This window comes from Nanorana parkeri, unplaced genomic scaffold (assembly GCF_000935625.1).
Source record: "Nanorana parkeri isolate BGI_ZX_2015 unplaced genomic scaffold, ASM93562v1 scaffold14, whole genome shotgun sequence".
Classification (NCBI taxonomy): domain Eukaryota; kingdom Metazoa; phylum Chordata; class Amphibia; order Anura; family Dicroglossidae; genus Nanorana; species Nanorana parkeri.
The window spans coordinates 171,675-232,902 of record NW_017306282.1 but is presented as its reverse complement, the minus strand read 5'-3'; the positions used below and the strand labels follow the sequence as shown (position 1 = coordinate 232,902).

Sequence of the window (61,228 nt, the reverse complement as noted above, 5' to 3'; positions counted from 1 at the left end):
AGATGCAGATTTATTTTAAATCATACCACCAGCTTTGGAATTTGTTAACATCCTGCTGCCAATCTTCTATGTTTCCGTGTGTTGCACTACGTATAGATGTGAACGTGTCCTAAAAGTAAACTTACCCTTTAAAAAGTATCAATAAGGAATGGGCATTGATAAGAATCTGAATCTTGCTCTCAAACTAAAGCTGTACAATACTGAATGAAAATGCACATATAAGAGAAATTCCATTGTTTTCAGTAGATATTGATCAAACCAATACATTGAATAATGTACTGCTGGCTACATTTTCAGTCATAACATTGCCACTTATAGCACTTCCTCCCTAATAAGTTGCTGGATTGTTGGGTCCTCCTGCAGCTCCCAGTGGTCATGGAAGTTAATCAGGAAGGCTAAACTATTTCTGCCACAAGGGAGCAAATGAGGTGAAGACCTCACAGTCTCTCTGGTACAATGGAAAGGGGCTCAGTGTTGAGCAGCACAGCTGACTGTCCAAATTTACAGGCACAGGCATATATTTCTGTGCTCAATTCCAATTTTTTTAAGTCTACAGCTCTCTTCTGGCTTACCTCATGACTCTTCTCACTTGGTTACAGCATGCTCCTTGTGTTCCCTGTCAGGTCAAGTTCCTTTGCTGAGCTCCAGCTCTCTGCACTCCCTGCTACTCATATTCTTGCTCCCAGGCTGCCTGCACAATTCAGCCATACTGTACTCACTGCTCCCTGGTTCCCGGACAACTAAATGTCCCCCTTACACTTCCCCCCTTCTTCCTTAACCACGTGGCCTTGGCTAAAAGTCCAGCAGCTGGATGCGGCCAATCCAAGTCCCTCTACTTTTCCCCCCTCCTCTGCTGTCCAATGCAGCAGTGGGAGACAGAGGGTTAAGTTGCAGTGTGGCCACGATGCCATGCCCCTGCCATGCCATGGCTACAAACCAGTAAATTTAAGGGAAATATTTAAGAAATGCAACACAAATAATCTACAACATGTATAAACACTCTTTAAAGCAGAACTCCAGTGCTCCCCTTATTCACAATATTATTTAACAAATACCCCTATAACTTGTTCCAGCAGTCTTCTAGTCAGTCTGGTGATGTCAGAGGTACTTCCTCTTCTTTGTTGGTGACAGCGAGGCAGGCTTTCCTTCTTGGCTGAGCTTATGTAATGACATGTGCGCACCTCTCAGTCTCGAGTACTGTAGGCCCAGTTCTGGGCTCACAGGAATTAGCGGAATGATGCCTGGGGACACAATTGGAACATTGTGAAGAGAGAGTATGACAATCTTTTTTTTAACATGAGAGCCCAGATATAAAAAAAGTAAATGGGGTTCCATGTGATGGAGGTTCTAGAGACGATTAATGCAACTCACATGAATCCATGTGTTCTGGTGTGTATGAGCTCTTGAGATTAGAAAGACTCTCTTACTAGCCCACATCCCTGACCCACTTATATTCACCTTCCCCACTCTGTTCTGTTGCTCTATGCAATCTCTGACATGGAGTTTACAAAAGTGTTGACTCCTGAAGCAACAAATGGGGTTTGTCCCCCAACTCTCAAGTACTGCAGCATGCAAATCTGTAATCACGAATAATGAAAAAATCTACCTGTACAGTTTTGAAAGTTTTGCTCTAAGATCGAAGTTCAAGAACTTTGCGGAAGACCCCATTGAAGATTATGGACAGGGGGTTAAATCTTGCTATTCAATTCTGGCCATTTGTAGGGCTAATAATCAAGTTATTGTGAAACAAAAGGGTGGCTACTGCCATGGGGGGATATGCACCAATGGCAAAAGTAAAAACTAATAATGAAAAAAAAAAAAAGTATCTCTCCCTGCACAGAACTATCAGCTCTCCTTAACAGTTCCAACATACACTGACAATATGGCTGCTGTCAGCTCACCCTTTTATAGAAAGGGTCTGGGTTATCCATTCCTTCAAATAATTGGTTCCTATGACTCATCTGAGCAGGAAAAAGGCTATGCGCTTCATTACAGGTTTCCTTTTTTCTGGTGGTGAATCTTCAAACCTTTCTACCAAGAGTTTGCGTAATGAAAACTTTGGGAATCCCAGGGATTTGTTGTGAAGTCAAGGGAACCCAAACCTCCTCCATAATCAAGAATAGAGGACAGGAAGCATCTTAGTTACTTCAATATGTTTCTATGAAGTCTGTTAGTTTCTCTCTCATTGTCTCATCAGTAATAAAGTTTGCTGAAACCCCAGCTATGTACGTAGTCTATCAGGAGGTGTATAGTTCTCAGCAAAATTGGAGTTAAAATGTGATTCAAAAACATTTTTGCAATGCTAAGCTGGAATTTGCTACGTTTGAGAAATTTGCAACTCAGTTACCATGGTTTATGGTCAGTGAATGTTTACTAGATTTACACATGGCGCAGAAATTCTAAAGCTCAAAAGGCAGAAATGGATTAAGGCAAAATGGGACCATAGGCAGGATGCAGCTTTGCCCCCCACCAAAATAAGTCTCTCCATTTGTGTTTTCTGTACTGTATCAGGCAGTTTATCCCATGTGACCTATGAAACACCTTCCCCTATGTTTTTTAGATGATGAGAGAGGGGGTATTCTAAAGTTCTATAACACTTCCTGTCCTAGGGTGACAACACTGTTCCCCAATAGATACAGTACAGTGAGTAAGCATTGTCCACCTAGGACAGGAAGTGTGATAATGGCAGAATCACCAGGTGAATGTAAAGAAAAAGGCATGAAAAAATAAAACTAATGGGACCACATCTAGAGACTGGTAAGCTGCAATATATTAAATTTATGTCCTTGGATGCCTTCTTTTCCCCGCTGCTCTGTTATTCCCGGTTGTTCCAGGAATGGTGGAGCATGTGACACTCCCCTTCCCCCTGCATTGCACTATCAATTGTCGAAGCAACCATTACAAGGCTCAGGCTCTGTTATGTGGGGTGGATAATGAGTTTTTAGCCCTGTGTAAGCTCCACAATGAAAAGGTGAGCATAAGCAGCATCAGAGAGAGGGGTAAGGTCTTCAATTAGGTAAATATGCTGTTTATATGGACAACAATCTGTTGCCCTGCATGGAGAAAGTGCAAGTTCACTTCAAAGCCCTCACAACAATCTATATTCTTGAAAGAACAAAAAAACACCAAGCCAAGAATTTCCGCTGGACTGCTACCTCGAAAACTTTTATATCCAACTGTAAATATTTTCATAGTGGATCTTAAGATAATAACAATAAATCTAAATACTACTGCTCTCAAAATAGTAACCTGCAGTGAGTCTTGGCAGGTGGCACAAAGGAAAGAAAACAGACTCTTGGCATGTGTCTATATACTTTGATTGCTGGATTCATCACAGGTTTATGGAATATTTGACTGTTCCAGCAAAGAGGGCCAAAACAGGTTGGCACAGCCCTAGTACTAAAGATATACCTAACAAGGAGCATTCGTGGACACATACAGCAAGCCCATCTGTTACCAGTTAAATCAGCATCAAACATGTCACCCAGCAAGATTCAATAGAGAGCCCACTTTAAAGGTTGCATGGGTTTATGGGGCAAAAATCCCCATCCACAAGGATGCAAACGGCCTAATAGGCAAGTAGTATTTTTTTCTGTTTTGGTGTTGTATTATTAAGGAGGTGTATTACGTCCTACTGAACGTTTAACAAAGTCCCCTGCCTCTGTATTTGCATCCTTCCCACCCCTTCAATTACCTATACAATGTTACTGAAAGCTTTCATGATTGCCTCTGCTGTCCCAGAGTTTAGATCATTGGTCTTCTTACTGGAGGTATGAAGCAGCCACATCAATGGGGGAGTATTCACTAGACTTCTGAGCAGGTGAGATGATTAAAAAAGAGCCACCTATCACACACAGATGTAAGTTTGTGTGATGGAAAAAACATTTTGGGACCCCCTGTTTTTCTGATCTTCATCTGGAAGACAATTTCTCTAGTGATACAGAATAATAATTGTTTTCATAGCAATTGTATGGAGGTTCCTACAAGTTATATACATTCATTTACTGTATATATACATTATGTATCTTGCACATATACATTAATTTTAGTCAAATGCTAATTCTACCGGCTTAAACCCTCGGGTAGGCAAACAGCTCTGGAAACTTGTGCTTCTGGACCCCATGGTATGCATGGCCTATCATAGCTATAGTTATGCCCTTTCTACCAATATCAGAAGTAGCTATCAGCAGTGGTCGACTTTGAAAAACATCCAAGTCAGTGATAGGGAATTGGTGCATGGAGGCAGGGAAAAGCTTTTAAATGTTGCAAGATTTCAGTCAAGGGGGGGGGTTAAATATCCAGCAACGTCTTAAATAGAGGAAATCCCAGTATATATCCAACACTAATTGCTCTATTGCTGCCCCTGGATGTTGACATATCAAGCTCACAAGGAAAAAGGTCCCACCAATGATGATGATTCTGATATTTGACAAAGGGTTGTGTTGTCTGATCCATGCTTCTGGGGGCTAGTGAACTGCAGATATGATGTTGTCTAAAATATTAAACACTTAAGCCTGTCTATGGTACTGAAGCAGAAGAGATTGCATACAAAGAAGTTATACCTGGGACATTAAAGTCACTTACACAAATTTGAGCTAGTACCTGCAACTTACGTCTCACGCCTTTTTATCCCTGTATAATCCTGAATATCCACATGTTATGATTTGTGAATACTTTATGAAAATACCCTAAAATACAATTTTCTCTTATTAAGTAAAAGCTACTTCTTGCCATCACACTGCAGTACCCTGTGTTGACATAGCTATGTAGCAGCCATACCCCTCAACACAAGTGTCCTTACACACAGGAGTAGAGGGGGCTTGGCAGGCCACATCTGTTACATTGCAGAGTGCACTGGATCTAAGGTTTTGTTAACACTAGGTGCATTGAGTTGTGCTGATCAACTCAACACAGGGACACTGAGAGAACAATTGTTTTCTATGTGGCCTGTTCCCACCATACAAGGACATTGGTTGTATTGCATAAAAATGCAGCATGTCTGCATTTTCTATGCAACATAACACATGTCAACATGCCGCAAACACCCTGTTTTAGAGTTATATTAAGGGTTTAAAAAAAAAAAAGAACAGGTAAACATTAAAATATGTTTTTACAACACATTGCATATGCACAACACACACCAATGTGCAATACATGCACCAAAACAAGGGCCTGTTGGTGTTAATGGACCCTAACTGCATTTTGAACTGCACAATCATGTTGAGACACTTTGTACAACTCCCGTAACAGGACAACAGTACAAAGTCTATCTGACTTTTTTTCTGTGACCCCAATTGGGATTTAAATAGACCCTATTATCAAATTTAAAAAAAAATGCAGCTAAAGCACATTTTTTCTTTCCATAAATTATTTTTTATTTGCCTGCAATGTGCTTTTAAACTTACTAGCAAATTTGACTCCTTCAGCTAGAGACAGTTCAACAAGCACAGCCCCTTTCTCACTTGAGTGACAGCTCAGAATCTGCTGGGGCTCCTGACATCACATCCGGGATGGAACCACTCAGGAGTACTTTCAGGGCTTTTGGATGTCTACACGAGATAGGCTTGTACAGGTGAATAACATGCCCAAAATGTGTTAAATGCACAAAATATTTTAGAGGAAGATTGTTGTAAAAAAGAGTGGTTTGGTGACAGGGTCTCTTTAAGATGGCCCTTCCAAATGCTGCAGAAAGAGAAAAAAAAATAGTTATACATGGAGTTCTGCTGAACATATCTATTTTTTACTGGGTTTTTAGGGCAATAGAATTGTGTCCTTCTAGTGGCAGGAAGACCCCTGTAATAAATGTGTTAAATTATCTTCTTTAACCCCTTCGTGACTGACGACGTACAGTGTACGTCGCCAGCATCGGGGCTGTTTAAACAGACTCCCGGCGACTTTTGCCGCCGGGAGTCTGTTTAAACTTGTAGAGCCGACTGTCGGCTTTACAACAGAAGCGATCCTGGCGACTTACCTGTCGCCAGATCGCTTCTGCGTCCCGAAGAAGGGGCCGCCCCCCCCCGCCGGACACCCCCGCCGTGCTTCCCGGGCTCCGTTGCCCCTCCTACGGGCCCGGGACCGGCGATCTTTGTGTCCGCGGGGAGCTGGGGAGGAGGTCGACGAACTTCCGTTCATCGATCCCCTCCCCGTTCTATGGGACCGGGAGCGATGCAGATTGCATCACTTCCGGTCCCTGGGCTGTCAGTTCTGGGCTCCTGCAGCCCAGCTATAAGCTATTGAAGTGCGATCTGCACTTCAATAGCTTATTTCCAGTGTAAAGGTGACACTGAGGGTCTTTTGGACCCCCAGCATCACCTTAAAGAGGACCTGTCACCACCATCTGCTATTACATGGGGGGGCTTGCAAGCCCCCCCATGTGATAGCAGTCAAAGTAAAGTAAAAAAAAAAAAAAAAACAGTTTTTAAAATTAAAATGAAATAAAATAAATCTAATAATAATAAAAAAAAATTTTAAAAGTACCCCGCCCCCGCGAGCACGCGCGTCGCCACGTAAACACGCGTCGGGTGCGCCTACGCATGAAAACGACGAACGCGCTACACATGTTGGGTATCGCCACGCACGCCGGAGTGAGAGGAATAGTTCTAGGGCCAGTATTTTGGGGTATATCTAAATTGATGACCTGTGGGGGCTTTTAAAGCGTCTTTTATTGACTTTTTGGGGTACTGCAGTTTTTCACCGTTTCACGGTCGCACGCAATCTGTAAACTGGGCATGTTGGGTATCGTTTTACTCGTTGTAACCTCATCTTTTATATTTCATTTAAAAAATGGGTAATTTGTTGTGTTTTGGGGCATTTAATTAAATTTGTCACAAAATTTTGGGGTTTAATAAGGAGTTGCGCTAATATTGCGCAACATAAAAATGTTCAACTACCACCATTTTATTCTATAGGGTCTTGGCATTCAGAAAATATATAATGTTGGGGGGTTTTACATCATTTTCAGGCCTAAAATGTGGAATATAACATGGGTGCAAAAAATGAAAAAAGGGCCTCAGTCATGAAGGGGTTAAACTGACTTGAATCAGACTGACTTTTTCAGAGGAAGAAACTGTATACATGAAATGCCAGCACACAATTCCTACTAACTCGAAATCTCTGACTTGTGAACAGGGATTGGCATCACATTTCTGGTATTCATTAGAGGTGCTAATCTTTGTTTATCCCTTTCTTACTAAGATACGCCAAAAATGTGAATTCTGTGTGTTCCGAGGTGCATGGTTTTTTGTTTTGCTTTCTTTTTAATCTGAGCCAAAGAAAAGGCAGCTGGAAAGTACCTAATTGCTATTTTTAATTTTTTTTTTTTACTCTCCCGGTTCAATGTCTCATTTCAGCAATGACTCTACTGTGTTAAATGGTACAAAGAGGGACAGTTTGGAGGTGAGAATAAGACATATAATGACCATGTTGTTTTGCCCGGCATGGGCAAAGCAAAAATTTACTTTAAATCTTTAATCTGGTCTGTTTCTGTGGTTCAGGTGTAAAGGTTTAGTACATCAAACCTAAACATCTGCTGTTGTATTTTTTAATTGGACAGTAGTGGAACACCAAATCCCTACAGAACAGAACAGCCAGTCAATATGAATAAATCACAGCTCAATTAGTGGGGGTGCTGCTCTGTTTGGATAGTCCTGCACGTAAAAACCACATACACTGGCAAAATCACTCAACTGATAGTAACCCTAATCATGTGCTGACAATAAATCACTGTAAGTAATAGACTGTTCTAGAACAGGAATGAGTACAGAAATGCTCAGACCTCAATCATGTTTGTTTTTAAGTAAAGGTAATTGATTGAAATAATATCTCAGACATGCTGGATAGTTTGCACTTGGAGAGGGGGTCACTGTAGTTTAGGACTGAAAATCCTTTGTCTGTTTTAAAAGCTCTTGTCTAGCATGACTAATAGTGATGTTTTTTCCTGATAATTAAAAGATCTTTCCACTTTAAATGAAAAACTGGTGAGTTAAAGGAAGGGTGCCCCAAGTTCTTAGTCATAAGCATAAGACCTTGCCCATGGTGGCAATCTGGCCCTGGCACCCACTGGTGTAAAAAAGCCAGAGCTATTCAGAACTATTTGTAGGGACAACTGACACTGCCAAAGTGGCATTCATTCAAACTGAGCAGATAACTTTGAAACAACTGAAATCATAATTAAAGTATGGGGTAGTGGGGCCAAAGGGGAATGGCTAAGTAACAAGGTATAGGCTGCAAACTATGGGAGTGCAGGCACTACAAAATGAATAGCCCATTAAAAGAGATGATAGCAAAACCAGCTTTTGCTACAAAATTCACCAATTCACCACATGAAGCTTGGCCCCGTGGGAGATTCCTCCATCCACACAGTTTATCATAGAGGGAGGAATCTGTTGCACTTTTTCCATCAGACCATAGAAAATCTGCAGATAATCTGTAGGTGTATGGCCAGCTTTACACTCCATCCCTGCTGTAGAGGGACCGCAAGAGCGTGATACCAAGTCAAATTAGGTGCTTACACTGCTTGCATTTAATAACCACATTTAATGGCATGTTAATGATTTTAGAGCTGCCTTGATTTGTGGCTTTTATAGCTATCTAGAGTTCAGCTTTAAAGAATATTTCTTCAGCAACGCCAGTTTGGAATTATATGCCGTATATGTGCATAGTTGCCATGAACTAAGTTTAATACTTGAGGACAGGCACCTCTGGAAATCAAATTATTGTAATTATGTTTTCTGTCCTGACTGGAGGTTTCCTTTAAAGGTAGGTTTTTATGTAGATATGGTTGGGTTAAATCACTTCTGATGACCCCTTAGGTCATGTTTCCATACAGTATTTTGTGCCTTTACCCTGTCCCACTAGATGATAATGATGCTATATTGGTTTTTGATGCTGGCTATTCTTGGTATGTGCTTTCAGAGCATTATATGTCCATTATATGGCTTTGTATTCGCTATTACTTGTGGGCAAAGCTGGTAATCCTGATAGGGGGCTTCCCCACTGAAGGCCCCAAGGCGTGTACGAAACCAACAAGGAGTTCAATTTGCAAACAATCATGTTAAACACATAATTTTTTGGCGGAATTGTCTTCACATTGCTAGTTATCACATCTATACTCCTACTTGCATCGACTCTCAGTCATACACAAACAGCCCTGGGCAGCCTCGGCAGTGGCTGAAGCATGCGATGACTCATTACATTGGCTCCCCACCAAGAAGCCAGGTCTGTAGGTGGTCTAAAGGCTTTCACTTCTTTGAACATTCTGAGAAATAATTATTCTAAATACATAAGTTTAATCAACTGTTTAATCAAAAACTTTCTTACTGTAAACTCTGGGGCCAGTCCATTATAATAATCTCCTGGTAACGTCCCTAATAGGAAAGAAAAATACAATTGTAAGGAGAGAAGCAAATTATATATTTAAAGATAAATAGGTAGATGCAGCCATTGCTGCGTCATTGGGCTTAGCCAACGGACAACTGTATTGACCTCTATTTCAGGTTCCCGCATGTTACGTCAAATCTACATAGGGAGTGCAAGAGTGCCTACAGAACTAGTGCAGTTATGTCTCACACACTTCCATGTATAACAGTCAATCATTGTAAAATAATAAACACAACATAATTTCACTGGAAGATACAATGATGCTGATATTTTAATTCTGCAGATTTTGGCAACACTAAAGAAATTGATGTTCTATGGATCCAGGGAATGAGGGCTACGTGAAATATAAAAGATTTACAGGGGCTGCCGTGGTTGCCTGAGTATTATGCAGACCCTTGGTTTTATTACTTTACTGATGACTGACTTGGAACATGTATGTAGATCAGAAACGTTAGCAGTCCTTAAAGTGGCCCTAAATTCAAAAAGTAAAGATACACTTTTAATTTACTGACCTACATTTCAATACAAGGGTATTCAAGAAGGTGACATTTCCTTTTACATTTTCCTATGCATAGATGATTAACTTGACTTTCTGCTGAACAAGGGATTGAAATGCATGGGAACATCACAGGTTTATCCAGAAGCAAGAATGGTGACTTCATATGTTGGCCCATTCTCAGCATTGCAGGTTAATATTTCCAAGTCATTAAAGACCTCAATATTGAGTCCCTCTTAGAGGTGACTGTCCTCATTTCAGATGCCTGGGAACAGCCAGGACCAGTCAAGTGTAGACAAGTAGCCCCTGTACTTGAAATACATCATTAGGTTCTTCAGCATTCACTGCCCTATTTGTCAAAGGCTAACAGCTTGTATGACAGTTCACATGATAGCCTATGATTTATTCAGGGGTGGGATGGTCTCATCAAAGCGCAGACCTTGTTAAAGAAGCTTTGCCAAGGCTCTGCAGAGAGTAGAGAGAATCTCACAGAACAGGAAACTTCCAAACAAGTAAGTACAACATAACCCAACTCCAAAGAGAGAGCAAACTGCCTCTATCTGAGATTCTGTGAACAATATTTACCTGTTTTAGGAAAGAATCTTACAAAATTGTTACCATTTACTAAACTTTATAACATTTTCAATTCACTTTAATGCTAATTCCAGTTTTAACCAGCTCAGCAGAAGTTTGATTTTTCAATACTAAGCAGTTTGTTTTGTATATGGATTGGAGTTATCTTCAAAATGTATATGTTTAGTTTTGAAACATCACAGCTGTACTATGTCAATATTTGATAACTACTATAAAATTAACCGATTATTCTTATTTTATATGTGGCACAATTTGTCCTTACACAGCATTTTGTGGCTTTCAGTTTAATTTCTGCAGCAGCTACAACAATTTGTAAAGAATGATACATATGCAGGATCTGGTATTAAACATTGCTTTGGGCGTTCATTATTTTTCAAAAAAAGTTTTGGAAAAATGTTCACAAAATGAATAAATTACATTAAAGATAGTTCTTTCGTTCCCTCGCTGCTCTTTTACACACTTGCTTGTATTTAGATTGGTGTTTTTAGAAGTGATTGAAATAGAAATAGCTGTCTAGGTAATATATATGTACCATATCACACTGAGCTATTTGACTTTCAGTATATCACATTGTGATGTAATGACTTATTTACAAGAGTGCGTACATACAGCATGTAACATAATCATTTCATGTTATCCCCAAATGGCAGAAGTCAAAAAACCAGATCAGGGACAATGACTGCAAGATTTGGTGGGCTGCAAGATCTGGTGTTTTTTCATTGCATAATGCAATCATCAATTTTTAGCATAAAATGACTAAAAGCTGGGTCATTGTAAGTCAACCATGCTGGATACAGTTAAATGTAATTTTCTCTTCTTTTCAGCCTTTGAAGAGTAAGCTGTGAAAAGTTCAAAAAACTGACAAGGTGAGAAAAAGTACTAATAGTTAGTGGAAGCACTTGACTACAAGTGACACATCACGTGTACTGAACACTGATCACATGAAAACAGAAGACGGTCAGTTGGAACTGGTATGGAGCAATCTGGTTGCCTGAAAAAAGTGTCAGTCCCATTAACTCTCCTCTACCTGCTGTACTCATTGGAGGGGACAAGCTCGGAAAAACTCTTCCATAACAGAGACCATTCCGATGTAGAACTACAAAGCCACCCACAAGCTGATGCCATTCTGAGTCCGGAAGCAGCACAGGTATGACCAGTTGAGTTAGTATGACTATTTACACTAATGACATAGGACATAGGACATAGACTGTAGAGGTCACCTGTGCAGAAATAAGGTTGGGGCTACTGCATCACTGGTATATGTGTGCATGCTAAACTACTTTGTGTTGCAAGTTTGCTGCCATCTTCATGTCCACCTTTGTTGGGAGCTTGCTTAGGACTTGTATTGTACATATAAGCTTTTAATACACCACCACCAGCCTCTGTTAAGTCTCACCACTCCAGTCACACTTTCTTTTACATCACTAATGCTTCCTTTACTGTGACATTGTCTGTAGTATCATCATGCCATGTTCTTGAGTTCTTCAGCTTTGTGACCTGGGTCCATTATCATTACATAAAAAGCCCTACTGATTAAATGTTGAGGAGAGGATAGCAGTAGTCTCCCTATGGGACTTCCTTGAAGGACTCAGTGGTGTTTCTGTCAAGTTTACATGGGGAACATGTTTGTCTCTTGTTTCTCCCACCTAAATGTTATATTTTAATGGACAGCTGCCCAAACAGTTAAAGGACAGCTTCATATTTAAAGACAAATTGCCTTACCAACACTTACCTGTCCACAATGATAGAACAGTTAAATGTTTGGAAGTGGTGTGTTATTCTTTATAATTAGCTATGGTATTATTGGGTGGATTTAGCATTAGGCAAAGTAGCCTTGTGCCTGGAGAAAGCAGAGGGAAAAAAGGGGGCTTTTCTTTTAAATTCACTGGCCATCTATCTTCTTATCGTTAGTAGAAATAGAGTCATCGGCTATAAGATTACTTCCACGTTAAAGTATCTGCTCTAGACTGTACACTGAGGGGCATATGCAAAGCTCAGTGAACATTCTTTAAAAGCCTGCACTGTTCAGAGTTAACCATAAACATTAGCCCTAGAATTATTGATTTCACTCTGGCGCATGTGGCGATACCTAATATGTGTGATGCAATCAACGTTTTCATGTGTAGGCGCACCCGACACATGTTTGTGTTAGTATGTGCATATTCACGTGTTTGCGGGCACGAGGGATTTTAAACAACTTTTTTGCGTGTTTTTACATTTATTTTATTAAACTCTATTCTTTTAAAACATTTTTTTAATTTAACTTCATTTATTTAACTTAGACCCCTAATGTCACATTTGCACTCCAAATAAGCTGATCGAGCACAGATTGTGCTCAATCAGCTTCTTCCCCTTCTCCTCTAGCCAGGGAATGACAGCTCAGAAACCAAAATGCAATAAGGGCTGCTTCTGGTTTTATTCATTGGGAGCAGATCAGCAAACAGATGTTCACTGGTTTCTCTCCCTGCTACCCGATGACACCTGTGATGCCTGTCCCGAACCCACAGGGGCCCGGAAGGGCAGAAGAGCCCAGGAAGCAAGGCAGGGGTTGTGTGGCCAGAAGGGGGGGGCATTGTGTACTGGCCCCTTGAAGCAATCAGGCGGCTTTTCAGCCACCAGAATTGCTTCCAGGGTAAAGCCAGCAGTTGGCTCCATACAGGTAAACAGACTCCCGGTGGCTGGGAGTCAAATCCTAGAAAACAAAACTGTATGCTTGTTATTTGTTATTATTCAAACAGAATAACTAAAAATAATGAAAACAAATTCTGTACTTTCAATCTTTTTAAAGGCTGAGGAAATGTGCATGTATTGCAGAGATGTACTGAGTTTTTATTTCTATTTTGCCCAGACATACACTTTAAGTACTGTAAACAGCACAATAATAACCCCAAATAAGTGCTTTTTGAAAATACACTCTATTTTCCCTTTAAAACTGCTAGTATCGCCTAGGTTTGTTCTAAAGATCTTTTAAATATATGGCTCCCTCTGCTGACTTAAAATGAGTAATTGATTTTCCTGAGAGGCACTAGTCTGTAGGATTTCTATTCAGTGGCAAATCTGATTTCTTTGTAGATTTTACATTTGTTTTATTGCACACACTTAAGCCAAGGTTACAGTTTCTCTTAGATTACATGAAGATAAAATAAAGTCTTACTGCAAATGTCAATAAAAAATATACAGGGGTGGATATATGATGCAAAACCTCAGCAGGGAATGGGTTGAAAGTCTTTATAGAATGAATGAAGTAGAGGAGATGTTTTGCTCACTGATGTTATTCTATAGAATTAATTATCAGTTTGATAGTTTAGTGATGTCACTTCTCGCTACCGAATTGACAAACAGAAAGATGGTTCTCCTCATCAGTTGATATAGGGAATTGCACTTGGATATCAAAGAACAAAAAGAAACTTTATGTGTCCATCTGTCCCTCATATGGAGGGACTGTACCTTATTTGGAACTAAGCCCCTCTATGGCTTCCCTTCTCAGTTGTCCCTTTTCTTTTTTTGGTGTAACGTACAGATGTGAAACGGTTCTGTTTAACTACCAACACTATCATTCTGCACTATAACTTTCGTTCTATCTCCTAATTATCTTGTTTGTTATTTTGAAAAGCCAGAATAGGGGAAAAGTAATGGTGATAAAAAAAAAACAAATTCTGGCATATAAATTCCTAACGGTTCACATAGCTTGGAGTGTGGCAGGGTGTGTCCATTGCCTCAATACATTGTGCTTGAGGGTGACCCTCTTTCTCATCTCAGAACGTTTGAAGGTATAGCGTTGACCTGAATAAGGTTAGTCTCATACAATCAGATTGTAGCTGTGAGGGTCTAGTTTTATATCCACTTTCATACTACACGGTTGTTTGTCTATCTGGCTCAGACAACCAGACGTCTTCCTGAAAACAATGGAAGTGGGACATTGTCGTCCATTGCAGCATTGTTTCTCTTGCTATTGGTCCCATGGAGTAGAGTTGTCCATGCAAGTTTCAGCACTGGACAGAAAGAGATAATTATCCTGGTCACACAGAGATTAACAAAAATGTTGTAAAATCTCTGTAAGTGATAATGTCTAAAGAGTCAGGGATACGATCAGATCAAATCTGAAACAAAATCTGACTGTGTGTGACCAGCATTTAAAGCAAAATTGCCATTTAAGCAAACTTATTTCAAAAGCCTTTTTTGATGTGGGGAATTAAAGTAATACTGTGCTTTGTCCATGCAAGTTAAACTTACCTTTCAAATCCCCACCCATACATTCAGTGATTGAGAGTGCAGATAAATACCTAGTACTTTCAGCTATGAGGAGCATGTGACTCACTCACCTTCCTCCCATGGACAAAGCTGGTGCTGAATGATTTGCCACTCAAGCACCCAGCACTGTCACATGGAGGCTGAAGAGAGCCTTTAGCCTTGTGTAAGCTCCATTTGCACTTTGAATCTAACACAGTGCTTTCTCTATTCGATCCACGTGACTAAATAGGGTAGCAGGGAGCGAACAGAAGGTGAGACCCTAAACTGACCTTGTAGCTTTGCTTGGGCAAATCACCGGCTCACTTTAAAGTTTGCCTACCAAAAGCCAGTATGCTTCAAGTAAACTTTTCTCTAAGGCCCCGTTTACATTGAGCGGTACGCAAATCGCGCGTTTGTCGCGCGATTTGCATTTTGCGCGATATCGCGCAGTTTGTTGCGCGATATCGCGCAAATGCTTGCATTGAGCAAGCTTGAATCGCGGCTAGATCTGCTCCAAAAAGTGTCCTGCTGTAGCGACGCACGACCCGCGACAGCAGGACCCTTTGCCCCATTGAGAAGCATTGGAGAGCGATATCGCGGGGTAAATTGCTGCGATATCGCGGGAATTACCGCGCGATAAATCGCTCAATGTGAACGGGGCCTAACTTTACAAGTCTGCATCAAAAGCTCCTGAGATGTCACAATATATTGTAACAGTACAATTTTTCAGAAAAGCTTTACTTTCTATCATTAAAGTGAGCCTTGAGATCCAGTGAAGTAACTTTGCCTAGGCAGGAAGAAGCATTTGCTAAGTACTCCCATCTCCGCATTGGCAAAGTTACTTATTCTTGCTCAAGGCCCTTTTTTAATGGTAAACGGTAAGATTTTTTTAGAAAGTGTCACTGTTACAGTATATTATAAAGTGTCAGAAATGTATTTGTTTAAAGTATATTTCCACTTTTGCAGTCAAATTTGAGAAAACCCCTCTATATGTTTGTTATCTGTTCCTGCTCACACAGCATACTGAAAAATAAAAAAATAAAAAACATATTTCTTACCTTTTAGATGTTTTGTTACAGCAGGCAAGATGACTGATTCCAGGTTTTTCTCAACAACTTCAAAATTATCTGTCCTAATGGAACAGATGCTATGTGAATGGGAACATGTAACAATTATAAAATAGCCATTATCGCAGTGGCGTCACAAGGGGGGTGCGAGAGGTTTGGCCCACACACGGGTGAAACCATTGCAGGGGTGACACCGAAATGACTGACAGTGATTTTGGTGCCCCCCTCTCTAAAAAGTCAGGCACTCGGTCATGGACCGAGAGCCCGACAGTGTCAGGAGAGAGGAGGGGGCCCAACCGCATACCTCATCCCGCCAGGTGAACGTCCCCTCTTCCCTCTGCCGGCATCCAATACCAAGATGGCCGCCGGCAGGCGTCAATCAGATGGCCGCGCATGCGTGATGACCTCACGGCGGGGAAACACCCAGTCTGGAGACCGGGTGACAACCGGCCTCGGGACGCCCCTGCGTTATCCCAATTTGGTTGTGAAAGTGGAAATACACTTTAGGCTGACCATAATGGCGTACATATCTTCAAATATAATAGTAACAAACACTTTATATACATAGCAAGAAAAAACAGTTTACAGAGTGTCTTACAATAAACATAAAGTTTACAATAAAAAATACCCTAGAACAAATATTAAGCGAATAAGTAAAAACAAAAACAGAACAAATTAAAAGTAGCTTTAAAAATAAATGTGTTAAGATTCAAGTATCAAGATTTTAGTTTCAAGTAGTTCTCATATTCTCTGGAATCCATTGGAACAAATTAAACTTCCAGGATGCTAGAATGGAAATTCATCGGTTAATAGGAAAACACATGTCATAATATCTCAGTTTAAAATGAACAAGTCAGCGTAAACATCCTCCTGTCAAACCTGCACCAAGCACTGTGTGTACATTAAGAAGAGTGGGTGTATTGCTGTTCAGTTTTCTTTGGATGTGAATTAATAAGAGATATCAGATAGAATATCTTTCATTTTCCCACTCATAATCCAGCATAACAGTCAAAGCACGTACAAGCCCACCCAGGAAACATTTCTCCATCTTCCATCTGGAAAGATTAATAATGTTATTTAACTAAAACCAGAGGAGGAAATATATCAAAAGCAACTCAAGCCGAAAAGTAAAAGAAATAAGTTTCTGTAATCCATTGAAGTCAGGTTCTTCAGGCTTCTAGAAAGGGCTCCTGAGCAAGAATGCGCCGTCTTGTTGCATGACTCCATGCCATAGTATAGCCCTCTTAAATGCCATAGTGTTGTATAAACAGATTAACAGACCAGCACATATTAACACATACAATATTATTGTAGCGGCAAAGTCATCTACGCAAAATGAATACTAAAACACATAGCCAAGGTAGCCCTTATTCTCTGAAATGTGCATGTTTGACTTTGACCAAAATGTAACTTAAATATAGTCATAGTATATACAACACAGCTTAAAAAAATTTGTAAACACCTGATCATTACACCTATATGGACATTCTATTGAAAAACCAAGGGGTTGCCCACCACCCCCCTTACTAGAGAGCTATAACAGCTTACATTCTTCTGGGAAGACTTTCCACAAGATTGTGTGTCTGTGTGAATTTGTGCACATTCAGTCAATAGAGCATTTGCGAGTTCAGGAATTGTTATATGAGAAGACCTAACTGGCAAATGGCATTCCAATCCATTTCAAAGCTGTTCAGTAGGGTTGAGGTCAGGGCTCTGTGCAGGAGACTCAAGTTCCTCCACACCAAATGCCTCAAATTATGTCTTTATGAACCTGGCTTCATGCACAGGGACAGAAGGGCAGAAAAGGGCCTTACTACAAGTTTAGAAGTCCACAATTGTCTCAAATGTATTTGTATGTTGTAGCAATAACCATACCATTGACTGAAAACATCTGAACTCAATAAATTGGAGGCATGTCCACTTACTTCTGGTCATATAGGTAGGTATGATGGTAGTTGAATACAAACATTTGGCTATATAGTGCTGTTACATAGTTAACTGGAAACTATAATGGTTTTGGATCCATTGAAATGTTTTTAAAACTAAACTCCAGCTTTACCTTCTGTTCTGCACAGGCACCTCTCTGCTGTACTGAAATTGCTTGCCCTGATTTCACTGCACACTGTGAGCTTCTCAAATGTGCATTAGAAGATTCCACAAGTCCAAAAGAGCCCATTTTATTTCTTGGCTGGAGGATGCCCAGAATTCTCCAGCCCTTTCCTCCCCAGCCTGACTGTCCGTGATCCACCCCTTTGATTCATGGAATTTCAGTTCTTTCAACGACAAAGGCTCAGTATCACTTGTGGACATTGTCTAGGGCAGCCTGCATGCAAATGCAGCCTGCCTAGGAAAGCTCACTCATCCAGACTGACCATCCATGAAGACAATTTGATATTTGCATAACTCTTCCCAAGAGCCAGCTCATTGCTTGCATCAGGAATGAGGGCTCTTGAGAGTAGAACTGAAGCAGGGTGATGTGATGTTTTCAGAAAGGTATGTACAACACCCTGCCGGACCCCTCCCACCAGCAATGATCTTCTTGCATTTCCTAGAGACCTAGTGATGATGTCACTGGGTCTAAAGTAAGGCATATCATGAAAATTGAAAGATTTTAGTAAAAAGTTAATTAGCATGTTGATGGGGGCGGGGGGGGACCAGGGAAGGCACAACATACATACATAGATTAAACGTCAGCTTTAACTGATCTGATTGAACTGATTTAATAAAAGACTACATGATATTTACATGTAATATTTAATATGTATAGTACCTGACTAAAAAAAAGAAACAAACATTTTATTGCTTTAATCCACAATAAATGAATAAAGAACATGTGTTCAAAACCACTTTATATAATACCTAATGTGTGCATCACTTGGCTCTGAGATTCCGTTTTTTTTTTCTGTTTTGCAGCAATATCTGGTAAAATATGGTTGGGTGAATCCTGTCAACTGGGAGGAGCAGGGATTTGGAGATTCACCTGAACTTGACCAAGCTCCACAAGATGTCTCTCAACTCATTTCAGAAGGCGATTCATCAGAACGCTCTTTCTTTCCTTCTCCTGATAAGACGGAGTTAAGCCCATCTTTTTCTGAGTCCTTGAAAAAATTTCAAGAGGCCAATGGGCTAAATGCCACGGGCATCCTGGACACACCCACCAAACTGGCCATGAACAAACCCCGTTGTGGTGTTCCTGACCGCAAAATACCATCAAGACGTAAAAATGCAACTTTGAGCCTTTTGGCGACAAATGAAACAGACCATGATTCCATGGAACCAGAAAGAACTCAGCGTGGAAGGAGAAGTGTTCTGGCCACACTGGTGAATCACTATAGAAAGAAACGGGACGAGAGAAATGCTCTGGAAAACGGAAATGCCATGAGTATTTCCAAGAGGACATTGAAGTGGAGGCTCATGGGAGAGGGGTACAGCATGCAATTGACCATTGAACAGCAGAGGAGAATACTCCGTACTGCTTTCCGTATGTGGAGTGAGGTCATCCCACTGCAATTTGAGGAGGATCTCACTGGAGATGACATAGACATTCGAGTTGGATTTGGCACAGGCAAGTTTATAATCATTTCTTGCTTAGTGAAAACCATGACAATTCTGGAAAAGGGATGATTCCGGGACTGTACCTTGTTCTTAACCCCTAACTATAACCTCTAAACATAACACAAACCTCTAAACGTAAACTGTAACACTACTCATAAAGTTCCAGTGTTTCCAGTTAGTCCTTTCTTTTTATTTGATATTGCCGAGTCATATTTCTAAGTTGAAGGATTCCTAATGGGACAAGGCAATTATTTTTGGTCAACATAGCATACCTATAAAAAAAAACTTAATAATGAAAAAAAGGTTTGTTGGCCAGAGTGACCAATGAGATGCCAACTGTGATTGTTTTAGTGCCGGATTGACTCTGACTAATGGTGAAGAGAGTTGACAAACCTACAATTTGTTTTACGGCATGGGTTGTTTGCCACCTTTTGCTCCCATTAAAAGGGAAATCTTTGTTGTATTGGATAGAGTAGTTAAGGGTTAGAACATTTTTAGTTTTTTTTATTGCTGTCTGTCTTGGAGAGAATCATCATCTATATTTGTCCTAGTGACCACTTTCACTTAATGTCTTTATTCAACCTCAAATACTATGTAACTATGTAACATGAAGTGATGGTGTCACCAGAACAGGAAGTGGACCTCTCTTGTATTTGCTCCCTTTTGGTTTGTTAAACATACCATTGAAAGTATTTTGTCATATCTGTTTGATAAGTGCAACAAATTACTTGTTGATTCCTTAATAAATCTTGTAAGCTGATAACTTCCTGTGCTCTCTGCCTCCTCTGACTGTGACCAGAGGGGGACGTCTCCTGCAGTCCTTTTCTAGAGTGACAACGCTGCTCCCTCATAGGTACAGTACAGTTGCCACACTTTCTGTGTTGGGAAGCAAAACATTTTCAATAGATATGTTGTTTCAAACAATCCAGTATATGGTTTATAGTTCTGTGTATGACCAGCATTGATATGCAGTTTAGAGCAAAACTAAGGATCTGCAGGAGACGGGGTTTTCCACATAGCACCCTGGATGGATATTAAGTAGGAGGCTACTGTTACCGGGTTAAGAATGTGCACAATGAAATGACAATGTGCAGTAAGCCATAATACATTTGTTCTTGGTTTACAAAAGTAAAAAGTGATGCATTTGAATTACACTCTGCACAGACAGATTAAAAGCTAAAAATCATATACAGCTGAACTCCTGGCTGGTATTAAAAAAACACCAATATATACAGTTATCTGTTCAGAAAAAGGAGAGAGGTAAGTGATCAAAACAAGGACGAGGGGGCCATTAGTCTGCCCCTTCATTGTCCAGTCAAAAGCTGGGGGTAGACGGGACAGGAGAAAGGGTTCAAATTGCCAGGCTGGCTGAGCTGTGTACATTTTTGGACTGAATGAACATGAAGGGATACTTTGACAGGTAAAAAGGTTACATATACTATATGTGTTTCATTGTGCATTTAGCTATTTGCCTGAATTTCAACTTTATTGTTTAAAAGCAGCCCCAACGGTTTCCTAGTTTATTTTGATGCAATAAATTCGAAGGCACAAAGTGCACATTTTCCAATTTCTGTCATAAATGTATGGTAATAACTATCTGGATCTTCACAGGGCAGCACCTTGGCTGTTCTCAGGCATTTGATGGAGCCGGGCAGGAGTTTGCCCACGCCTGGTACCTGGGAGACATTCATTTTGATGATGATGAACATTTTGTTGGTCCGACCAGCGAACAAGGAATCAGCCTTCTAAAAGTGAGTCTGTGCTGTAAAAATACCTTTTATGAGAATAACATATCACGATGATCCCATGGCTTCTGTAATCTCAGAAGTTCTGAATTGAATTGTTGCATACTTGTTCTGAAAAAATATGAAAGCCATTGGATCAGTATGATGTAAGGCATTTAGCACTTTAGAGGCCACTAGAATTTTCAGAAGGAACTTTATTTTGTGTTTGCATATTTCTTTTATGGCAGGTCCCAGGGAAGTTTTTAAAACATTGATACATTATTAGATATAGTACATGTGTTCACAAAGTTTTATACCTTTTATATTATGTTATGACAAATCTTAAATTGTAATGCAGAACAGTTACCATAGTACATTTTTAAAGTGAACCTTTCACTTAAAAACAACCACTACCCCCCTCCCCACTAATTAAAAGTCCCCCCCAGGGATGTCCTGATATGGATACTGGGCATTTTCAGGAGTACTTGTACTCCTGAGAATGCCCCAATACTAAAGGCTGATAACGGCCTTTTACATTTTCAAAACGTATCAGCTGCTGAGGTGCCGCACTTGTGGGGACCTGGCCGTAGCTGTCCTTGGCAGTGCCTGTCTGGCCCAATATCTCCTTCTCCTCCTTCCCGGTGCAGGCACAGCCAAGGACAGCCCCACACCGAACAAACAGCCCCGTGGAGGGCAGAAAACCCCCGCCCGCTTCTTCAGCACAGTGCCCGAGTTTTCAGCCCAGTCCCAATCGTTCAGCCTGGTGCCCGATCGTTCAGCCCGATGCCTGATCATTTAGCCTAGCGTCTGCCCCCAGAGCCTCGCATGCAGCCTGGTGACATCTGTACACTTGTACAGATGTATACTTGTACTTGGTCTTAAAAAAATAGTATCGGGACATCCCCCCGCCCCTTCATGATGTAGAATCGCTAGCTATTATAAAAAATATTGCAATAGATAGTAAAAGTATCTTAAAGTCGGCCCTTACTTCTGGCCTATGATTTTACTCATTCATCCCACAGCCTCCTCGGAAGTCTGAGGATCCTAAATCTCAAGATTCCTTATTGACAAAAATTAAATTTACTCATAAGGAAATAAAATGAATAGCTATGAATGAGTAGTTTGCATTTTCCTGGTTGCTATGAAGGGAAAAGTATAGGGTAGGGCATTGCTGTATGAGCCAAAAAAATAACAACACCATTTTACCAGCACTTAAATGTACTGTATCTTTAAAGAGGAGAAAAAAAATAAGAAATAAAGTGCAAATTCATAAGGTATGTGTATTAGTATAAGGTATTTGTATTGGTATAAGGTATTTGTATTAGTTAAATCTCCATTTCTACTTTTTCAACAAAAACAACAATATTTATGTTTATGAACTGATGAGAAAAATATGTTGAAGAAAACTAAAACAGGTTATCAGATTTACCAAATTTTCTTTAGCAGGAAATACACAACCCATACAATAAAATCAAGAATATTTATTTCTAATATAATCTGTTGCAGGTTGCTGTCCATGAAATTGGTCATGCTCTTGGCCTGCCCCATATAAATCGCTTGGGCTCGGTGATGCAGCCAAACTATACACCTCAAGGGAAACACTTAGAGTTGGACTGGGAGGACAGAAAAGCTGTACAGAAAAAATATGGTAATATATTTATTTATTTGTATAGCTGAAATTCTGAAAAACTTTGTAATAATCAATTGCATCAGTCCCTTTTCCAGAGGAGTTTGCAGTTTTGGGTGGAAGGTATACGGTTTGGAAAAGCTTTAGGTTCTGTGAAATTAAGTAGCAGCAATGTGGTAAGTGTTCTGGATCACGCAGGACAACCTGCGGAAGGCAGACACTATGGGGCTGTGCCCAAAATTTAAGGACTATCCCACAGGATCCAGGACACTTGGCAACTGTGCAGATAGCTGTTTCTCTTTACTACAGCAGATATCGGCCGGCTGGGCAGCAGGAGTGGTGAATATTAAATTGTATAAATTTTTTTGCTTTACAAACTGTTTCTATTGCTGAAGGTGTCCTCATTGGAGATATCACCTGTCTTGATGGTGACCATCATCTCTCTAGAAAATAAAGTGAAATCCTTCTTGATGGAGACACAGAAAAACCTTTCAGAGGTTCTAACTTTTCTCCACATGAATAAAAACAACAACAAAAAAGTATTAACAAGGATTTAACACATGTGCTTTCTATTCCAAGTCTTTATTACTCCTGCTGACTCTCACTAAAAAAAAAAAAAAGTAACAATGTCAAAGTAGGTTAATAATACCTGTTCAATAAGTTCAATTACTCCTGCTGACTCTCACTAAAAAAAAAAAGTAACCCTGTCAAAGTAGGTTAATAATACCAGTTCAATAAGCTACAGTTGTAATCAAAATTATTCAACCCTGTTGCAAATCAGGTTTATTGGCAAAATGTACAGACTTTCAGCTGTTTGTAATGAACAAATCAAATTAAAGCATTTGAACTAGGTCAAGACAAAGAATGTTTCAAGTGGTTTCCCCAAATCCAATTGAAAATGCAACTTTTATTGACTTCTGCAGTCTCAAAATTATTCAACCCTTTCCTGGCAAGTATCTTTAGTACTCAGTACAGCACCCTTTTGCTGCTGATCTGCTGCAAATGAGATGCACAGCCAGACACCAGCTTCTGACAGCGTTCCTGAGGAATCTTAGCCCACTCTTTATGAGCAATGTTCTCCAGTTCACTAATATTCTTGGGTTTGCATGCTGCATCCGCCTTCTTCAAATCCCACCAGAAATTGTCTGTGGGGTTCAAGTCAGGTGACTGTGATGACTACAGTAGAATCTTCCAGGACTTCTTCTGCAGCCAATTCTTGGTAGAATTTGAGCTATGCTTGGGATCATTGTCCTGTTGGAAGGTCCAATGACACCCAAACTTCAGGTTCCTCACAGATGGCATGAGGTTTTCTCCCAGCATTTCCTGATACTTCAATGAATCCATCTTGCCTTCCACACACTGCAGGTTTCCAGTGCCAGAGGTTGCACAGCAGCCCCAGAGCATAACTGAACCACCACCATGCTTAACTGTAGGCAGTTTTCTTTTCAGTGTATGCATCATTCTTCTTCCTCCAGACATACCGCTGATCTATAAGGCCAAAATATTCCAGTTTTGTTTCATCGCACCACAGAACAGAATCCCAAAACTTGAAGAAGGCGGATGCAGCACGCAAATCCATGAATATTAGTGAAGTGGAAGCCATTGCTCATGAGGAATGGGCTAAGATTCCTCAGGAACACTGTCAGAAGCTGGGTTCTGGCTATACATCTAGTTTGCAGCAGGTTATGACAGCAAAAGGGTGCTCTATTAAGTACAAAAATTGCTTGCCATGAAGTGGTTGAATAATTTTGAGACTGCAGAAGTCATTGCTTTTGTTTGATGTGTTCATTGCAAACAGCTGAAAGTCTTTACATTTTGCCAATAAACCTAATTTGCAATGGGGGTTGAATATTTTTGCTTACAACTGTACACTGATTGAAGAAGTGTATAGCCAGCTTTAGTATCTGACACTTCCAAGTAAATCGGGTGTCTGTGTCCCCCCGCTGGCCACTTTGGTTCTACCTGCTGGCCACTACATCACTACAGTTCTGCAGAGATGCAATAATGACATGGCGATTGACAGGTGAAACCACAGCACACAGCAGAGGAACCAGGCATTTAACATACCTGGAAGTGTCACCATGCAGGGGAGTGAGGGAGTGAAGATCTAAGTCACCAGTGGCGGGACTGGTAAATTATATAGGTAGAGGGAGGTGCTATAAGTAACCTACCTATGCTGTACATATAATTATGCAAAATGTGAAGAGCACCAGATTTAATCTGTATCACTCTGTCACCAGGCTCATGCGATGGCAGCTTCAGCACTGTGTTTGATTGGGTCAGGAAGGAAAAGAATTCACGTGGAGAAGCCTTCTACAGGTTCAACACTTACTTCTTCAAGACTGGCTGGTACTGGATGTATGAAAACAAGGGTAACAGAACAAGATTTGGAGATCCTCTGCCAATCAAAACAGGCTGGAAAGGACTTCCAGACAGAGACATAGATGCCTATGTGCATGTCTGGACGTGGAATATAGATGCCCAGTATTTCTTTAAAGGTAAGAATCCCTGTAAATCATAAGGGACAGGAAGGCTTGCACAGCAATAAAAACTTCAGTACTTTCAGTAGTTCAAAGCTTTACCCATTCTACTACTATTAATTGGTACGTGTCCCCTTTGGTCCTGACAGGAATCAATTCTCCTCACAGATGATAATCAAAACCCGACACAGGCTCTAAACCAGTGGTGGTCAGCTTACTAAGAATTGGGAACATCAAGTGCTGCCACTAACATCATAATAGGAACTGCACATAATATTCAGTGAATGTAGTGCTGCAATAAGCTCTCAGGGATTGCAGACATGCAACAGGAGATGGTCAGAGACTATCAGCATGCTATAATAGATGGTCAGAGACTGCAGAGATGCTGCAAGAGATGGCCAGAGAATGACACATGCTACAGGACATGGTCAGAGACTGCAGACACGCTACAGGAGATGGTCAGATACTGGGGACATGCTAGTGAAGATTAACAGAGACTGGGGACATGCTACAAGGGACACATTTGTGTTCCCAACAGCCCCCTTGCCACAATTGTTATATTTCCCTCAGCAAGATTCTATTTAAGATCAAAGAAAAAAATCATGAAAAGGGATGGTTAACACAAAAAAACAGTCTAAATAATGTTTTCCTCCTCACTAGCCTGAATAAGCATCAAAACAAAGAGTACTGTCTACAGGGCCCCCCAAGGGCCACACATTAAGTGCCAAATGGGCAAACCACAAGCCATACCTCCCCAAGCCTCTAAACCTTCCCAACTCTATCCCAAGCAAAATAAAGATTTTTGTGTGGAGTTGGGCTCCATAATCCTATAAAATGCATTTCACCGGCCTCCTCCAAAACAAATTTGCTTTATGTTGTTTCATGCAAAATGATAATGTAGTAAGTGTAGTCAGGACTGGATTTCCCACAAGGCCTACCAAGGCCCATCCTTGGGGCAGCAGGGAGTAGAGGGGCAGCAGGGGTGTGGAATTCCTATCTCCCGAAGCCTGGGAGCTGTTTTCTACATTTAGCCCTGCTTTGGGCAAGCAGAGCTAAATGTACAGCGGGTAAGCCACCGCTTGCTATGTACAAGTGATCTTGGCGGTTCCGCCTAGTAGGCAGCCTGCAAGTCTGCCATTCTCCATGGAGTGGTTTGGCGGGTAGGGGGCGCTTTGAGGAATCTGGCCTTGGGACAGCAGAGAGAGTAAATCCGGCCCTGAGTGCAATAGATGACTACCGTGAGGGCATTGCTGTGAGTTAGGAGCCCTCAAACTCTGTCTAATCTCTGTGTTCATATGCAGATGGTGACCCATATTTAATTATGGCTTCCTTTCTTTTTAAGGTACTCAAGTCTGGCGCTACGACCCTGACAAAGACTCAGCTTATACAGAAGACTGGAAGAAAAATAAGTATCCTCAGCTCATATCCGAGACTTTTCCTGGGGCTCCAAGTCCACTTGATGCTGCTTTCTTTGACAAAAAGGATCGACTCATATATTTCTTCAGGCAAAACAATGTATGTACCCATATATTGTATGTACTTTTATTAGATGCAATTGTTTTATGATGGGACCTCATGTGTCATTTGCTTTGGACCTTGATTGTCAAGCTACCTATGGTTTCAAGAAAGGTGTGCTTATCAGGCCTTGATGGCAACACCTTTTCTGATAATTAGGGGCCTAAATCAAACCTCTAAGACCACCATTTGTGAAAGCCCCATATAAGTGACCCTGCCACTATGTTAAAGAAGTTTAAAGAGAGCCACCCTTGTAAAAGAAGAAGGTTTCTACTTGTCTTTTCAGCAGGTCGTGTGTCATATCTTCACTCTCCTAAAGAAATCCAGAAACTGATTCTATCCAATATGTTACAGATAGCTTTTCCATGCTGAGCTCTGTGGCCCCTACTGCCGGTACCTATGTCACTACAAGTCACAGTAGTGGCGTGGCAGATGGCAGGAGGAATCACAGTGAACATGCCACCTGCTGGAAAGGTAAGTCTAAGCCCCATTACAGCCCTATTTGTCTTTGTTTCTATTTAACTGAATCGCTTCAAAGTGCTTCTACAGTATAGCCAGCATTTTAAGCATGAAGAATTGCTTTAATTTCTGTCTTTTTTTGGGGGGCATTTGTGTCCTATAAGGAATATTCACTTAATTTCCTGTATTAGAGAAATTACAGGAAGTTATAGGAATTCTCTCAAAAGTCAAGTGAAATTCCCTTTTAGACAGCTGTCACTGAAATAGGGGACCCCATAGAAAGATTTTTTTTCTTACCTCATGTTTCAGTGACAAACATTACGTTTTCGATTGTTCAGCCACCTCATAGATTTGTACTGTGAGATGGAACAGTACATCAAAAACCATTGTGTAGTGTTACAAAGAAGTAATCACAGGCTGAGTATGTAATAGAAACATATGACTTCCTCTATGCACATAGAGGTATAGTACTACAAACTATACAATATATAGTAGTATACAGTATATACTATTTAGTCATTACTATACAATATATAGTAATAGAGAAAGAAGGCTTTTAAAACATTTTGAGTTACTCTTCAGAATTTCTGGCCAGTTCTATAAAAGGTGGAAATATAATGAGGTTGAACATCACTGATTGCTATAAGCAACATAATTTAGCAAAAATAATCTTATTAATGTAAGTTAATATAAAAAAAAAAAGTTGTTTGTGTATGTATAATTTGTAATTCTCTATGTACATGGGGCAGCTACTGTATATCTGCTCTTTACTTTTGGAGGATCTGCTTCCTGCTCTGTAGTGTTACACAATGGTTGAACTTTACTGCTCCTTATCATAATGTAAATATATAAGTTGGCAAACTCATTAAAAACATTGCACTGCATGTGTGGATAATATCCTCTCTCGCCAGCCGGAGACAGAGTGATTGGAGAATGGAGACAAAATGGAGATTGCAAATCTCTTCTAGTGGCAAATCTACAAACTGCTATATTTAATAGAATACCACAAATAAGGAAGTGTAAGCATTTAAAGTACATGTAAAAGATATCACTAAAATCTCATGCAATGTCATTTCAAAATTAATTTTCAAAATGTTTTTAAACCGGCAACATTCATGAAAATAGGTGATCCTGCCATGAAGGTATTTGTTCAGGCACCTTCTGGTATAGGGTGACGATGCACTGTCCCTATTTTCTAGCTGTGCTCCTGCATTGTCACCCTATCACAGAGGTTTGCCTATTCTAAGTAGCTATCTCAACATACATGACACAGGCATAGTCAACATCAGGAACCTCGCCCTAAGAAATGTCATGCAGCCATTGCTCGAGTGCACGTAGAAAGGAAGTGTTTGCAAAAAGGCTGCGGGTTATCAGCAGCACTGAGATGCAACAAAGAGTGAAAAATAGGTGAAAATAAGTATTTTGCTAAACAGTAAGCAAGTGTTTATGATACATGGTGCTTTGGCAAACTATGTCAGTTAAGGGTTACATACACCTTAAAGTCCTCTCCGGGCAAAGAACAAAAACTTACCCTTCCAGTGGAGCTACCCCTGCACTGCAAGGGTTAAGTGTAATTTTTTTTTTTAATTTCTAGGTTATTCCGAGCTGTTTTACTTATCTGATCCTGGCTCCTGTACTGGTCAGTGTCCACTTCTTCTCTCCCTCCACTACGCATGTTGGAATATCCCTCACGTTAAATGCAGGTCAATGGACCTTCATAAGACAGGATGGTGCCAGCGCTCCTTAGCCTGCCAGAGCCCAGGGGAGAAGAGGCTAAGGTGCCTGGTCTAGCAGCCTAGACGGAGATGACGGGAGCGGGGATAAGGTAAGTAAAAAACAGTTTTCATAGTGTCCCCTAGACATAACAAGGAAGCTTACAACACAACTACAGAGTAGGACTTTCAAGGTGTACACGTGAATAAATAAAATTAATATTTATTTGAATATCTTATAAATGCGGCACACTATTATACACGTTACAATAAACAAGGTCCAAGGGAAGGCCTCCTTATGAACGTCTGACAGGAGATGCCTATCAACATCCAGTCCATAATGTAGGGAATGTTAATATATACAAAATGTCCTCAAATTAAATCCTATAAGATGGGATGACGCCAGCGGTCCTTAGACCGATGGAGCCCAGGGGAGAAGAGGCTGCAGGGGCTGATCTAGCAGCCTAGAAGGAGGGGGCAGGAGCAGGGATCAGGTAAGTAAAACAGCTTTCATATTGTCCTGAAGACATAACCAAGCACTTAGCCCTTGCAGGGCAGGGGTAACCCCACTGCAAGGGTATGGTTTTTGTTTTCCAGGAGATAGACTTTAATATAATAACAAAATATGAAAGATCGAGAATCTAAAAATGCCAAAGTCACCCCAGAAATGACTTTGTAGTTAATAATAATTGTAGTTAATAATAATAACTCGCACTGAAATTATTCTCTACTTTCAGGATTCAGAAATGTTTTTGATTAATACAAATCACTAACGGGCCCTAATCATTCTAGGTGACTGCATTCAGCGTGGATAAGAACAAAATAGTTGAAGGTTTTCCAAAACGCATCGTAGATGTTTTCCCGTCGGTGAACCCTGCAGACCATCCAATAGGGTACCTAGATGCTGTCTACTTTTCCTACACACATCAGGCAGCCTACTTCATGAAAGGCAGTTATTACTGGAAAATGGTAAAAGACCAAGAGAGGCAAGCCAACGCATCCCTGCCGCTCAACGGACTGTGGCCCAGGAAAAAGATCAACTCCAAATGGTATGATATCTGTGATGTCCATCCTTCCGCTCTCTTCAACACAACATAGACCGGAAATCTGTTACGTTTGGTCTGTATGTTCAGCAGCGAAGGAAAAAAACATTGCAACACAATGTTTATTATTGCATTCCAGCCACCTCCAACGCTTCGCCGCGTGCCATTATAGCTGTTCCCAGGACTGCTGCTACGGGAAGGGAACGGGGAGGCCCAGCAGTCATGGGTTGCCACAAATAACTTGTGATCACTTGTGTAATATCAAAATAACTAACGTGCTACTTTCTCCAGGAAATGTTTAACTTGCTGTGTATTATATCCAGAGAATACAGGCTCCGAGACTAACACAACATTCCACAATCTGTTTTTTAAAGTGTACCTGTCCTGACACACTGAAAAAATGTAGGGCGGGCCACATTAAAAAAAGCTTAATGTTGTATGTAGTTACAGTCCCAATTGCCTTTAATGAGAGAAAAGTTTACTTCAATCCCCTCCTGAGGTTTTTTTTTTAATCCCCTCTTACCTCTTAAACTGGATTTTCTGAAAAAACTATACTAATATGCCCAGCCAAATCAGCGCATTGAAGTGTCTTGCTAACAAAAAACAACCAAATGTCGATGTATTACAGAGAAATCGCCAGGTGAACTTTCAGAACTCTAGATTCCAGGAGATTTGATTTCCTGCGTCTCCCCCGTTGTTCTCAGTGGTTTCTCCTGTGCTACTACTGTGTCCTGTGTTGACATGAAAAAGGTAGAAATGTCACCAGAATCCTTTTAGGATAGCAGAATGCCAAGCATGATGAAGGGACCCTGCGCGGCCCCGAAAGCGCTTGTTTATATGACAAGGAACTTCGAATAAATGAACATTCTGCTATTCTAAAATGATTCTGGTGTGCTGGTGATATTTCTGCCTTTTGCTGAGATTTGCAGTCACTGCGAGCACCCCCCATCCTCTTAACTTCACCCGGAAATTTACTCTCTCCATCACAGGTACTTTTTTTTATTAGCAAGTCACTTTAATGGTGTCATACATTCTGTAAGCTGAATTAGATGCTGTTGTGGACAGACATGCAAGTGATCATAGGAAGTTAACCAGTAAATTGCAATTTTATGCTGGGAAACTCCAGTGTACTAGCCGATGGAATATTATCACTGCCAGTCTTTAATCATTGACTAGTATCATTGTTTGTTATCACTGTCATAGTCTTTTATCAATATGTATTATCATTGTCATAGTCTTTTATTATTATCTATAATCATTGTCATAGTCTTTTATTATTATCTATGATCATTGTATGTTATCAGTGTCTGTAATAAACATGTATACTTCATACAGACATGTAAAAAAAGAAAAAGAGACACTATCAGTGGAAGTCAGTGTAATGTATGGAATGACCTGAAGGGCACTGGCACTGATGGTTGTTTATATGTTGCTGTTAATGAATAGCAGGTATGCTTTAGAAAAGAATAAGGGTTAAAGGACCACTCCAATACAGACAAAGATGAAAAAGTATTTTTCCCATTTGTCTATTTTTGTTATTTTTAGGTACAGTTTGGAAGAATAAATAATGTTCCGTCACTTTTATGGGTTTGTAACTGGAAAGAAAGCCATTGTGGTTTCTAGAAAACAAATTAGCAATTCTGTTTAGCCTTTAACCCTTTCTTTCTAATAATTGGAGTCTTTCCCTCTGCTGTAGTCACATCACAAAGGTATATGATGTATTTAAGTACAACTCGGGTTACAAAATGTATCCACTCATATCCACTCTTTTCTTGTTCTATAAATATCAAATTCAATGATTAACCCTCGCAGTGGGGCTACGCCCGCACTGCCAGGGTTAAGTGCTCATTTCTGCCTTGGCCTCTGAGTTGGCCCGCTGTGACAGTGCTCCCTCCAGCCTGTCTTCTGCTCCGCTGCAGCGATGGTATGTCCCTCGGCATCCTTACCTTCTATACACTGTGCATAGATTATGATGACTCAGGGACCTTAGACAGCTGCAGCGGAGGGAGAGAGAGAGAGGATTCAGGTCTAATAGCTGGCCAGCTTGGAGAATCGGGTGATAACTTTTTTTTTACCCCAGGCAAAAACTAGCACTTAACCCGTTCGAGTGCGGGGTAGCCCCTGCAAGGGTTACTAAAATGTTTAACCAGAGTTCTCTTTTAAGCAATGAAAGAATAAAGCCCAATTGAATTGGGCTCTGTGAATAGAAGACTACAAGTCCCATATGCCATCGTGGCAGAGTGACTTGTACATTTCAATGGAGCACATGTGCAGTGATGTCACTTCGCTTGTAGCCCATAGGTTACTTCTTTTAACCCATAACAGTAGGTCCAACTCCATACCACCATAGGAGAAGAGTCTGCAGGAGCCTGTGCATTGCACCCGATATCCACTGATCATGGCTGCAATGCTCTGCTAAGAACTATTAAATGCACATTTTTCTGTTAGCAATGTAGGTGCATTTTTTTTCTTCTAAAAGGTGGATTATGCCTTTAATGTTTCCCGAACTGTAAAGAGTCTGCTGACTTCTCTCACAGTTCTTGTGCTGACTTTATAGAGGGGGAGGGGGGAATAATCAAATAATCACAGTTTTATATCTAGCAGCTTGTACCTACAGCCTCTAACCTGCCACCCTAGGCACAGATCTTTAATTACAGTAATGACAGCCCTGACCCTGTGAATGATTGATTTTTGCTGCTAGGACTGAACTGGACGTTAAAGGGAACCTGCCACACAGCAAAATACCTGTATGGGAAGCTTCAGGTGAAGCTGCTCTCCTTTGATATATCCACACTGCACATCATATTGGTGTCACTTAGGCTGGCCAAACACCTATAGACTATCTGCAGATTTCCTATGGTCAGATGGAAAAAGTGCAATAGATTCCACCATCTACGATAAACTGTGTGTATGGAGGAACCTCCCACTGGGCCAAGCTTCAGTATCTTGCTAGTTGGCCCCGCTGGCTGTCAAAATACCTGAACAATCTGATTAGATGCAGACATTGTTCTGGTGTTTTGAGAGCCAGCTGGGCCGACTAGCAAGATACTGAAGCTTGGCCCAGTGGGAGATTCCTCCATCCACACAGTTTAGCGTAGATGGAGGAATCTGTTGCACTTTTTCCATCTGACCATAGGAAATCTGCAGATAATCTATAGGTGTATGGCCAGCTTTAGGCTGAATCCTTTGCCTCAGAACTAGTATGCAGTTCAGGAGTCACAAAAACACAGCTTCGATTTGAGGCTTTTCACACAGGTATTTTGCTTCGCTGCAGATTCTCTTTAAAGAAAGTGCAAATGTAATATATTTATTTATCCATTTGGCATGTTAATGTTTTATAAGCTATAACTATTTTAAGTCTAAAATGAGTATCTCATATGAACCGTGTGACTACTACTCTAGCACTTTGTAATATTAACCCTTTATTTGGACAAGGATACATTGCCTGTTTTGGCTTTCTCAAATGAGGCTTAATGTGCTGCTGTGTTATTTCTTACATGATATTATTGCTATTATGTTTAATTCATATATTGGAGGTAAGCAGAGCTGAGGGTTTTTATTGTTTTATGTTAATAAACAAATCCTACAAAGCACATGTATCATTCATTATGCAGGCGCTTCACTTCTCTAGGTTAAAGGACATCTTTATTTTCAAGCCATGTCATTCAGTTGTCATGATGCACGTTACATGCATCAGCGCGCTGAGGTTACATTCATTGGCACCCTAACCCACTAAGGCAATGCACCTGGTAGTGCATTGCTGTGCGTTGTGTTCCCAAAAACAGAGTCGGGTGTGGTTTTCCTTGCGATATTGTGCAGTAACAGTTCATGCACAACAAAGGGGCTGTCTAAATGCAGCACGCGTGAACATGCGTTAACAGTCCACGCAAAACAATGGATCTGTCTAAATGCAGTGCATGTGAACATGCGCTAATAGTCCACGCAAAACAAAGGGTCTGTCTAAATGCAGTGCACGTGATCAGGCTTTAACCAACTGCTGTCCAGAGCAATTTCTTACTATTTGCACACAAAGGATAAAATCTGAATTTTTGGCTAGAAAACAGCTTGAAACCCTCCAAACAATTATATATTTTCTGAAGGCAGAGGCCCTGTAGCATAAAAAAACGCTAGTTGCAATGTTTTATGTGGCACGATATTTGCGCAAATGTTATTAACCCAATATTTTCAATATTTGCACAGAAGCAGAATATAATACCCCATTTGGTAAAATTGAAAAGATGGGGTTGTGTCGGGTAAATAGACGCCAAACATGTCAAGCCTTAAAATTTTGTGTGTGCATGAAATGGCAAAAACCTGCATTAGCCAAAAATTCCCATCGCCGATGCTTTAAAAGCTTTTACGGCTCATCAGTTTTAAGCTTATTTCCTGTTTCCCTCACTGATATTCCAAAATCACTTCACCCAACAGCTAACTCCACAGGTGATGTTCAAATATGTTCATTGCTTTACCTGCCACAAGTAGCTAAACATTCCGGCAGGTGAATCACCCATTTTCTGATTTAACATCAGGGGTAGGCAATTTCAGCACTCTAGCTGTGCTGCAACTACACATCCAACCATGCCTCTGCCTCTGGGAGTCATGTCTATGGCTGTCAAGGTGCCCATACACTGCTCGATTCTCTTACGAGAACGCGGGAAATCCCGCGATCGTACGAGAATCGAGCAGTGTGAACGAAGACGTGCGACCGTTTCTACTGTACGGTCGCACGTCTTTTGTCTAAGGAGCACGCTAGAAAACCAGCCGAAAATCGTATGATTTTCGGCTGGTTTGAACGGTGCTCGGGAGACAAATGCCGAAAGGGCCGCCATGCGCACGCGCACACTGCCCGTTCAGCATCGCGGTCATCGGAAGCCCGCCCCTCAGGGGGGCGGGCTTGCGATGATCGAGAGTACAATCTGCCTGTCCAAGATGGGCAGATCGTACGTTTTTTTAATCACCTTACAACCATCGCAAGACTGAAGTCTTGCGATGGTTGTAAAGTGTATGGCCACCTTGAGTCTTGCTATGCATTTTGAGACTTTTCAGGTCCGGAACTGAGTGCGGATCTGCAGACGCGGTGCTATGTGTTTTTGCCGCGTTCAAGTTTTGTGCTGGAGTGGGGCTGTCAGTATGTTAGCTGCAGTGCAGTGCGTTTTTGACACCTTTGGCGTTTCCAGATCGTTTCCTGACTGTACAAAATGTGACATGCAGTATTTTTCTGTCGTAACCTGAACGGACTGCGCACGTGAGAACTGTGGCCCATAAAACACATAGGGATACATTGGGATGCATTTTTAGTGCAGGGGCGTACGGATCAGGTCAGCACAGAAAACGGACGCCGTGTGAACAGGCACTCAAGGTGCCCACACACCTTGCGATAATCGCGGGAAATCCCGTGATCGTACGATTATCGCAAGGTGTGTGGAAGGCGTGCGACCGTTTTTACTGTACGGTCGCACGACTTTTATCTTAGGAACATGTTCGAAAACCCGCCGAGAATTGTATGATTGTTGGCGTGTGTGGCATGTTCGTAAGATAAATGACGCAAGCGCACACTGCTTGTTCAGCATTGCGGTCATCGGAAGCCCGCCCCTCAGCGGGGCGGGCTTGCGATCATCGCAAGTACGATCTGCCTGTCCAAGATGGGCAGATTGTATGTTTTTTTAATTACCTTACAACCATCGCAAGACAAAAGTCTTGCGATGGTTGTAAGGTCTGTGGCCAGCATTATAGTTCAGCTACAGTTGGAGTGAGGAGGTTGCCTACCCCTGTTCCAGAACCATCTCTCTACCTTCGTTTTGTTCATCAGACAACTGCCTATGTCTAATAAGACTCAGGCAAAGCCAGCTAAGCAAATAATGGAGACATCGTTCTGACTGTACTATGTGGCAGGGGTGTTTGAAGTACCAGACTGGCCGAGCAGAGTTACAAGTCCTTTAGTTCACTTCTATGCATTCAGCTGTTTACCTAGAGCTCCCCTTTAAATTGACAAGTGAGCGTTACCTTCAATACAATTAGTACCAAGATTTTGATTTTTCATATAATTGTATGAATTACCAGTCTAAAGGTGCACGATTCTCGTACGAGAATCGCGGGAAATCCAGCGATTGTATGAGAATCGTGCAGTGTATGGAAGGCGTGCGACCGTTTCTACTGTACGGTCGCACCTCTTTTGTCTAAGAAGCACGCTAGAAAACCAGCCGAAAATCGTAAGATTTGAATGATGATCGCAAGTACGATCTGCCTGTCCAAGATGGGCAGATTGTACGTTTTTTAAATTACTTTACAACCATCGCAAGACTAAGGTCTTGCGATGGTTGTAAAGTGTATGGCCACCTTAAAGGAGCGGAGTTACAAATCCTCGGATGTTACACTTCACTTCTATGCGTTGAACTGCTCACAAAGAGGCCCACAATGAGATAACAAGTGCAAGCTACAGTATATGTAGCAGTATTAGGGGTCGTTCACACCATCCACACAGAGTTCTAAGACATGAACGCACTGGATCGCTTATTCAAACCCTCCCTGCGTTCTCGGTGAGTGCAGTGCGATTGCGGTACTTACAAAGCCATCCACAACTCTGCCCCTGGGTACATCTCAAACCTTGTCCTAAAGTATCACCCTAACCGTCCGCTCTTCAAATGACCTTCTACTTTCCAGCTCCCTCATAAACCCCTCCCATGCTCGCCTCCAGGACTTCTCTAAAGTCTCTCCCATCCTATGGAACTCTGTACCCCAACCTGTCTGTCTATCTCCTACTCTGACTGCCTTTAGGCGATCCCTTAAGACTCATCTCTTCAAGGAAGCCTATCCCACCTCAACCTGACCACTGAAACATCACATTCTCAAACAATTCATCCCCACAGCTACCTCCTCATGTATCATTCCCCCCTTCCTATTAGATTGTAAGCCCTCGGGCAGGGCCCTCCTTACCATCTTGTCTTGAATTGTATTGTAATTGAAATGTCTCCCTTATATTGTAAAGCGCTGTGCAAACTGTTGGCGCTATATAAATCCTGTATAATAATAATAAACATGCCAAAAATGGTGTACCCTATAGGTCTCTTTTAAAGACTTTTTGATGTGCTTGCTGCTTTGGTGGGAGAAGCCTCACTCACTCAAGCCAGGTGCAGACCTGGAAGCCGACAGTGGAAAAAACAAACTGTGTATGCAATGATAATGGCTTGCCTTTAAATATCCATTTTATTCCATTACATTGACAAGCAAACCAGGTATTTAGACCATATCTTCAACTTTATTGATATTTTTCAAAGCTATATTTCATTTAGTCTTTGTATCTTCATCTTTTCAATATGTGTCTTTGTCCAGCCTACAAATGAAACATTATGCTAAATTGTCCTGCATCTCAAAAGGAGAAAACAAATAAAAAATATAAACACATTAAACAAACATAGGAAAAAAACATGGGACAACTGGAAGAACTCCATATAAAAAATATAAATAAAAAAATAGAATGATCAGAATGGAGGGAAGATGGAACAGAGAAGTGACACATGGCTTGGATATTTGTGTTGTAGGTGAATTAAAGCAAGGCAGGTTTTTATATAAAACAAACAAAAAAAAAGTTTAGTGGCTATAGAGGAAAAAAAAAAAAACATGGCCATCACAATTCAAGCGTCATCCTGGCTTCTCCCATTTCATGTAACAGCTAAAATACACTGTACAAGCAGCACAGCCTTTAAATGAAACAGTTCACTGTTGACCTAGTTTCTTTGAGAGGTATCTGTAGACAAAAATGAGAAAGCTATTAAATATTATGTCATACATGACCATTGAAATATTTACAGCTGAAACCAGAACTAAATCATCCCATCTCTTACAGCCAAGGAAGGCGCCATCTTGGCCTCTTTTTGTATTGCAGGTGTCATGGTGCTACACATGTGATCAGCTATGACAATGACACAAGCCGTTTGAGGGCTTGAAGCTCTGGTTGAAAGCTGAAAAGCACGCAGGGAACCTTAACAGTTGGTATGCCTTGAAAATAACTGTTTTCGGAGATATTAAATTGGTGGGTACAGCGCCAAATACATTAGTTATGTATTATAGTATGTATCCTATCTTCTGAAGACTGCTGCATTTTGTAAAAATCCACCCCTATGAGGGACACTCTTGAATGCAAGTGGGCGTATTAAGATGTCCCTTCCCCACACGCGGGAAACGGACAAAATTTAAAACAGCCGGCGATGGCTCTTTACAATCGTTCAGGGGGGCTATAGAGCCGTCCGATCACTTGTATGTTGAGTGCAAGTGTGCTTCCCCCCTCCGCCTGGCTCCACTGTCCCCCGTGGGGGGCTGGGACCGGCACGCTGGCTCTCTGAATGGAGATCAGCACACATCCTCCCGCTGATCTCCCCTCCGATCTCTGAATGTAGAAGTGATGTGTATTACATCACTTCCACCTTCAGCTTTCATTTCTTCAGCTTCTGTAGCCGGAGCGTAGCTGAGGAAGCAAATCTCTGCTTCAACAGCTTCTTTGGTGACATTAGGGGTCTAATAGACCTCTGATGTCTCCATAAAGAGGACCTGTCACTGTATATGTGCTGTCACATAGGGGGTTTGTTAACCCCCTAGGTGATCGCAATAAAGTAAAAAAAAAAAAAAAGTTAAAATAAAAATGCGATTGAGCCGTACATGTTAAATATCACCACAAACGTTGCAGTGCAAGCAATTATTCTGGGATCATGAAATCACGGTTAACACTAAATTGATGAGCAGTAAAAGCTTGTAAACAGTCACCTGTGGCTATTTTGGGTATTGTAGTTTTCTGCAGTTTCGCGGGCACACGCAATTTTAAGGCTTGACATGCTTGGTGTCCATTTACCGAACGTGAACCCATTTTTTTACATTTTACCAAAAACATTGGGTAAAAATTAATGTTTCCTAACATAATGTAGGGAAAACTGTTTTTTTTGCGTCAAAATTTTTGGTACTTATGTCTTTATATAGTAAAAAATAAAACCCCCCAATGGTGATGAAATACCACCAAAAGAAAGCTCTATGTGTCCCTAGAAAATTATATCAAATTAATTTCAGTACAGCGTTGCATGACGGAATAAATGTATTTTAGCGCTGAATACTGGAAATTGGCCTGGAAGGGAAGAGGGTCTAATACCCTGGTCTTCAAGTGGTTAAAGAACAACTCTGGGTAAAAAGTTTAGTAACCCTTGCAGTGGGGCTACCCCCGCACTGCAAGGGTTAAATGCTCGTTTTTGCCTAGGGTCAAAACAAAAATTATACTCATCTGATCCAAGCTGGCCGGCTGTGACAGTGCTCGCTCCAGTCGGTCTCCTCCTCCACTGCAGCAAGAGTATGTCCCTTGGCATCCTCACGTCCTATGTATATGGGACATGAGGATGCAGAGGGACAGTCTATAGGACATGATGACTCAGGGACCTTAGATATCTGCAGCAGAGGGGCTTCAGTGTCCGGTCTAAGAGCATCGGATGAGTATAACTATTTTATTTTTGACCCTAGACAAAAATGAGCAATTAACCCTTGCAGTGCAGGGATAGCCCCACTGCAAGAGTTAAGGAATATTTTACTCAAAGTTCTGCTTTAATGCCACTTTCATAGCCGCCGGATATTGGCCATCTTCTAGTGCTATATGGGTTAGCATGAAGAGCTGTGTGTATATTTAACATTCTCTTTTACATTTTACAGTTATAGTCGATAATGAATCAGAAATAACATTAAATCCATAAAACTGAATACTAACCTTTCCCAATGTTTATGATTAAGATCTGATAAGTCGTCTAGTTTAGCAATTTCTTGAAGGTATTGAGATAGTTTCAAAAGCTCTTTATCTTTATCCCGATTTAAATGAGCCTTCATGAAAGGTCTGATCTGTTACCGAAAAGAGAAAAAAAAAAAAGAAGTTATGTACAATATTAAAGTGAGTTGAATCTTAAAAATACATTCAAATACCTTAACTATTAACAAAAATGTATCTTATTTGTGTATCACTCGGCTGTAGATCCTCAAATCATCTCTGAATTCATGCTGATACTGTACTTCCTTCTGGAGGGTGGCTACTTTTGTTCCCCATGGTCCCTGTGTGTGTTGTAAAGTAGTCACCGATCCAAGCTCCCTCCTGTGATGGACTACAATCTCACGTTTGGTTTACTAATTTGTACTGAGATTGTAGTCCATCACAGTAGTGAGCTTGGAGCGGTGGCTACTTTACAACATACACAGGGACCATGGGGAACAAAAGTAGGCCCCCTCCAGAAGGAAATACAGTATCAGCATGAATTCACAGCATGAATTCAGAGATGATTTGAGGATCTACAGACGAGTAGAAATGGATTAAAAATGTATCTTAACATTTAACTCCTGAGTTTAGTCTCACATTAACTAGTAAAAAATAACATCCCCAGGTCAGCTTTACATTGAAGAATTTAGCACTTTTTGCTGCCTCTGTTCTACATGTATAAAAGCCCAACTCCAGCCAAAACTTCTCTATTTTAGTTTTGAAGATGTCACAACCCCGCCCCCTCCTCCAACCAGAGAATGCCTTGTATTCTGAGATTATGAGATATTAGAGTGTTTAGAGTTACACTGTATGGTGAGGTAGTTGGGGCTCTCTTGCAAAATCTTTGACAGAGCAACCTAAGAGAGTTTCCATCGTTACTGTCAAACAGAATTGAACAACACAGGTTTAGGACAGACCTTTAATGTGACCGTCCTATAATACACTCCATCACTGGAGTACTGTGTCACACAAGAAATTGTAGGCAGAGTTTCTTAAACAATACTGCAAAGTACATAAGCATAATGCAGGTGCTTAACTATCTTTATAGGGATAAGCAGCGAGAGACTGAACCATTCCAAAGAGCTAAGAATGAATGACCAGAACAATGCCACTTACCTTTAAGCCATTCTGGGGATTCATCAAGAAATTTCTTCCTATATCATCGAACATTATGGTATTTTTTTTACTGTAAAATTCTGAATATTTTCCCCAAATTACTCCAAGAGGCTTTACCTATTAAAAAAGGAAAAAGTGTTATATACAAGACTTTGGTTCTGCTTGTTGCTTCAAAGTCATTTCTTAAAACAATCCCCAGAAGCCTTTGACATGAGGGCACCACTCTTCCCTACTGTAGCTGAGTTGACAGACAAATGAGACCACAGGCTGCACAATGATGAAGGCCGGTGAGGCAATTTGAACCTAAAATGGCCAAAATGACATCTAAAAATAGCAGAAATGATTGTTACTGCCCATCAATAAACAAGCAATTGTAATACATGACAGCAAAGCCGAACTGATACCAAGCTGAATACTTTCGAAGCTGGCCATACACTGGCTATTTATCCTCATTCAGCCCCAAGAGCTAAATGAGAAAATACACTTGATTCCCCCGTTCAGGATAAACAGCATCAGGCTGTCCCCATTGTGGTATTGTATTCTGACTGCGGCAGGCGTGCCGCTATTAGAATAACTGAACAGTGACAACTGCAGTCACTGTTCAGCCAAGAATTTAAAAAAAAAATCGACTTCTTTCACATAAGGCGGCCCTGAGGGGGGCCACACAGTGCTCGAACCTGCTGACTTAAAATTGCAGCAGGGTATGACCAGCTTCAGGTGCCGATCACACAGGCAATTTGTTAATCTTGTAAACTCCAGTCTAAAAAATCATCAGCTTCAGTAAGCATTCTAAAAACCTCCGAATAAAGATCTTACTGACAGTGCTGGTGGTAGCTTTAAAGTGAACATGTACTTTGCACATGCAGGACAAAGCAACAGGCTTACTGTAACTCTGGCCAGCGCAATTGCTTATAATCGCCTTCTCTTCACTCCTAGGCATGAGTAGGAATATCTACTGCATCCAACCACATGACAGTGCTGGTGCTTGGTGACTGCCTGCTTTGTCACCCATTACTGTCACATGGGGAAAAGAAAAAAGTTCTCACGGCCTTGTGTAAGCTCCATGTCACAACAGGGAATTGACATGGGGGTTCTTCTCTTTGATTGCTCAAGTGAATGAAAGGAATGTATAAGCAGCTGTGGGGGTCGGCATTAAAGTGAAATCAGTTGTTCTACCCTGCCTGGCAGTACCATCTGCTACAACCTGCCCCCAACACACACACTACTAATGATCCATCACTATGATGGGCTGCCTCACTGGACCAATGGAATATGATGCAGGAAACCCAAGGGGGTGGGCAAGCTTTAGCACTATTAAGAACTGTCAGAATGACATAAAAGCAAGGTCTCAGAGGCTACTGGAGGTGCCTGCACTTTATACCTGCAGCAAATTAATAATAAGACTGAAATTCATTACGTCTGTAATTGCACTGATGTCTGTTTTATTTCTTGGATTAAAGGCTCCATAGAGAAGTGTGACACAAAACAAAGTATAAGTGGCTAATCCCACAGCAAAGAAAGGACTTACATCAATGAGACCTCTTCTGGGTGTGTGGACAGTAATCATGGCTGCACTATCCAACATAAAAGTGATCTTATAATTGGCATTTGTGCTGACGCCCAATTCCTAGAGGAAAAGAACAACATTGTAACAAGCACGCAGAGAAGTATTTTGTGATTCAAAAACGGAATAACATCAGATACATAGATATGATGTCACATTTCATTAAAATACACACATGGGTAAAGATTAACCATGAGAAACAGGAAAATGTAGTAGGTGGGGCCATAGGGGCACAGCAAAGTGTATAATCCATAAAGGACCAGTCCACCCAAAACTGACATTTTTGGCAACTGTTAGAGAGTTAATATCTATTGGGAACTTTACTGGAGAGATTGCTTTGCTTGAGTTCCTGAGTCTACACACCCGCTGTGGCAATTATAAGTGGTTCCCACTTTCCCTGTTAAAGCTTTCTCATTTAATTTATAGACCCACAACAATGAATGGGAACACCCAAAAACTCCCAGGTGGATGGGAAAAGCATTATTATGTTAGGGAGATAAGAATACAGGTGCTAAGTCCCCCACACTAAATATTAGGTACCTCGGCTTATATTCGGGACGGCTTATACTCGAGTATATACGGTAACTAAAATGTGTGCAGTGGCCCTCTAAAGTGGTTTTTGGAATGGTAACTACATACAGTATAACTGAGAAAAAGAAACAAAAAAACACAAAAAAGAAAAAACAACTGGAAATTGTTATAAACCTTATAGTTATAGTTCCTCTTACCTTCATTTTGGCTTCAATCCATTTCATGCTTGTTGCAGCTAGAGGAAAGAAAACAAAAACATGAAAGTTAAGGGTTTGTACAGACAGTCATTAAAGAGATCGCCCTAATCTAGCTAGCATGGGCCTCAGTGCACAATGAGCAGGTCCACTACCAGCTGCTGAAAGGGTTCAAAGAGCCCGTGAATACAAAGTATAGGCAAGTGCTTGGCTGTTTTGCTGCGCACAGCGCAACATATCTCAGAAGAAATGTTCCATTGAGATACAGAATGTACTTTTTTTTCAAACTTAAAAAAAAACAAAAACATTACTGTAACTGTTTAAAAAGTATTAGCTGGAATTAGGCTTAAATTTGTATTTTATTTATTTATTTATTACAGGTATTCATATAGCACCAACAATTTACCCAGCGCTTTACAAACCATACCCTGCCCTCAAGAAGCTTACAATCCAAGGTCCCCATCTCACATGCATACACACAGGGCCAGTTAAGAAAGGAACCAATTAACCTTTCAGTATGTCTTTGGAGTGTGGTAGGAAACTAGAGCTCCCAGAGGAAACCCACGCAAGCACAGGGAGAACATGCAAACTCCATGCAGTAGTGTCCTGGCCGAGATTCAAACCAGGAAATTAAAGTCCATTTAAAACTACATGTGCATCTAAGACTACCCTGTCCACAGGATGACAACACAGCTGTGTGATTTTACTGCAGAAACAGTGCAGTCATCGAAAAATAACAAATGGCACTAGGAGGATCATCAGGTAATGGGTTCTTAAAATGTCATTTGACTGTCTGGTTTACAATTCAAATTATTTTTTTCTACAAAAAGTCTCAAGAAAAAAAGAAGGGAAATGGAAACAGTAAGTAAAAGGAAACAAAAAGCACGTTAGGGACATACAACAGCCCAGAATGACTTACACCATATTACAATATCATAATCTTCATAGGCAGATGTAAGAAACTCATGCAGATATGGTCTCATTAGCTCCAGGCCAGTTTCCGCACAGGACCGATGATCTAAAAGAGCCCAAGAAAGATAATTAAGAGACGGCAGAGAAAGAAGTTAAAAGTAAACAAGAATGACACAGAGCAATGCCATCACAAATAATAATATTCAGACCTTATGGTGGGTTGCTGAGACCTGAGCAGTAGATTGGTGGTGTGGGGTGGTGGTGTGGGGTGCATGGTTTGCCCATTCTCTAACTTTCAGAAAGTTGCCATGTGTATAAACAGTTCAGAGACCGAGGAGGCACTCAGAAGGAAGAGCTGCAATCCATATCTAACGGGAATGAATGGTAAAATAAGGAAGGGACATACTAACCAAACAGAGTGTAGTCGACATCTAAAACAAGCAGCTTCTTCCCCTCTCTCGGAGGATTTAGGACTTCCACTTTGTATTCTTTGACACGGCGTGAAATCTTAGCCAGATTTTCTTCTCTGCAATGAATTACAGTTAGCAATGGTTTTCAGTGAAGGAGTTCATGGTAGGACTTTGAGTCCCACCAACTGTCAAACTGTGGGCAGAGAGCAGGGTCATTCTACAGGGCTACAATGGTCAGGCGGAGCTGGCATTGTGGGAAGAGAGACATTACAAACCCAACAGCACCCATCCAAATTAAAGATGAGAGTTTGGGTTGGTTTTGAGCTACGGTACTTACAAAAAGAAACCTGTGTTCATTTTGAAGCTTCAAAATATGTATAAAGCAGGCACTTCAACATTCCTAAAAATGTGATTGGTCCCACCCTTGCCTCAGTATTGGTCTCTTACCATGATGGACAACCTCTCTACCAATAGTGAAGCACAAGAGATAAAAGGAGCCAAAAATGACTTTAGTTCCATGTTCCATACCAAGAAAGAAAGAAATCTCTTGAGATTCCATCGTACGATTAAGCTCTTTGGAGTGAAACAGGTTAGCAGTAGGAGTCTCAGCGGGATGTGCTGAGAGAAATAAATCTTTAGATTAGGGATGCACCGATACTGGCACCCGTACTCGCCCAGATGCTCCGATATCGGAACCTCTGGTCAGTGCCACAAGGAAGCATGGAGCCGGCTTCCCGGCCAATCAGGAAGCCTTCCTGATTAGCTAGGAAGCCGGCTTCACTTGTCGCTAGGCAGCCTGGCTTCCTGACCAATCAGGAAGCCGGGTGGCACGTCATGACCCGCCTCCCAGCTTCCTGATTGGCTAGGAAGTTGTCTTCACGCAGCCTAGCAACACTGCGAGGCAGGCCTGGCTTCCTGACCAATCAGGAAGCCAGGCCCATGGTACTTCGGGATGCAGTATAGGCAAGTAACGAAAAAAAAAAATATCAGTACTTGTACTCGATACCGAAAAACAGGGATCGGTGCATCCCTACTTTCGTTGAGACAAGCATCTTTCTTTCTGGAGCAAAAGAAATGACAGCTTGTACAAAACTCTGCAGAATCAGCCACACGTATGGCTAGCTCTGCCTCTTGGCAATCCGCAGCCTTACAATTTGGTGTTTAACCAATAAGGCAGTACAAGAGATATGATGATGCACAAAATTCAATATATCATAAAAATCAATCTGAAGAGATATTTCATAGGCTGAATATAGAAATCTGAAGTCGGTTTGGTTGGTATTGTTGCTGCCCTTTGCACTGCCTCAGTGAGAAGTTGTTTTAATTCTCATTTTTGCATAGCTATCATATTATACATTTCAACAAATACATATATTTTGTGGAAAATCCCTCCATTTCATTAGGAAAAAGATAAAAATGCTGCCAACAATGGTACAGTATAACCTACAACTGTACAGCAATATAATACCACCAGCAGTTAGGATTTAGCTGTCATATGCAAACAACAAGACTCACCGATTTTCCACCTCCACTACCTCCTCTTCAATGTCAAAGTCATTTATAACATCGTCATTTTCTGGAGGTGGTGCCATCACTTCTTCCTGCAGAAATGTACCAAAAGATTACATTTAAACTATACCAGAAAAGGTCAGTAAATACATTCAAATAAAATGCTGAAAAACAGTGAATATTTGGTGCAATGCATCACCTACCCTTGGTGGAGCAAAAGTGTTCCACCAAGAAAATTACCAATTGTTTTATCTCTCTCCCTCAGTGTGTGTTTGTGTGATGTTTCCCGACATGTAAAGAAAATGTAGCTTGTATTACCAAACTCTCCTCACGTGTTCCCATCATCATAATCTTGGTATTTGGCTTGAGCTTTAGGACACCCAGTTTTAAATCATTTTCTGCTGGCTTGCCTGTAGAAGACATTGAACAAAACAAAATTACTGATCGTTGTTTATTTAGACACAGAGTATTATAAGAGGTTCTCGACTGTTCCCCACATCAGCTGATAAACAGTATGACCCATGTATGTCTTATTTAAAGTCGTAGGACTACAGCATGTAACATGGTCATTATAATAGCTTTAGTATGTAGACCAAAGCAGTTCGTTTACAGGTGAACTCAGCTTGTACCCGAGATGCTTCAGACCTCCTTAGCCGCTTCTGTATTCCAATTGATTTTTTTTTTTCTTCATTTCAAAACCAGCTTTATTGTAGAAATGTAAAATACAACATGGTAACGTCCATCATCACTCTCGGACATCAAAGAATAAATATAAAAACAATATGTGATGAGCGCCAGTAAATAAATGCAAATAAAGCATTACTTGGCACTCAAGATAAATAAAAATATATCTAAAACATGTATAACAATCATGTGCCGAGCTGAATAAATATATAAAATTCAGTGAAATATGTGATATAAACGATAAGATATACAAGTATATGCTTTAAAAAATATATTCAAAAAAGCACATCAAAACATGAAAAGATGGAGGACAAAGTGATAAAAACAAAGTCCAATGTGCAACAATTATAATCATGCAAACAAATGCAGGAGATAGTCCACCACTAGATAGATTCAAACTTCCAAGTAAGCAGTTGCCACAGAATCCTGACAGACCTTCACCTCCACCCAGTGAATGCACAAATTGGAACGGTGCTCACCTGGGGAGGTAGACCCAAAGAACTAGGTCTCAAAGCGTATTTCCCTTCTTAATAGGGGAGGGAATCCCGTATGAATGAAGACCAGATAACCTTCTCAGCTCGTAAATAACATCATCATTTCAAAAAGGGAGAGAAAATATAAAAAGGAGGACATAGTGCGTATCGTCCAAAAAATAAAATGTATTCAATAAAAGCAGGTACTTACAATGTCACAGGTGACAAAAGGCACAAAACAAATATCCAATGGACCCACAGTACAATTCTATGGGTGCAATGGGACTCCCGTCCGTCCGGCTCAGCTGAGAAGAGTGACGTTGAATGCTCAGCCTTACGTACGTTACATCCATGCAAGACTTTGTCCAATGCTCAGCCCTACGTACTTTACATCGATACGTGACTTCGTCAGTCATGCATAGACGTACAGCCTTCCCGGTTTATTTGAGAGCTCATAAAAGGGAACGACAGCCATTCATAAGGAGCTGTCGGAGGTTGGAGAGTAAAAGCCCATTAGGTTCCGTCCGGGTCAACACCAGTTCCCGAAATTTAGCCAACACAAGGGGCAAACATTGACCAATGTAACTACCGCGCCTCCTACAGAGCCCTTAACAAATATGTACCGAACCTCCGGGTCACATCTGAGGTCACAAAAGGTCCAAGTTACGGATTTGGAGAGCAAAATACTTACGCCCTTAGACTTGGCAAAGGGAGAGGGACAATGAGATCGGGAAGTCCCTGTTATGCAATCTAGGCACCTTATCCACTGTAAAATGGGTTTCCTGAAGGAAGGCAACATGGGTGCCCACTTTCGTCAGATCCACCAGGAGTCTGGACCGCCATTCAGCGCCTTAACAATGAACGTAGTAAAGTTCAGACGACTTATAAGGCTGGTGTCGAGGAAGGTTGAGCCCACGGGAGAGGGAAGAAGGAAGAGAGGGAGGGAGAAAACAAGAAAGAGGAGCAGGGAAGGAGGAGAAGAAAGGGGACCAAGCAGGGAGGGTCAGAGAGGGAAGAAGAGAAGAAAAGGAGAAGGGGAAAAAAAAGGAAGAGAGAGGGAGAGAAGGAGGTAGAAGAAAGGCGCACGGGTGGGTGGAGGACACGAGAAGAACAACTACAACTAGGCACAGAGCCAGTGCAAATGCAAAAACACACCTTCAAATCCTAGGAAATAAGGATCCAACCTAAGTGGTGGGTGTAAACGTGAAATCTAAAAAGAACTGTGGGGAGATGCAGTCACTCGTGTAGAGCGACTGCAAGAAATGTCCATAATATTCTTGAAATCTGACCCAGACTAATAGGTATACATGACAGTGGAGGTCAGAATTGCACTGCTCTCCTATTTCCCGGCCTGTGAATTCCCTCGAATAGACCAGGACTCGGGTCCAAGGGGAAAGAGAACCGGGCCAGAAAGAAAAAGACTCTCTATAGGCTCTCTATAACATGGCAATCCCAGGAGGGGGGCAGAAAGGTCCAGGTACCAGCAGCCGGAGAATGAGAGGGCAGTCAGGTAGCTAAACGAACAAACGTCCCAAAGGACAGAATAGAGAACTCGGGATCCAGGAAAGTAGCATGCACGGCCCCAGCCCGTCACATCGCCAGGAGCAGAAGGCGCCAGGGCCCCCTCCCCCAAATAGCGTCCCACCACGGACTGAAGGGAAGAAAGGCCTGGCACTGGCCCGATCACCCAACACCATGACCCCCAAGCAATGCATAGCAGGTTCACAGGAGGCAAGCCCCCAGCCAATCCTATCCAACATAGCAGATCAAATAATACAGTGTGACATAACAAGCAGCAAACAGAACACAACGTTGGGGATCCCTCATCCTCGGGCAGGATAGAGTGGGAAAATGACCTGTAAAAGTAAATGGTTAGTATCAAAAACAGCGTTTAAGGTAAGGGGCCTTTGTCTCTCCAAGGACAGCGTGAGCGGTGGGATGTAGCTAAACAGCCGCGGATGCAGGGAGCCCGTTTACAGTTCCCGGCCTATAGGGATAGGAGCAGGGGGCTCACGATGGGAAGAGTGCAGACGGTTCCGGGGCCTGCGAGGTGCTTCACATGGAAGAGGTACCGCCTCAGAGAGGTCATCCGGGAATTCTAGCCAGTTGGGAACGTCTACAGACGGAGTATCCAGAAAATGAAAAAAGGCAGGCAGCTGATCCGGCATGTGGCGTTGGAATGTGGAATCGTCGCGTCTCACAATCAAGTGGAATGGATGGCCCCAGCAATAAGTGGCAGTAGTAGTGCAGATAAGGTCCAACAGGGGACAAACCAAGCGCCTCATGTGGAGGGTATGGTGGGAGAGATCGGGCAAAACATGGATGCTGGCACCGTCAAACTCCACAGGACCCTGACGCCAGTCTTCTGTGGCCATCTGCTCCTTAATGCTGAAAAAGTGCACCCGGCAAAGGACATCTCTGGGGGCTGAGGAAGAGAACGGGCGGGCACCTTGGACCCGATGCACTCTATCCAGTTCCAATTCCGCGTCATAAGGCTTCCCCAGGAGTTGGTTGAGAATAGCAGAAACAGTGTACCGTAGATGGACTCCCGATGTATCCACTAGTATGCCTCATAGCCTCAATTGTTTCTTCGATTCCTCTGAGTCATCAATGCGTAAGTGCATGGAGAGAAGATGCATCCTAGTCCGACTCCAAGGCCTCCACTCTGCCTGACAGGGAGGACGTGGCGGTCTCCACAACAGTAATGTGTTCATTCACAGCTGAGAGGCGGTGAGTGAGATCCTGCAACTCTTTTTTGAGAGCCTCAACTATGGAGGAAGCCATATTTTCCAAATCACGTTTGGTAGACAAACGCGGGAGAAGGTCGTGCATGCCACTGTCGGGAAGATGGAGGGCTAGGTGGGGAGTGCACACTCTGCAGATTTGGCGTCAGGATTGGAGAGGCCGGGTGATCAGACGGTTGAGACAGGGCCGTAACCACCGGCCCGGTGGTTACGGCCCTGTCTTTTATTAGGCATGGGGCTCACATGGGCGCCATCAAAGGAGCAGAAGAAGGAACAGGATCGGAGGCCTCACGAGTGAAGAAGCCTTAGATCATGGCGAGGCGAGGATCCCCGTGAGTACCGTGTGTTTTCCGTTCTTAAGTCATGTAAAAATTCAGAATAAAGTCAGCTAGAACATCAATCTTTCAGTGCAGAACTCCCAAGAAGTGCATCTTCACGCCGCCATGACAAAACCACACACCCCATTCCAATTGATTTAAATGGGGAGAAAAGCAGTTCTCGTCCAAACAAATGTCTGTGCAAGCATTAAAGTGTGTGTGGACATTATATCCATCTACAGTATCGAGAGAGAGAGCAAAAGGCCAGTCACTCAGAGGTCTTCCAAACAGAAGTAAACGCTTAAAGTGTAGATTTATTTTACCTACATTTCAACTGGGTTTCTCAAGGCTCTGAGATAGGCGGGCCGCAACCTGCTGAAACCCAAGTATTACCAAACCTACACTCTGGAGTTAAATCTTAAGAATGCATACAAGTACCTTAACTATCAACAATACTGGACCTTTATTTGTGCTCAGCTGTATATCCTCAAATCATCTCTGAATTGGTGCTGACACTGTCCCTTTCTTCTGGAGGGTGGCTACATTTGTTCCCCATGGTCCCTGTGTGTTGTAGAGTAGCCACCGCTCCAAGCTCACTTCTGTGATGGACTACAATCCCAGTACAAATTAGTAAATTAAAAAGGTAAGATTGTAGTCCATCATGGGAGTGAGAATGGAGTGGTGGCTACTTTACAACATACACAAGGACCATGAGGAACAAAAGTAGCCCCCCACCCCCCAAGGAAGGACAGTGTCACCACCAATTCAGAGATGATTTGAGGATGTACATATCTGAGTGATACACAAATAAGATACATTTTTGTTAATACTTAGGGTACCTGAACGCATTTTTAAGATTTAACCCCTGAGTTTAGTGTCACTTTAAGCATTTACCACGGTTTGAAGACCTCTGATTACCTAGCGAACGGTTGCTATACTTCTGCTACTGTGTGGAGCACCTCTGGATTGTGTGCTGATATGTTTTCTACATTATATATACACATACTGGGTTGACTGATACCCTCTAAGTATCCCTAGGGTTGACAAATTTATATGGAATTTAGGAGCCAGTCTGTCCAGTCCAGGACCCAACAGGATTTTTTTTTCTTTAGTTGACAACTAGAGAAAACCCTCAAAATGTAGGCTCCATTATCAGGGCGGGACAAATCCCAGGAATATTAGCTACCTGGCTCCTGGGATTTGTCTAGCCTTGATTTATCCTGATAACCACTATCAAGGAATGTGGGGAAGACTATGACAACTCTCTAAGAGCAGAGTTCCCCTTCACTTTGTAGAAGACCGCATCTCTGAGGGAAATCTTCCCAATGGGATACAGGCAGCAAATCATGAAACCAGCAAGGATTTAACTGTCCAGTACGTCATCGAAAACCAATCCTCTATCCAAGGCAGCCAACTAGCATTCTCAAAAGGAGAGGCCCAGCAAAGACAGCCTCCATTAGTCTCTCTCTTTAGAGGGGTGGTAAAGTGCCACCATTAAGAAGCGGACTGTCAAGGAGGTGGGGTGGTACAGAATTAGCAGTGTCATCCATAAAGGTAAACTTACGTCACTGCTTACAAAACAAAATCCTTGAAGAGACTGTTATTAACTTGAAAAATGACTGGTGAAGGCTCAGAAAAATCAATTATTTTAAATGCAGTGTTTGGCCTTCCCAGAATTTATTTTTTCCCACTTGCAATGCGCCTTTGGACTTGCTAGAAAATGTGATTTTCTCAGAAGAGTCAATTCCCCAGCACAGCCCCCATCCCCTCCCCCTCCCCCTCAATTTCATGCCATAGCCATCTTCTCTTCTGGGGGTGTCTAATTACTGTCTATGCTGGCCCAGCTCCACCACCCCTCCCGACAAACTTTTATGGATGAGTCTGTAGAGGAGTGAAGAGGAAAACTTTAGAGCAGAGAGAGCCAACTTCAGCATTCCAGCTGTGGTAAAACTACAAATCGCAGCATGCATCTGTCTCTTGAAGTAATGCCTATGGTTGTCAGTCTTGCACTGCCTTATGAGATTTGTAATGTCATCACAGCTGGAGGGCCAAAGTTTGGCTACTCTTGCCATAGAGCGTTAATTAAGTGAGAGCTCTGACCATGCCGGGGCTGCTGACATCACATTCAAAATGGCGGCACCCAGCAGCAGTCTCACAGCTTTTGGGTGTCTATACAGGGGATTAAATGTGATACATACACATATAATCTCATGGGAAGACTTTTGTTTAAGTAATGGCTGGTGACAGGGTCTCTTTAACTCAGGAACTTTTTTCAAGCACCAGGAACTCTGATGAGGAGGGGAGCAAAGAATGGATCAGACCAGGTTGATCTGGGTTCCTGCCCTGCAAGTAATAGGTGATATAGTGCAATGAGAGCCAGCCTCCAGCTCACCCTTGTATTTGAGTCCCAGAAGCTTCTGCCTCTCTGGCAGCACCCCGGTCAGGCTCTTCAGGGAATGCTTCAGGTCCAGCACTGTGTCCTCCTCAGACAGGGCAGACAAAGGGAACTCCTGGCCGCCCCATTTGATGATCAACGACAGGTTCATGTCTTTATCTGCCTCGGCGGCCATTGCTGGCGGCTTTCCCTTCCCGGAGCGCTACACCATCAGAGCCGAGCCACTTCCATGGACAGCCGGCAAGACACAACAACACACCGGCAAAGACCGGATGCGACGCACGAGCGACGTCCTATGCGCGTCATTGGCTGCGCTGCTCGGTTCCCCCGGCAACGCTTCCGGGTTCTGTCATTTGCTGCCAACCACAACATGGCCGCGCTGCCGTAGTGTGCCATGCACTGAGTGAAAACGTGGGCTGCCTTCACTCTTCCTAAAATATTACTGTTCTCAACGCATTGACTGCTGGCTGTTCACATACTACTGCTTAATAAACTTTATAGCCATTTTCTTTTTTTAGTTTTGGATAGCATATGGAAATGTTTAATCTCATTTTATGCAATGTTATGTTCTCTTTTGTAAAATAAAAGCTCATGCATGGGTATCGGTATCAGGGCTGATACATGCCTTTTTAAGGAGTACTTGTACTCATAAAAATGCCTCCATACTAAAGGCCACCGATCCTTTACATTTTTAAAGAAGTTCAGCTGCCTGAGTTCCCACTCTTGCTGTGGACCTCAGGCAGCGTAATCGTAATTGCTTACGATATTAATTGTGAATGTGCATAGAATGCCATCCATCATTTACTGCCATGGATGGCATATTATCAACGCTCACAATTAACAATTACAAATTGATACTTTGTAAATAAATGCCTGTTTCCTCATATATCCCGTCTGTGCGCAAGCGCAGATGCTGAGGTCAGCAAATTCGACTGTGTCGGTGTTCTCTGATCTGGTCCCACATCTCCTCCTTTCCACTGTCCACAGAGACAGACACAGGAAAGTACAGCCCCACAACGCCCATATATCCCTGGAGCCCGACACCCACCCGCACTCCCAGGAGATCCCGATGCCAACCCGCAGAGCTTGGCACCCACCCGCATCACCCAGAGAGCCTGGCACACACACGCAGCCCTGGTGAGATCCTGGTGGGGGGCAGTAACCGGTGAAGCCACCTCTCTGAAATGAGTTTTCTGCAGGTTGAGATGTCTGACATAGGATGTTACTGCGAGGGTGAATCTTTTAATTCACCCTTCAACATCCTATGTATTCCAAATAATTAAACAAAACCCACTACAAGCACCAAGCTGTTACAGGTGCCCATGCATCCGCACTACTGCCAACTCGTCCAAATCTCCTGCTGGCAACACGCTGGAAGTGACCTGGTTGCTGATTTCGATGAGTTGCGCTGTTTGGACAGAACAAGGGCAATTCCAGCCCTCTAGCTGTGCTAACACTACAAATCCCATCATGCCTCTGCCTACGGGAGTCCTGTCTAAAATTGTCAGTCTTGCAATGCCTCATGTGACTTGTAGTTCCACAACAGCTGGAGGGCCGGAGTTGCCCACCAGCAGGATACATTTCTGGCCAGTTATATTTTCATAGCTGTCAATTGTCCACACAACTTTGTTGTAAAGGTCTTTTATAAATGGTTACAATTCATGCCAGGTATTTTTTTCATCTGTCTGTGTCCCATTGGGGAGATTTCACTTCACTTTCTGTCCAGAAAACACAACAGGAAGTGAGAGGTGCCCCCATTGGAAGATTTCACACCCATTCCTGTTGGGAACACCCAATACCGCTCTGCAGTTCACTTCTGTAGTCCTGTAACTTGGATACAATAGGGGACAAGCAGAAGGTGATGTTAACAAGGGGTACGCTGATGGCTTTGAAATAAATTTTTATTACAATGTATTAAAACTAAACTCCAGGCTGATATGAAAGACACCGATTAATGCACAGACTAATTACATAATAACCCAAAAAATGTTGACCAAAAGGGAATACGCGATTCGGGGTGTATTGCATTTTGCACGCTGTCTTAAGCCGGCAATACACTGTACACATTTTGTCACCATTTAGTGGACGGCCCTGTTGCCACCCTTCCATCTGGACATCCTTTCATCAGAGGGTTGAATAAGCTGGATGGAAAATCTTTCGGCAAACAGTGACAGCAGCCATTCAGTTGGCATCACTGTTGGAGTAATCTGACAGCGGCATATCCACCACTGTCAATATACAAAGCAGACGGTGTTGTTCAGCATGAATGGAGGAATCTGTTATAGTTTTTTTATGCAGCTCGCAGGTTGAATGAAAGAAACATAACTGTGTATGGCCAGCTTTAGCTATGTTTTACGTTGTGTAACCTGTCAATGTCTTCTTTTATATGTTCACTTTAAAGTAGTATTAAACTCTCAACCTTTTTTTAAACAAGGAATCCAGATCAAACAAATATACATCGCCCAGCAAAGTATGTCCTTACATTTTCACCAAAGCACTTACAGTCAATATTGTTTCAGAAGATCTCCAAGATGCTCCCAGCTCGGCGTCCCTGAACGTCCTATCTGGTGCAAGATTAAAAGGGACAGAGCAGTCTCCAGAAGCCGTCCATCTACTAGCTTGGAGGAGGAAGGAGGGGGGAGAAGGGAGGAGGACAGTGGCTTGTCCTGCTGTATCTGTGTGTTTGTGGTGACACACACAGCTTACTACCGTAGCACACACAAGGGTGACTCCATAGGACGCTGCAAATGAAAGGAGCCACCCTAAAACAGACTATCAGGACCAGTGCTCAGGGGATCAGCTGATTCTGCAGGAAACTAAAACTTTTAAAATTTAAGGAGCAGCATCCGTTGTAAGTAATTTCATCAGCACTTTAAGTGCCTGGGGCAGCAGCCGTGGCGAGGGAGGTAAATAAGAACAACTTCAGGCAGTGTGGAAAATCCCTTTAGCAAGCCGCCTTGTGACACATTTAGAATAGTATAGTCATTGTTCGTTAGCACGACCTCAGTATCACAGCATTATAAATCTACATTTGTCTCTTCACTAGATCAACAAAATAAGAGTACGTTTATTAAGAGTTTAAAACCCACCTGAACGTTCAGTTTAAATCAGCTAGACATATTTCAGACTCATCAAAGCAAAATATGTTCATAGTCTTAGGCCCCTTTCACATAGTTAGTCCAATCGGGTCCTCCTGTCAGTTTTTTAGGCGGATCTGATCGGAAGCTCAATGTGGATCGAAACAGAAGTGCGTTTACATCCGATCACCACTGCCCTGACTCCATCCAGGTCCGCAAAAAACGGAACAGAGCTCGGTTTTGGCAGACCTGATTGTGACTGATTGGAGGTATTTGGATGCAAACGGACACATGTCCACTTACATTTGACTGCTCATAGACCAGCTCAGTTTTGCAAGAAGGAGGAAGAAACTGAATGGACACAGATGTCACAAGAGTGACACCAATTGCACTGGAAAGGGCCCGTGAAAGGGGCCATACTTATCTTCCTTAGAAAGTAGGTACAGCCTAAGTAGAAAAGCATGTGCCTTGCCAGCATACTGCAGGGAAGGACCCTTGCTCTCTGTGTGGAAGCAGTGGTCTCTTTGCAGAGGTCTCACATGCCCCTTACTGAGTCAGATCTATAGCTCTCCAATAACCAGAGCGTGTGCCTCCTGTGTTTGGAGAGCTCTGGCTTTGACTTGTGTTCTCTGGGCCCTACCTCTTTAGGGGGGGTGTTGGACCTCAGCAGAAAGACTACTGCTTCTACACAGAGAGCAAAGGCCCCTCTCGCCAGCATGTTGGCAGAGCACAGGGGTTTCTTGAAGACTTTGTAAAGATTTCCTTTAGAAGTACCTGGAATGTATTTCACTGAAGAATAAAGTGTAGGCATTTCTGAGTTCTGACTGGTAACAAATAGATAAGAACATATTGTTGAATGGTGCACCTAGAGCCCCTTAAACCCAGGGGCCGTAGTGCAGAGGAGGGTGCCACTGTCACAGCAGCATGGCCGAGCGATGAGGATTGGGGGGGGGGAGCACTTTTTTTGTTCTTGCCTGGGGCACAAAAGGAGCTAGCTACAGCTCTGCAGTATACTGAGTAGCCCTTAGCTCTGACTTTTCTAAAAGTCGGTATCTGCATTCTGCAGTTGGCCACATTCCAATGGCCCCCATAGTGTCCTTCAGCAATGGTCCTCATTGAAGTGTTACCAATAAGTATCTCACAGTATCTACTCCTAATTCGCAGGGTTGATACTATGAGCTAGAGGTAGTAAATGATGGATCTTAAAAATATAGACAGTGCAATGTGCAGCTTTAGAACTGGTAGACAAGGTTGTGTTCTATGTCTTAGAGAAACGGCAGGAAGTGAGCTTGTTTCAGCTTACTTCCTGTTTTATGATCTTGATCAATTTTGCATTGTGTGCGTGTGGGTAGCCACTTAGAAGGCTGTGAGGTTTTGAAAAGTTCGTTTGACTTTAGTTAATGGGGTCAAATCGACGATCGTTTTCGACTGTATAAAACAGGTCAATGGTGCAGGATGGAAAAGTTTTCTCCAATGAACAAAGTTCTAACAGTGAATGTGATTTTTGTTTGAGGAACTCCATTCATTCCAAAATTGAATATTACAATGAAACAAAATCTTGAACAACATTCAAGTCTCTATTGGCATTATCGAATGTTCAGATGAGATTTTTCATATGAAGATCTACCACTGTATGGCCAGCTTTAAGCCAAACTCCAGAAAAAATAATTCACTCACCACACCGGGTGTGCAAATGATCATTAAAGTAGGCAACCTCTGCACTCCAGATGTGGTGAAAATACAAATGCCATCATGCATTGGCCACTGGGAGTCATGCCTGTGGCCGGCAGAGTCTTGCAATGCCTCATGGGACTTGCAGTTCCACACAGCTGGAGTGCCGAGGTTTCCTACCCCTGCATGCTGCATGTTACGTGTAGTCCAGGGGTAGTCCAGGTGGCCCTCCAGCTGTGGTGGAACTACAAATGCCATGAGGCATTGCCAGATTCTCACAGTCACAGGTGTGCATCCAAGAGACAGATGCATGATGGGGCTTGTAGTTTCACCACAACTTGGGGGGGGGGGGCATAGATTGCCCATCCCTGGCGTAGAGGGATGCTGTAAAGTATAAAAGTCATACCTTGCAGCATGTCGGCTACTACACATAACGCTGGTCTTCTGGGAACTGCGGGGAGTTAGAGATGTGACTCGAAGTCAGGTCGCAGCACCTGCCCCTGCTCACCACTTGTCCATTTACAAAATGCCTTTTTTTTTTTAATTAGAAGGCATTCTGTGATTCGAGGTGAGATTATGTCAAATCCTGTCCCCTCCTATCCTCCGTCAATCACAGAATGCCTATTCTTTGAAAAAAAAAAGGCATTTTTTGAATGATGGGCAAGTATTGAGTTACAATAATAAATATCTGATGATAATTTCACTTTGAATCAATTGAGACTAGTGTCAGAGTTCCTGTTATGCTATCTGGCAGGGGGGCCTGGATCGCAGGACTGACAGAATTAAAACTCTTTAGCGGGGTAAGACGTTCATACAGTTTGCACAGTACCTGCGTAGTAATCCTTTCTAAATAACCATCTAATAGCCAGACATACCAGGAAAAGTTTTAGGAAACTGTAACTTGTGTCAGCTAGCACAATAGAAGAATTCAATCTGGTTCTCATTTGATTTCAGTGAAAAGGAATGTGATTGGCCCCAATGGGATACTGAATGTTGCTCAAACAATGGCAGTTTTCCAGAACATATTACATCTTACTGCGCTATTCCTTCCATTCTAAGGTGATGCTGGCTTTGTAATATTCCAATCATCTCTGCACCACAGAAATGAAGACAAATAGAGGAGCGAAGATTTTGGAAAATCCTTCTGACTATACCTGCACCCTCTGGCCAATCACATTTCGTTTTGATAAAGAGGAATTTCTCCCGCTAAAGGTGCCCACACACCTTGCGATAATCGTATGATCGCGGGAAATCCCGCAATCGTACGATTATCGCAAGGTGTGTGGAAGGCGTGCGAACGTTTCTACTGTACGGTCGCACGACTTTTATCTTAGGAACATGTTAGAAAACCCGCCGAGAATCGTACGATTGTCGGCGAGTGTGTGGCATGTTCGTAAGATAAATGCCGCACGGGCCGGTGTGCGCAAGCGCACGCTGCCCGTTCAGCATTGCGGTCATCTGAAGCAGCCCCTCAGCGGGGCGGGCTTGCGATTATCGCAAGTACGATCTGCCTGTCCAAGACGGGCAGATCGTACTTTTTTTTAATTACCTTACAACCATCGCAAGACAAAAGTCTTGCGATGGTTGTAAGGTGTGTGGCCAGCATAACACAGGAAATAAAAGGGGACCATAGGGAATGATAGTTGTAATCACGTTACTTTACAGAATGATTGTATAGAATCGTGAAGATTAAAGCTGAACTCCAGGCAAACAGCTAAACACAAAGATGAAATACATACCAGGGAGATGTTTTATCTGCTAAATGATTTGTATTTCTGTCCATCCAGTCCTGAGTTATATTACACAGCTCTGCCACACAGTACTGCCCTTACTGGCAGGGCAGGAGACCTGATTTTTCTCTGCTGTAGTTCAGTGACACTTAGAGGTCTTGTCCCTCCCGCAGCCCGTGATTGGACAGAGAAAGGAGAAGCAGCAAAATGAGAAGCTCATCTATTTCAGAAAACGAGAGGTTCTTGCTGCACTCCTTACCGGAGTCAAATGAAAACCCGTGTGGACGGGTGGGTGCTTGTAGTGGCCACGGATGGCGCCGCGCAGTTGACTGGCAATGTGCCAATAAATTGACTATTGCTTCATTAACCTCTGGAGTGCTGGTCACGTTATTATCTTTACCGCTCATCTATGTCACTCTGCGCTCTTCTTTTATCAGCATGCTGCTTTCAATGGAGAACGACTGACGGGCTTCTTATGCTGTTCCTCCCTAACCCCGGTCTGAGTTCTGTTGTACAGGGGCATGCTAAAAGCTGATACCAAGTCAAATCCAGGTACTTATACTGTTTACATTTAAAAAATGCATTTATTATTACAGAGCTACATTAATTTATGTCTTTTATATCCGTCTGGGGTTCAGCTTTAAATAATCCTGAACTAATCCTGACTTACATTGCAAGGGGAAGAAGGAAGTAGAAAGCCAGTGATTTGAGGTATGAGAAGTGTTTGCTTTGTAAACAGAAACCAATGCACGTTTAGCACTTCCCTGCATATCTGGAGTTCCCCGTCTTCCATTTAGGTCTCAGTTACATCTGTTGTGATGTGATAAGAGCAAGGCTCCATCTCAGTCTCAGAGGCGTAACTAGAAATCACAGGGTTCCACAGCAAAACTTTGTATGGGGCCCCGTGATTGCTAGTTATGCCACTTGCAGAGCCCACCTGATATACCAAACAGCCCACCTGAGAGTGACCCTGCAGAGCCCACCATAGACTCTCTATAGTGGGCTCTGCAGGGTCTCAGATGGGCTGCACACCTCTTACCTGTCAGCTATGTCTGCCTCCATGGTCATCAGGGCCCGCCCCCTCTTCCGTCCCCAGGCACCTCCTCCTCTTCTTTCGATGGGCCCCGCCTGCTCTTAGGTCGCTGACCAGTGATGTAAGAGAAGGCGCATGTTTGACAGCCTGTGGAATCACTTCCAGTGTAAAGGTGCCCATACACCTTACGAATGTCATATGCGATCGCGTTTTCGGCCGATATTCGTAAGGTTGATGGGCAGTGTACAACCGCAAATACTGTACAATCGATCGACTTTTGACTAACCAACAGGTAGAAAACTTTGGTCGATCGTACGATTTTGGCAAGGTTGGTGGCGTTTCCGTACGTCAAAATTAGTACGATTTACACTGCAAATGCGCAGACAAAAATACGTGCGGTCGATTACCGCAATTCGTCCAGGTGCTTTATTTTAATTACTGCTGACCCAACCTTGAGATAATCGGGGGAGGATGGGGCCACCGTACAAAAATCGTATGACGGTTCGATCATCGGACGAAAAGTGTATCCAGCATCCAGCTCCGGTGAAACTACAAATCCCATAATGTGTCTGTCTCTGGGAGTCACGCCTATAGCTGTGAGAATCTTGCAATGCCTCATGGGATTAGTAGTTCCACCACAGCTGGAGGGCTGATATATAAACGTTCCGCCTCATGTATAGCTGGTTGAATGCCATTTGCACAGCTTTAGCTCTAGATCAGTGGTTCTGAACCTGTATAACCTCAGGACCCACATTTGTCCTTGGTCATTAAGTCCCTACCCAAGTCGCACCTCACTTGAATGCACGGCATTGTGGTACCGCATGTTCCGGTGCAAGCGATCGAACTGTGGGAGGGAGGTGTGTTTGGGGTCCCATTTAAATGAATGGCAACGCACCTCCTGTACCAGAACAAACAGTAGGTGCGATTACGTGGTAGTTTGCAATTATAACACTGACAGTTGCACACAACCACAGACACAATCTCACACACATACACACTCCCCCCAAAAATTTTAGGGGTTCAGTGTGGGCTGCTGTGCAGTGGCAGACCTCCATCCACATGTGCATTGCTTGTACAGCTCCCTTGCACTCAATGCAGAGGTTTCGGGAGCCAGAATTTGATGTCACTCTGGTCACTTGAGGGAGCTGTGTAGGGATCCCAACCTGAAAGAAGCAATTTCAGAGAGGTGTCCCTCTCATTTCAGGCAGGTGCCCTC

General features: G+C 42.3%; 2 protein-coding genes across 2 annotated transcripts; one reads left to right on the top strand and one right to left on the bottom strand.

The window, feature by feature from the left end:
* The first annotated feature begins 10,145 nt into the window (after positions 1–10,145).
* Positions 10,146–30,161, top strand: LOC108788372 (matrix metalloproteinase-21-like). Its single transcript, XM_018558128.1, has 8 exons — positions 10,146–10,386; positions 11,293–11,615; positions 18,679–19,330; positions 20,932–21,071; positions 22,551–22,692; positions 24,912–25,169; positions 26,494–26,666; positions 29,630–30,161. Exons 2-8 carry the CDS (start codon positions 11,442–11,444, stop codon positions 29,933–29,935), a joined length of 1,845 nt encoding a protein of 614 aa, XP_018413630.1. The 5' UTR covers positions 10,146–10,386; positions 11,293–11,441; the 3' UTR covers positions 29,936–30,161.
* A 7,174-nt stretch (positions 30,162–37,335) lies between these two features.
* Positions 37,336–52,781, bottom strand: UBLCP1 (ubiquitin like domain containing CTD phosphatase 1). The gene is made up of 10 exons (XM_018558142.1): positions 52,499–52,781; positions 46,207–46,298; positions 45,895–45,980; positions 44,380–44,495; positions 43,977–44,075; positions 43,061–43,098; positions 42,297–42,395; positions 40,769–40,885; positions 39,617–39,744; positions 37,336–37,624 (listed from the first exon to the last, which is right to left on the bottom strand). The coding sequence occupies exons 1-10, from the start codon at positions 52,674–52,676 to the stop codon at positions 37,594–37,596; spliced, it is 984 nt and encodes a 327-aa protein (XP_018413644.1). The 5' UTR covers positions 52,677–52,781; the 3' UTR covers positions 37,336–37,593.
* Positions 52,782–61,228: the final 8,447 nt, after the last annotated feature.

Excerpts from the sequence above, each read along its gene's own strand:
- LOC108788372 (XM_018558128.1), top strand. The coding sequence starts at position 11,442 with ATGGAGCAATCTGGTTGCCTGAAAAAAGTGTCAGTCCCATTAACTCTC. Across the intron at positions 11,616-18,678 it reads TGAGTCCGGAAGCAGCACAG|CAATATCTGGTAAAATATGG; the intron begins GTATGACCAGTT and ends TCTGTTTTGCAG. Across the intron at positions 26,667-29,629 it reads ATTTCTTCAGGCAAAACAAT|GTGACTGCATTCAGCGTGGA; the intron begins GTATGTACCCAT and ends TAATCATTCTAG.
- UBLCP1 (XM_018558142.1), bottom strand. The coding sequence starts at position 52,676 with ATGGCCGCCGAGGCAGATAAAGACATGAACCTGTCGTTGATCATCAAA. Across the intron at positions 46,299-52,498 it reads TCTGGGACTCAAATACAAGG|GCAAGCCAGCAGAAAATGAT; the intron begins GTGAGCTGGAGG and ends TGTCTTCTACAG. Across the intron at positions 44,496-45,894 it reads GTAGTGGAGGTGGAAAATCG|AGAAGAAAATCTGGCTAAGA; the intron begins GTGAGTCTTGTT and ends AATTCATTGCAG.